The sequence below is a fragment of the Balearica regulorum genome, chromosome 2 (assembly GCF_011004875.1).
Source record: "Balearica regulorum gibbericeps isolate bBalReg1 chromosome 2, bBalReg1.pri, whole genome shotgun sequence".
NCBI classification, from domain to species: Eukaryota; Metazoa; Chordata; class Aves; order Gruiformes; family Gruidae; genus Balearica; species Balearica regulorum.
The window spans coordinates 39,588,558-39,660,646 of NC_046185.1; the positions used below are offsets into that span (position 1 = coordinate 39,588,558).

At 40.4% G+C, this 72,089-nt stretch overlaps 1 long non-coding RNA gene across 5 annotated transcripts; it reads right to left on the reverse strand.

Annotated features, from left to right (window-relative positions):
- Positions 1-41,841: 41,841 nt before the first annotated feature.
- LOC142600359 (uncharacterized) lies at positions 41,842-53,496 on the reverse strand. 5 transcript variants are annotated; one of them, XR_012833807.1, is made up of 4 exons: positions 52,181-53,496; positions 48,072-48,319; positions 43,784-43,964; positions 41,842-43,619 (listed from the first exon to the last, which is right to left on the reverse strand). It is a non-coding gene; the product is annotated as an uncharacterized LOC142600359 (long non-coding RNA). The 5 variants fall into 5 exon arrangements; XR_012833806.1 differs by having other exon boundaries at positions 48,072-48,345; XR_012833804.1 differs by having other exon boundaries at positions 48,072-48,407.
- Positions 53,497-72,089: the final 18,593 nt, after the last annotated feature.

Below are 72,089 nucleotides of genomic sequence, written 5' to 3' on the forward strand. Positions count from 1 at the left end.
GTTTCAGTAAGAGAGAATTGATAGAGAGAAAAAGAAAGTATGACAACTTGAGTAATATTCACAGTAAATGTCTTTAAATAAAAGTACTAAAGTCTGCTGACTGCAGATTTTTTTTTTTTTTTTTTTTTGAATGCCTGCTGCCAGTCTGGCAGTGGAAAAAGTTCCTCTCTCTCTCTCAGATGCACACTCACAGCCACAAAAGATGAGGTGACTAAGCTGTACGTACTTCTCCATTTTAAGCCTCTGCTTTTGGATCTGGCCTTTACCAGAATCATTTACAGATGGAAAATTAGTCATTTTACTGCTAAAAAAAAAAAAACAAAAAAAAAAAAAGAGTATCAATGAGATTTGAAAGGGATGGGAGAGTGAAGAAAGACCTGTGGGCATTCTTAGGGGTAGCTTTTGTACACTGTTGTCCTTACAGTCCTGAAGTGATTAGGATTTTCCATGTGAGTTTTCATGTCTTTCCACTGGGAAAGACTAGACAAAATGTTTTTTTCTCACTCTCGATTTTTCTTCTTGATCTAGAACAGACTTGGTGTTATGAATTCTGCAACAAGCTGGCGTGCCGCTGCAACATGCACTTTGGTGGTGGTAACAGGAACTCTGGGGCAGATTCATTAGCGTCAACAATGGAGAGTTTTAATAATTGCAATACAAAATTGAATAAAGCAACCAGTGCACTTTCCCACTCTTATTTTTGTACTGTTATTTGAATCTAGTTCTTAGGAAAATAAAAAGAAAGTCTTTGTGATAGTGATTATCTCCATTATAAGGCTTAGCAGTGAAGTAGTTAACCATGTTGATTTCTACACTGCTATATTTAAATTTCAGAGTTAACATCCCTCTGAAACAAATAGGGCTGATTATTCTTTTTAGAACAAATTTTTCTTGTTCTGGAGACTGAGGTATTGTCTACATTAAGAACATTTACACCATTATAACTACCCTAATTTTAGTCACATCAATCCCACTCCTTGATGTAGACGAATTGTACCTAACCACATCAGATAAAACATTGTTTTATGGCTGTGCAGGCTGCTCATATTAGGCATTTTCAACAAAGAACAATGGAGTTCCATTAGCGCAAAGTTTCCCAAATGGGAAAAGATGATATTGCATCACTTTGCTCTAGCTTTGTATTTTAAAGATTGTATTTTGAACAATAAAGAGTTAAAGTGTTTTTAAAAGAAAGGAAAATAATTTTTAAAAACCTGCCTAAAGCTCTGTACCTGACTGGGGCAGCCCCAGCCCAAGCCTCTGAGGAGCATAAGTTCCTGCTGCAAAGGGCTCTCAGTTTAAATAGGTGTGGGTGCATAGTGAAAGGCTGAGTATACCAACTTTCCGAGCAAGCTACTGATACATATCTGACAATGCAAACCACTGCCTTCCACATCGCTAACCTAATGCTAAAGGGGTTTCTGTTCCCTTGAGAAGGAACAGATATTTTCTGTTTGCATACTACCTAACACAGGAGGGTCAGCTACCACAATATAAATATTTAATCCTAATAACGAGGGAGGTAATATCAAGGGGATATGTTAACATGATGCTCTCCAAAGCTTATAGTGAATAAGCGTCAACTTTGTTTTCTTTTTTAAGAGGTAGGAGAATAGCAGTCAGACTTTCAAAATACAGAATCAGAAGTTGACCAAAGCCTGAATTTCCATGCCCATTGACACTGCAGCCGAAGAGCCCAGATTTTCAGCATAAGGCATAACACGCGGCAATTTTGCCAGTGTAAGGAGTCAGACAATAAAAAAGGGGCTGGCGGCGGCACAAACGGAGTTTTGCCTCTCTCTCCCTCCCCCTCCCCTCCCTGGAACACAACATATTTCTACCAGGAACAAAAATAAATAAATCCTCAGTTGTCTTGCTGTGCCCAATTAGTATTCCACCCATGAACTGTCCCATCAGGGAAAAATGCCTCCCTCACACACGTGTTCAGGATAGCACTGATGGATCTGAGGGCCTCTCCAAACACAGTGACCATCTGCTAGGCAAAACATAGGGGTCTGACAAGCAGGAGCCATTCAGCCCTGTTGTTGGGCCACATTATTACATATTTGACAAGGGTAATGAGAGGCTGTCATTAACCTTACATGACAGTCTCCACAATGACACACACTAAAGCAAGAACAAAGAGCAGAACTCAGTAAAAAGGCACCTACTTCTCATTTAACCCCGGAATTGTCAGACACCATTATTGCTAATGGAGGCTGGCGGTCCTGGGGTTAATTTCCATCTCTGTGCTCTGCTTGTTCTCTTTTTGAAATGTACTCCTCATATGGTTAAGGAAGCAGTTTTATCAAGGCTATTGGGAAGGCAATGCATTATTTATCATAACACACTGAGATGTAAGAACAGAGAGGGTCTCCTGGAGGAATGAACAAACAGACATATTTCATGAATCCTTCTGATGGTCTGAAAAAAAAACGTTTCTGAGCTCAGTCTCTGATATTTAAGGTTATCATTGCCTAAGTGTGACATTTCTCTCATCTGCATTTCCTGCCAGATTTCTGTCAAGCTTAAAATCACAAGACTGTTTTTCCTGGTGACCTTGTCACAGTCACCTGGCTTTATAATCACAGGGAAATCCCATTGAGAAAGTTAATCGGTCGCCTGACTTTTAGTTGAACAGCAGATACAGGGTGAAAGAGTATTTACAATTTCAGGAAATAAAAGGTCATCTGAATATAAAATCTCTGTCTCAGATGCAATGATATGGATTACAGTCCTCCTGCAAGTAACGGAGATCTTGTAACAGAGCCGCCTGCCACCTCGGCAAGCCGAGGAACACATCTATTTCCATGGTGACCTCCAGGCTGAACCTAGGACGGGGGGCTCTGGGAATGAATGCAAGCACTTGTTCAGATGCTTTGGCATATTAGGGACAAATGATAGAAGTGAAAGTGAAGATTATGTCTCACTGCAGGAGACTCGGAGATGGTACAGCTGGGCGTGAGCTCGCAGGAGTCACAAGGTTTGGGAGCAGCTAGAGCCAATGAGAAAATAGGACATCAGGTGGTGGGTAGCCGCAGTATGAGGATGCTCAGAGCCGTCGGGGGGAGGGGATGCCATCTCTGTGGAGAAGCCCTCTATAAATAGCATACAAAAAGCAAATCACTTTCTTTCCACACAAAGAAACGAATGCAGCAGCGCGAAGCTAGCCTTCCAGAGACACTGGCTAGGAGGCTGGAAAAGAAGCTGGTTGAAAGATTAATACTTCTGTGGAAAAAGTGGAAGGTAAAAACTGCAATTAGGAGACAAACTATCCAAGAAGTGAGTCTAAGCAAGATTGTATTTTTTCTTCTGACAGTGAATTAACAGTCATCAAACCTTTACAAGCCTGTTCACTACTAGAAAAAGGTAGAATACATTGTAGAAACACATTTCAGATTATAAATTGCTTTTCCAAATTTATTTTGGTGGTCCTTTGCAGTTAGATGCCAACATCACGTGCTATCTTTTCTTTTCTCTCACTGGAGACTGTCCTCTTCCCAAGCCACCCACAGAGGAGTCTGGTTTACACTTAAATAAGTCTTGTTGCCATTGAATCAAACCTCTTTTGTTATCTAGCCGCCCAGCCATTCATTTTCCATTAACAGCTGCATGATCAAACCATTGTTTTACAACTATTCTCGAAGAGCTACTGAAAGGGAAGCAAAACACATGCAAAACCAAGTTCTGCTTTGAAATGACAAAAATGCCATTTTTGAAGCTTTTTTCCTCCTTTACCCAGCCTGGTGTACAGCTACAGCTACTGGCATTCAATGAGTAGTGGAAATACATGGCCCACCTGCCCCATCTCTCTATCATGGGATAAGGCTAACCCACTAGTGCTCCTCCCCGAGAGATCTTTCTTCTCAGTTAGCACAGGACTCCATTCATTAATTTCCCCAGTAAATGTCCATGTCAAAGTACTAAGGATGACTGAAGCATTTATGCTGCAGTACGGTCAATATATGGATTGTACACTGCTCTCTGTCTTTCCATCTCTCTCCTTCCCTGCCCCCAGCCCTTACCCACCTCCGTCTACTCCCTCTTGTTGTTTTCTCAATCCCTAGTCTAAAAAATTCTTGGCTTTAGCTCAAGACCGAGTAATAGGGAAGTCTACTTTCATCATCTGAGTCTTAATAGACTGGTATGATCTCTAATAATGGTTGTAAAATGATGTGTTTTAGGACCCACTGATGGCAGCCTTAACAAGTATGACTGCTTCTCTCTAGCATGTACAATGAGAATGAAGCCAAATTACCCCTGATTAGGATTTGTTAGGCTAAAACTAGTGGAGATGTTCACCTCTGCTGAGTTCAGAGGACTCTGGCCATATGCCTATGAACAATGGGAGATGGCAGTGGTTTGAAAGACAGCAATTTCTTGCTAGTTTTTCTGAATATTTTATGTGCTAACCTGACAGTAGGAGAAAATGATTTATGAATATAGAAAGATCATCACTCCTAAGGAATCTTCAAATAAAACGTATGCATAGTATTCCAGTGACTTTTAATTCTGTGGAGAATTTGAAGAGTCTGTGTTATCAAGATCCCTCAGGACAACAAAAAAGATTTGATATGTCTTTCCTTAAAGGGAATTTTAAAAGGGTTCTTTAACTCTAATTAGTGAATCTACTTGGGAATTCTCAGAAATAGTGCTCTGTACTCAAAAAGGAAGAATAGCTAATAATTTTCAAACAAAACAAAGTTGCAAAGTGCAAAAATCAGACTTTACTAAAGGACCAGATCTGATGGCTTCAAATTAACATACAGTGAGTTCCGTCAGCATGTCCAATCTTTAACCTTTTAGGGACAGGACATCACATTTACCTATAAGCCCTATATCCTTACAAATTCATGCATTCTATTATTTATGGTTCCACTGTCCTTGTGAGGTTGTATAAATCTATTACATTTTAATTTAATGTTATACTTAGCAATTAAATTTTCATACCATTAATTGCCAGAATTGCTCTTCATTTTCTTTTTCTGAAACTGAGACTAGTTGCTGCTTTGCTCCAATGTTTTGTCAGTGACTCTATTTTGTATGGCTTTTCAAGAGATACATATACTGGGTAAGATTCTTCCTGTGTTATGATATTAAATAAAGATCATAATTGTATAAATGGTAAAACTGCTGTACTGCAGTCACTTAACTTTTTCTAAAAGCTACAATCAACTTGATATAGAGTCAGGGAAACATCTACTACTGAAGTCTAACTGGAAAACAAATGACGAGTACTAATAGAATCTACTTCTGTTGTATTTTGCATAATGTTCAAGAACAGAGAATTATTTTTATCACCTACCTAAGTCACTTTTACATGCCCAGCCTTGGACCCATGGATCTATTGGGTGGCTCACTGCATATGAAATAGATATGAATGAAAGATTTACAGTGTAAGCATGTCTTGCTGTTTTCAAAGAGAGAAAAAAAGGGAAAAGGAAGGAAAAAGAGGCAACAATTATCAGTGTGAACAGAAATTTCTGCTATCCTAGAAATAGGAATCTATATTCTTTGGAATATGGAACCATATAAAATGGTTCATATGTTTTAATCAGAAGGAGAGACTTCACTCTACATGCTTAGCATATATTGGCAAGTTGTGCAAGTATAATGTTCTGCCTTTAAATTAGCCTCAAACACTATCACATGAGTCAGACTAAACTACATTTAATCAGATGCCTGATGAATTATGAATGGGTCTACCAAATGATTGGGCCATTAAGCATTAGATGAGACATAACTGCCCCAGATGCTTCACCTAGGGTAAACTCAAGTATTTGTATTCCAACTTTCTAAAAGTTAGAAGAGTTAACAACCTAAATTTGCTGATGGCTCAAGAGACTCCAGGACTGGAAATTTGCTTGCGTAAAGTTCAGACAGGTATTGCAGGCTTGTAACATGTAGAAAAGCCATATATGAAAAAATACACCTTTTTCATTGTCTTTGACATAAATAACAACCATAATCTCAATAACTGAATTCCAATGAAATAAGAGGAGTAGGTAGCCACCTGAGCTTGAAGCTGTCTCTCTGAGGAAATGGTGGACAGCTTCGACTTAGACCTTATTTCCATATAAAATCATGAAAAATGGCATCCATTCTGAGCCAGGGATCCTAAGACAAGACAGTAAAGCAGCAGAGGGATCCTGCCAGGCACTATTAAAAGATTAGTAACATAACTCTGTCACTAAAATCATATGATTTTTGCTATCAAAAGAGTTGGCAGCATTGTGGATTTTCAAAGTTGGGGTAAAATGACTGACTGACACGGAAAATTCTGACCTACCACTGTCATGAACAATGATTGCAATGTAGAGAAACTGATCTCACCGTCCCAGTGTCAGGGCACTGTTTCCTCAAAGGGTACTGTAAGCAGTCCACAATTTAAGCTGTATTTCTGTCATTCCTCTCATGGCCCACAAAGGACTATTAGCTTTTTATAGCAAGTAGCTGCTGGCAGCGTTTCTGCTGTGCCTGGTTTCTCAATTGACATTGCTGGAGGGAAGACAGCCCTGCATAAGACCTAGGTACACAAAGTAAGGCAAGCCAGTATGGCAGAATTACTTGCTCATTATGGTTCTATATGTAAGATTCAGAGATGCAAATACCGAATACCCAGATGCTGCAGGACTGCTGGAATTTAAGGCTGCGAAGATGGAAAAGAAGGTAGGAGCCCCAGCAATTGACCGGAGACGAGCTGTGCCTAACACTTCATGAATTTTTTATGCTAGTGGTGGACATTTGCCCTGGAGGTGGAACTTACTGGAGTTCTCTTCTCTGTGGTGACACGATCTCTGCGGTATCGTGTCACCGCAGCTGTCCTGGTTCCCACAAGCTATGCTGAAAGCCCTAGCCTAAAGCATCACATCCCCCCCTTCGCTCTCCCTGTGTCTCATCCTGTGTCCACATATTAGCCTGCAGTGACTTGTTTCCTTTCCCACACGGAGGTCTACAACAGTATGCTCTCCTTTCCAAACACCTGTAGGTGTGATATTTGTAACAGCTCTTCACAGTTTTTCTCACCATGGTCAAGTCTGCTCAGGCCCTTCTGACTCTCAGGACAGTTCCCTTCCACTGCACCTTCTCACCATGCATCAGTTGGAGGAAACTTTTCGTGCCAGTGATGTCTCAGTCAGCAGGACTCTCAACTCATTGCTCTGCTGAAGTCAAGAGTAACAAATTACTTCTGAGGAGCTATGCCTCTAGCCAGGTAGCAGTCCACAAGGACACTGATGCTCCCCGCTCCTTGTGTCAGGAGCTCTGCATAGTGCAGGAACACCTGCAGCAATGAGAGCCTACATGAAATTCTTCTGCTCTAGGAAAAGAATCAGCAACCTGATCTACTGAGCTCTGAGGACATTTCATAGCAAACATGCTTTCTGGTGCTGTCTGCTGGAGTCGAGGTTTTAGGTCATTGTGATCTTCTAGTTATCAAAACCAGTGATCTCTATTATAACTGAAGTATTCAGCTGGAAACTGTATCACAAAAAGAAAAACAAGAATCAGATAAGGCTCAATAAAATGTTCTATGAATTTCTACATTGTACATACAGGAAACAAATGTGTTTGAATCATCAGGGCTCAGAACAGAGCCACAGCGTCCTTTCCCAGGGTACCATTGAACTAGACGGTTTATTAGTGCCCTGTCTGAGTTTCTGTCCTTTCTAAGAACACCAGAGTGCTATAGGGAGTCATTCAGCTGCCAATAAGTGCCGGCAATCTATTCTCTTAAACCTAATGCCTATTCACACTTTGAAACAGTGAGTTATCAGCAATTCTGTTGCTTTGAACAAGAGAGCCAGTGTGCTACCACTGCTCTGCCACCATCTCATAGAAGACTGTCACAATCAGGCAAACGAAGCCTGATCTCTTCCCCAAGAGACATCTAATACTGCAAAATAAATGCTGGTACCACAAAGGACCATCAGAGTTTTCAGGAATTTCTTCTGCCTCAGGCTTCCTATAATAATGTTCTCAACTGAGTTCCTTTCCTTCCCTCTTCACCTCACCAGAAAAGTCGTTTTGAGGATGAATGTTCAAGCTATTATAAGAACATAGAAACCAAAACCAGAATTTGGGTGAGACTGAGAGCTGAGACAGCTCTCCAGAAAGGCTCTGCTCAACTTTGCATTCCCTCATGGAGGCCTGTACATTTGACTTTGACATTGACTGCTTCAGGTTTGTCTCTGTGCATCCTCCACAGCCTCCACAGTCCACAGCCCTGGAAGGCTCAGCCCTGGAAGAGTCAGAAAGTTGACATACTGCTGCCCAGACTACCCTTCACAGGGGCTCAATCCAGTACCTGCTTTTGGAGTTCTCCTAATTAGTATACAATTGGGTTCAGTGTAGTGAAGAGTTACCTCTGTGTTCTTTTAATAAGAAGTGATAGAAGAGGGTAACACCTGTCTCTGTGAAAAGCCCAGGGGTTAAAATGCTGACTCAGCACAGTCAAAAGGAGAGTTTAACCACTTTGCCAGTCCAAGGGAACAGGAACTGACACTCCCACCTCTCAGAAGTGTTCCTAAACTGTGCAGCAATGAAAGTGGGGAAAACATTTCCCAAACTCATCTTGTTTAAGATAGAGCAAGGAACGCAAAACCCACTGTGCTATGCTCTGGCAAGGCAAACTCCCTGAGCTCTACTCGTATACCTTTTTTTACTCTAAACTGTCTTCTTGGATTGCGGGTAGAAACTTTTACTCATGGACAAAGACAATGGAACTCTTCCATTTTAACAACTAAAGAAATTCTTAGCATAAACAGAAAGGTCCAGTACCTTCATTCCTTACCTTGCATTGTATGTTTGTATGTTTCTTTCTGCCAGTAAAGCACTGGAAAGATAAGACAGTTGTAATCAGATCATTGGCTAAAACAACTGATCAATAGCAACTGCATATGCTGCAAAGAGCCTTTAATGGCTCTTAATCCCCATTAGGCTGAGCTGGAGGAAGTTGAAGGGGAAACTGCATCACATTTCAACCATTTATAGCAGCATCCTGGTACTTGAGCAGCTTTCAGGGAATGGGAGCATTTGTTCTGAGGTGCTCTGGGACAACCATCAATAGGATAGGAAACTATTGCATCATTATTATCCAGGAAACGCTTTGGGGACCCACCAGGGAATTGACTCCAAGGCTTATAATTTTTTAACAAGAGTCTGTGTTGGGTCAACCAGCAAAGCAGGAGCATGTGAAATTTTTCTGCCACTGATAATTAAACACATTTTGGGATATATTTGACATGATTTATACAATCAAAAATGCCAGTTTTAATAATGTTTGCCACCATAATGTTTTTAGGAACATCTCCTTCCAAACAAACATTATTCATCTTCCTGACGTTGTAATGCAGCCACATAATGACAAAAGTTTCAACATACTCTTGGTTTGCTTATGCACTAAACCAAATCAGAAATCCACACCAAGCTTAACAGTACACCTATAGGTGGCTTGAGAACATGTACTTGTGTCTCACATGTCACTCCTCTGGGCTGAACCAATTCTACATGCACATCTTTTCAAAAAAGAAAAGACCAAAATTAAGAATAAGAACCTAAAATCTGTACCACCCAGTCCATAGATACTAGGTGTTATCACAGGATTCAACACGAAGTCTTAATGAATCCAGTATTACGTTTACCTGGTGATGTATCTTGCTCTAGCACAGTGCTGACTTTGAGAAATATAAAGCCTTTGAAACCCAAATTAAGATGCAAGCTGTTTAACCTTAACAGCGTGCTGTGGGCAATAGCCCCTGGGAATGATCAGTTTTTATTCCAGTTGCATTCAGTATGGTAAGTGGGGGCAGACAGATAAGCTTGGCAGGGCTGTGATTGAGATATAAGGTTAAACAAACTCTGCTCCACAGGCCAGGGGTCTGAGCATCTCTTCCCCGTGTGTGTACTTGGTATGTACTAAAAGAAATTCAGCAAAGTCTGTTTCACTGATGAGATCTAGACCTGTACTAACCAATACTTCTCCTTACCAAGATAATTTTTTGCAGCAAATGGACTCTGGGGATGTCTGTGGCTCATTTGATGGATAGGGAGAAGTCTAGTGTTAAATAACATCATTTGTAAAATGGCACCTGTGCTGCAGGTATGTTGGGTATTGCTTAAAAATGGCAGTATTGAAATAGCAGCTGACATGCTGGTTCTCACAGGGCTGGGTTTTGCTCATCTTCAGCTTCTAGAAGAGCTCTGCATCCACACAACTCATCTGGCACTACAGGCAGGAAAACAAAGCTCATTGAGCTTACCCTAACTATCATCTAGCCTCAAGAGACCCCACCACTTTCTTGTGAATTGATTTTGCAGCTGGAAGGATATTTCCCCTTCACAATTCCAACCAACTCAGCAATATAATCAGACAAGTACCAACTTTGAGAGGAACATACCCAGGATTTTTAAAGAATCTGTACTTCTCGTTTCTTTCATAGTTTATAGAAAAGAGCCTAAACCCAGAAAGGATAGGCAGTTCTTTGCTTACTTGTAGGCGCGGAGATGTAAATTCAGTCTTTAGTATCAAGGGATTAGTATGGTCTGTTGGTGAAATTTGGCTATCGTGTCACTTTTTTCAGAGTGATTACATAAAGTAGTTGCTTTTAAAAAAAAGGGACTCCAGAGAGCCATTGTTCTAGAGCAACTCATGGGAAGCCATACAGTTGTTCTCCTGCACTTTCATTGAAGGGTCCTATCAAAGCCTTACAAAGTCAAGGAAAATACTTTTTCAGTGGACGTTGGCTATAACCCAGATGAGAGGCATCTCCTTTTATCAAGTAGAGTGGGTTTCTTTGCCTTCATCCTGCAAAATCAAAGATTCAGAAACTGAGGATCTCAGTGCTCCTGATGCTTATATGCAGTTTTACCAATAAGACTAAATATAGAATTTTGTTGAACTGAGCCTTTTTCCTAAGGCTTTTGTGTGTCATTTAAGCTTCTGAGGGTCAAATAACAGTTGCAGTAATATGAAGAGATTACAGAAAAGCACCAGCCACTGGAACCAATGAGGTTATCCCATGATGCCATTTTGGAGTTTACTTCGTAGCTGCCTCATGAAGTCCTCTGCCTTCCTAAAATAATATGTAATTAGTATTCAAGACACACGCTTTCTACTGGCAAATGGGAATAAAGCATAGCTGCATTCTTGAAGAATGCTGATTTTTAGTGTTTTTCTATTTTGAATCTTCAAAATGACATCTGCTTTGTGAGAGACTTAGGAATCTGGAAGGAGGTTTGCAGAGGAGAATGAAATCATATCTCTGATCCTTCTGTATTCTATCCCTTTCAAAATAAATACTTGTGCTTGCCTTCCTGCAAAAATGAGTACAATGCCAACTCACTTTCTGACAGTTTTATATAGCATCCTGCTTTGTGGAAATGTTTTGAAAAGTTTATTTCAATGTTGTATTTCTATTAGGCTAATCAAAACAGTTAAGCATTTTAATAAACATGACTGAATAAAAACACACATCTGTCAGAAAACACCAGTGATCCACAGTATTATCTGCAGTTTTACATACCAGGAGTTGAAGCTAGCTGATAGAGTAATTCTCTAAAGATAAAACAAATTTGCTCTTTTAGATAAATTGCATATTCCCAATTGTTTGAGCTCCTCTGGTACTATACACATAACGGACAAAAAAACCACCCACGTTTCCTCCTTATTTGTCTGTAGAAGAAAGGGCTTTATTTGTTTAAATGACATCCTCCAGAGTGTGTGTGTGTATAGATGAGATGACTGGGGTCTGTAATAATGTAAGGATGTATGAAGACACAAACTCCAGTCTTCTGGGCTCAGCTCAAGCTCCTGAGGGTAAGCTGGGCTGCAGGGATGCCTGAGGGTCTTGCAGAGGCTGAGATGGGAGATGGACTACCTGACCACAGGTGGTGGGCACTGGAGAGGGTCTGTGTGGCATCAGAGATAAGGAAAGATGTCCCCTGGATCTTATCTGAGTCCCCATGGAGACAAAGCCCTAATCCTACCTCCATGGTATGGCCAGAGCTGGTGGCGCCTGGCACCACACAGCAGCGGAGGGTGAAGTGCCAGGGGCACAGAGGTCCCTTCGCTGGCCTGATCTGCTGCCCAGGGAGTTTTGCTACTTACTGGGAGCTTGGATCGGGGACACTGTGGAGGCACTGCTGGGACTCATCTGGCCCTCATGACAGGGCCTGCTCTTCTACATGGGCACCTATGGCACAGTCAGGGAGGTCTGGATCATGTCAAGAGTGATTATGTGTCTCTGGCGTGAAGGCCAAGGATATGGGTGGCCATTGGTGTCTCCTTGGTCTTGCTGCTGAAGGAGAAGGGCTGAGGGAGGAATGGATGGATTCTGCAATCCCGTGCACCAACAAATGTTTGCACAGCTGGTGTTGAAAATAGGGATTTGGCTTTTAGAACCCTGTGATCTTCTCTGAGGATCGAGAACTGCCAGGAAAAGATAGGATCCACCCAACCAAGTAAGGCATCTTTGCCAAAAAGCTGGCCATTCTGCTGAGGAGAGCCTTAAACTGGGAGTCATGGGGGTCATGATGACGACCTCCTTGGGAAGAGGTGGACTGGTTTGCTAAGCAAAGTGTGCAGAGTGATGTGGAAAAGAGAGACTTTTAATCATCAAAACAGGATAGAAGAGGGTCCACCCCAAGTACGTGCACACAGATAAGGAAGACCTACAGGACAGCGTATGGAGGAAGCTTCCATAACTTTTTTTGGAAATGGGCATGACTGATTTCTTCTCTGAAGTGCCTGTACACTAACACATGCAGCATGGGGAGCAAACAGGAAGCATTAGATGTCTGTATGCAGCTGGAGGACTCTAAGTGCTATATAGATCTCATTGGTATCATGGACATGTGGTGGGACAGCTTACATAACTGGAACAATGCAGTGACTGGATACAGATTCTTTGGGAAGGACACACCAGGATGGTGAGGAGTGGAGTTGCCCTGTACATGAGAGAGGAACAAGGATGCATGAAACTCTGCCTTGGGATGGGTGAGGAGCCAGCTGAGAGCTTATGGATCTGGATTAGTGGGCAAAACAACATGGGAAACATTCTCATGGCTGTTTGCTACAGAACCATGATCAGTAATAAGTAGTGAGGAGCCAGCTGAGAGCTTATGGATCTGGATTAGTGGGCAAAACAACATGGGAAACATTCTCATGGCTGTTTGCTACAGAACCATGATCAGTAATAAGTAGTAGATGGGGCTTTCTTCAGAAAAGTGGAAGCTTCAAGTTTGCAGGTCCTGATCCTCAGGGGAGGCTAACCAACTCAGTATCTGCTAGAGGGACAACACAGAAGGATAAGCAATCCAGGAAGTTTCTGGAGTGCATTGATAATAACTTCTTGACACAACTGATCAAGAAGGCAATGATGAGGTGTGCTCTGCGGTACCTCATACTTACAAACAGGGAAGAACTGGTTGGGGATGTGAAGGTCAGGGACAGCCCTGGTTGCAGTGACTAAGGGATGGTGGATTTCAGGATACTGTGAGAACAATCCCATGTACCAGAACACACTGGGGGCCAACCATCTGGAAAGTAGAAAGGCTTTGTGATCCTGGTGGACGGCAAGCTGACCACGAGCCAGCAGGGCACCCATGAAGCAAAGGCAGTCAACAGCATCCTAGGCTGCAATAAGAAGAGCATTGCCAGCAGGGCAAGGGAGGTGATCCCTTCTGCTCAGCACCGGTGAGACACATCTGGCATGCTGGGTCCAGTTCTGGGCTCCCCAGTACAAAAGAGACATGGACATACTGAAGAGACTCCAGAGAAGGGCCACAAAAATGAATAAGAGACTGCAGCATCTGACATACAAAGAGAGCCTGAAGAAGGGAGGACCCAGTGGGACGATCCTAGTAATGTGTAAATGGTGGGAGGAGCAAAGAAGTTGAAGTCAGGCTCTTCTTCATGGTACTCAGTGAAAAAATAAGAGGCAACAAGCACAAATTTAAAAAAAAAAATAAAAAATCCACAAATTTTTTTTATTTTTTTAATTTTTTTTACTACAAGAGTGGTCAAATGGTAGCACAGACAAGTTAGTTATGGAGTCTCCATCCTTGGAGATAACCCAAGTGGACAATGTCCTAAGTAACCTGGTCTAGCTGACCCTGCTTTGAGCAGGGGGGGCTGGACTAGAAAGTCTCCAGAGGATTCTGTGATTCATTACTGAACGAGTCAGTAATAACTTTTTGTCTTCTGGAAGGAATTGTCACAGGAACTGGAGCTGTAATGTAGTCCACCTAAACTGACAGACCCAGGAACTCTCTCAGTATCCCAGTTCTGGGTGCACACTCTGGCAATGGCCTTGGGTCATGGAATGCTCCTGCACCCTCTGCCTTGATTTCTGCTGGAAGGGAGCCACACTGCAGCACAGCCAGGGTTCTGTGAAGAAAATTCTCCCTTGTGCACTAATGATCTCATTATCCTTCTAAATCAGGAAGAGGGGATCTTGGTTTTCTTTCCCAGTCCAATATAATTTCCTCGAAAGTTCCAGCTGGCGGGGCAGAAAGAGACAATTCCTATGCAGCTCTGGTTCATCCCGCAGAGGAATTGACAAGGCTGAGAGTCTAAGATGAGTCCAACATAGACAGAAGAGCACCAGACTGAAGTACATACAGCAACCAGAAAGCTGACAAGCTGTTGCATTTTGTAGCAGATGCAGCTCTAACAGGGTATGTGGCTTCATTCCTAGATATAATGAGTTGCAAACGCACACTGGGAATGCTGGTTTTGTTCAAAAAGTATCTCCTCAGTTAATATACAATATGTGCACTGGATGAATATGTGCTTCTATTCCCATAATGCAGTGAGAGATCACAGAGAGGAGCTGTCACACATTACTGGACTGATACTGATTATTTTGGCTGTTCATATCGTTGCTGTCTCTTCCTCTTCTGAACAATACAGTTAAAAAGCTAATGCTCAGGTATCAAATTAAAGGATGGCTCTTCTACCTCAAGTAGTACAGTTCCAGGCTGAGTTTAAAGCGATGGATATGTTCTGCCTGAGGTTCAAGGTAGTGGGATGTACTCACACTGTCTGCACAAAAGTCTGGAGACGAAGTCATATATGCACCAAAATGCAGACGAGCTGTTGAACAGATCAGATAAGTCTCTTCTGTGTACTCAAGCAATGAAGCAAAAAAGTGGAGGGGATAGGGACCACAAGTATTGGGAGCTCCAGAACGGATTAGATTTCATCGAGGGGGTGTATAGGCAGAAATATTCTTCCTTCAAGACAACTCAAAGGCAAGAATTGAAGAACAGGTACCAGACAGCTAACTAAATAAGGCAAATTCACTAAACAGAACATGCTATCAGGGCACATAAACAGCACACTCAGGCAGATATCCAAGCATGTACATAATTCTTCTGTCAACTTCACTTTACAGCATTAACATATGAATGACAAGTCTCACAAGCATCAAAGATGATATGTTCAAAGTAAATTAAGTTTCTAATATGGAATACAATGAAATATGAAGGAAAAATTGCTATCAGAAACAACGTTGATGAGAAGAGTGTCTGAGACACTATGTATGAACACACTGGAATCAGTATCAAAGAGGTATGAAAATATCAGAATAGCAAATTAAGGAAAGTTACTTCTCTTTTTCCTTCACTTTGAGGGTCCAAGAAGCTCACATGCTGAGTGGCAATGCCCACTACACTGCAAGCATGTCTTCAGCTTCCATCTTAATGAATAGGAAAATTATTCAAGGCACTGGCAGCAAAGGCAGACAAGAATGTGATCATAAACTTGTTTTCAATGTTGCCATTAGTGTTCAGATATTGAATTTTTTATTAGCTTTTGTAAGCTAATAATGACAGAATTAGGCTTGCAGTCTTTGACATAAGCTGCCATACTTCTGCTGACACAACAAATTGCAGAATCATGTGCCTGTTCAAGGTGCTGAAAGGATCAAAGTGGGTGCAACTTTCTTGTCAGAAGTGACTTTTAAAATCAGCTCCTTGAGGGTGTTCCTCCTAATGTTTCCTTTATTTCAACTATGTTTTGCATCTGATTCTACCAGCTGGCACATTTTGGAGCTTGCTAGTGGACTCTGAATCAGAATAAAAGGTCTATCCAGTACAGATGAGAATGGAGGAAGAGGAAGAAACAAAGTCCGCATTCAAATTCTTGGTCTAGGGCTACTAAGTGACACTGATAGCTCAATGCATGAAGACAATTGTGTTTTGCTATCTAAAGCTCCTTCTGATTCTGAGAGAGGGAAAAGAATAATTGACCTGACGTAATTGCAGAAGAGGACTTTTTTTTTTTTTTTTAATTTTTTTTACTTGGAAAAAATGTTATTTTAAAAAAATCCCACAAAAAAAATCCAAAACACTAAACACCCCTCAAAAACACCACCCCACTACTGGGATATTAAGTTTACAAGGTGAAGAACTCAAAATTCTGAAATGCCTCAAACCATGTCTATAGATAACCTACAACCTGCACAGGCACATATACATTATCAGAGTATATTTAATTGTATGACTTCATGTGATAAGCACAGTGTATCATGTTCATCTGCAGTACTCCTGCCTCATGCAATTTACTGGACAGACAATGTCCCAAGGATGAATCAAAGTGGGCAGTTATGTGAAGGACTCCCATGTCTGGCTGGTTGCTGAGAAAGGTTCATACAAGGTGAAACAGGATGAGAATTTCCAGAAGAGAGGCTGTCTTCCTGAGTAAGTCCCTTGACTATCATCTTGAGCTCTGAATTTTTTCTTTGTCTAGATCATAGGGTTTCTGTGTGATACTGATCATAGCATTTGTGCAAACTCTTTCTCTGTGATATCTCCTGTTTCATTTTCTGAGTGCCCAATCTGAAACAGCTGGTGTATTGAACTCTTGTAATTGCAAAAGTTTGATATGAACTGTGCTCTGAACACATAAAAAGCAGCAGAATGCCCAGAAAACTAGGCTCCAGTCTTGAAAATTACCCTCCAAAAATGAGCTGATATAGGGCAATTTTGGCTTTAGTCTCAATGCCTCTGTTCCCACTTTGTAAAACTGAGACACCATCCTGTTACCTTGTTGGTGTGTTGTATAAATAAATTCATTAATATCTACAAAGAAGACAGAGAGATCAGAATCAGAGAAAAGACCATGAAAAATGCATACATTTGTGCCCAGTGCAGCTTTTGGATGTTAAGCATTAAATGACATATTGGACCACTCACCAGAAAAGGATGAAGAAAAACTGTTGTGAATCATGTGGATTAAAGACTTTATCATAATGCATGTACACAGTTTGCAGATATGAGACTATAAGGTATTTTAACTCTAGTACTTCCTGGCTGTCAAGCTTCACCAGTCTTTTCAGTTACGATTTTCTCTTTTGTTTAGAAATATGTATATACCTGAAAATTTCTGAAGTTTCTACATGTACAGCTAGAAGCCAGCTATATCAATCCCCATTACATGGATAAGGAATCGAATCTAAGCCATATGAATCTAGATAGAGAAAAAAGTTCTAAAGAATTTGGAAAATCCTAAAATTCTTTTGCAGTAAATATAATTCCCAGATTATCCAGGTTAAGGGGACATTCAGAGGAGAAATTCTTTTAGTTTCTCAAATGTCAGCTACAGAAAATGTGCACTGGGCACTCACAGTTTTCTACGAGATTATGATCTTCTTTCTTCATGGTACCCTTATCTGGTCTTCCATATCCTATAGACTGAATAAATGCTAGTCATGATACAAGGTCTTGAAGGTGTAAGCACAACCATTGTATAGTTAAGGACAACATGTTCCCAAGAAGAGAAAGCATCCAGATAATATAACATCCATTTGCTCTGCTCTGTTTTCTCCTCCTTGAAGTCAGGCCAAGTCTGAATGCTTATTTTCAAAGCCTTCAATAGACTGAACCAAAATTTATTCTTAAAAAGAAGTCTTCATTTTTGGAAGCCCTTGGCCACTTCTGAATTTTCTTGCAGGGAATGGCATGTTCATATGCATAGGAATAGAGACTCAGCAAGTGTCTCAGCAGACACAGGCCTTCAGAAGGCATGCAAACGTCTTTTTTTGTACAACTACCTGGACTTGGTGTGTCTGCAAAACTGCTGCATCGTTACCATTTTTGTTAAAAGCAAGTGTATTTGAAAGTATGTAGCTAAACTGTACCATGAGAAAAATTGTGGGCTTTGGAAATGGCATGATCACTACACAGCAACAAACTGAGTATCAGTGTGATGGGCACAGTCTCAATACACCAGGACTGAAGAGATCTGACAAGAATGAGAGGGGCAAAACACCACCACCAACAAAAAATAATTCTTGGTTTGGGGGTTATTTTTCTCCTTTGTAGACTCACATATATATTTACACATAACTATTCTCTTTACAGACATTTTTATTTGATGTTCTGTTTCCTCTCCTGAAGTTGAGGCATATACAGTACCTGTTTCATTAGTGTCACTTGGCTTTTCATTAGATAAGGAAAATGAGCCTCTACAGCATTCAAGGAACAGACCAATAAAGATATATTACTGTCACTTTACTCAATAAGAGCAGATGGGTCATAATAGTATGGCTGATACCAGTACGTTTGTAGAGTCATTTTTTCTTATCAGGCAGTTAATGAAATGAATTTCTATCATAGCATCTTTAAAATATAATACTCTCACAACTGTCTTTAAAGACCTATTTTGAACCAAATATGTTATCTATCAAAATATTCATTAAAATTAGGTGCAGGCCTACAGGAAGAGACAGATTAAATCATTGAGGCATCTGGGCCTCTTATTCCTCTAATGTGACCTCATTATATCGTAATTTGTTATTGCAGAAATTTAATTTTCTGATGCCATAGAATTATTGAGGGTCTTCCCATTTCCAGCATTTTCACTCTACCTAATTGTAAACTTCAAGATGATTTGGTATTTGATACTGGTTGGCTCCAAGATTGGATAGGAAACCGATACACTGTAAATGAGGAAGCACTTAATGAAGAAAACGTGATCATGTCATATTGGCTACATTCTGAGATAAGATATAAATAAATAACAGTTTCACTTGAGACGTCCTCAACTTCTCGCTGACACATTTATTAACTCTGTTCAGAGCCAGATGCTTCATTGCATCAGTTTCAAATAAAGAGAGAGATTCAAGAGACAAACCATGGCCACAAGCCTACCGGTACCACCACCATGCAGTCACTGAGCCCAGGGTTATGGAGGAGAAACTGCCTCACCTGTAAGCTTGATTGTTGGACTTTAAATGTCACAGGACTGACATAAGAGAGAGACAAGCAATCCTGTTAAGACATGCTGCCATAAGACTGCTTCTTGTACTTCCACTGTTCTCCACTGGGACTCTTCTCTCCAATTGAAATACACTGGAAAAACAAATTATTTTCATGGCACTCAATTAATCCTCTCCAGCTGAGGCATGCCATTGAAAGACTCCCAATTTTCCAGGAACACATGATCAAAGTTTTATCATCTACTAGATTTTTATGGAAGAAAATCTCATCTAAACAATGTGATAACATTGCCCTACAGAGAAAGTTACAAAACAAAACCACTTCTTAATGCACATAGTTCTGGAATCAAAGCTATCACAAACTAGGGTAGAATAATAAGAGCCACATACCCTAAATAAATAGTATTCCAATATTCCTATCGTTTCCCACACCAATCACAAAATGCACTTCAGGGCTTAAAGGTCAAAATTGGTGCTTGATCACTCTGGGACAGCTTCTCCTGCTGCTTTGAAGTTTGAAAAAAGCTTGTGCAAGATAGAGTCTTAAAGAAGAATTTCCCCTTCAGATTTAGGACCAAAATATCTTTAATTAAGCGGTTTAAAAAAAAACAATCAGGTATGAGAAACTGAATTGAGTTCTCTACAAATACAGCAATATGAAGAATACATCCAAATTGCATGCAGCTTTGTCATGTACCAATTTACATATACACTTGTGAAGGCTAAAATTAAAAATTTTAAGACAGTTCTAAATCAACACAGAGTGGGTTAGCATCAATATTCATATCCAAAATTTGGCCAAGACATTTAGCTTCATTTTATATGGATACATCAACTTTTAATTCTTCAGTGAGGGAATGAAAATAATTTTGCAATGGTGTTTCAGATTACAAAAGAATTTACGATAGAGAGGTATCCACTTCATGACCTGAACTCATCATCTGGAATGTTCAAAGCTTTTTAATTGAAACAAAAAAATCTTTCCTTTTCCAGTCTGCAAGTGGATACATACAAGACTTCTAGAAGACATTAAAAAAATCAGAGGACATCACATGCATCTAAACTCCCTGATGTAGCTTCTGATGGGTGTGTTTAAGTAAAAACACTTTTCTTAATTATCTTGTAGCTCAATAACCTAATAATTATTCATTTCAGCAAACCCGTAAATAACACTTAAAACACAAACTCCATTTTTAATCAGTGAAAACTGCCATTTGTTGAAAAGGTTTTTTGAGTAATTACTTTGCATTCTTATTAGTAATGTGGATTTATAGGAAAATCAAAACTATATTAATTATACCATATCCTCATTATATATTAATAGACTCAAAAACCAAACATTTTGTGCCTCGCAGAGTGAGGTGTAATATTTATACGAGGCTTTGCAGCAGCTGCCAACATGGCACTTAGCTCTAATGCACCTACTTTAGAGTATTGACTTGGTGCTCCTGGGACCCGTGAGCTCAAATCCCAGCTGGGAATGCAGATACACTCCACTGAGTCTCCAGAACAGTGTCTTGGGGTTTTTCTCTTCTCATAAGGGGCCAATTTTTGTCAACGGGTGCAATTTGTGTTTTGAGACATCAGTTTCCAGATGCAACACGTGTGTCTTATGCCTATTCCAGGCAAGGCAGAAGAATTCTCTTGCTTCAATGGGAGAGAGACCTGGGAAGATGCAGCATCTCAAGGTCTGTGATATGCAGCTCTATAAACACAGGCATGCACAACCCTGTCACAAAGCTACGAGCTGGAGTAATACCTCATCCGCAGAGGTAACAGGAATGCTGCTTCTTGCACTGTGCACAATGTATTTCCCTGGCTGGAAAGCCTGATTTCTTTGAGAACTGGTGGGATCCAGGGTTTGGGTTATTGTTTCTAGGTATAAGCTGAAAGCAGAATGACTGATCAGTTACAACTCCATGACAGTAGCTCTTGTAGAGCATGTGTTCAAGTCAGATGTCAGACTTGTGAGATTACGTGACTATTGATGGTTTCTGTAACTTAACTGAGTTTACTGCTTTTTGATCTAGTTGTTGTGCTGTGCAAATTATTTATTTTGAAGATTGCTAAAAATGACTGAAGCTGCCAGCCAGACATTGAAGTCCATTAATGTGAATAGCAATCTTAATTATGCTGATCTACCCTGCCAAGGATTGCTGTATTTACCCCAGCCTCAGGATGTTCCTTTGAGAGAAATGCTCCTCAAAATGGCCTTTAAGGGAAGATGCTTTCCCTTGAGCACTCATCTGCTGACCAATATGGAGGAACCTAGGAGAGCCCATAACAGCACCACTCATGTTGTTTGCCACATCACTACCTTATCATACAAGGGGATGGCACAATCCCAAGCACAACTACAGGCTGGGCAGAGAACGGATTGAAAGCAGCCCTGAGGAGAAGGACTTGGGGGTATTGATTGATGAGAAGCTCAACATGAGCCAGCAGTGTGCGCTTGCAGCCCAGAAAGGCAACCGTATCCTGGGCTGCATCGAGAGGTGTGACCAGCAGGTCGAGGGAGGTGATCCTGCCCCTCCACTCTGCTGTTGTGACACCCCACCTGGAGTACTGCATCCAGCTCTAGGGGCCCCAGTACAGGAGAGACATGGAGCTGTTGGAGCGAGTCCAGAGGAGGGTCACAAAGTTGATCAGAGGGCTGGAGCACCTCTCCTATGAGGACAGGCTGAGAGAGTTGGGATTGTTCAGCCTGGAGAAGAGAAGGTGCCAGGGAGACCTTATAGCAGCCTTCCAGTACCTAAAGGGGCCTACAGGAAAGATGGTAAGGGACTGTTTATCAGGGAGTGTAGCTGACAGGACAAGGGGTAATGGGTTTAAGGTGAAGGAGGGTCAATTTAGATTAGATGTTAGGAAGAAATTCTTTACTGTGAGGGTGGTGAGGTGCTGGAACAGCTTGCCTGGGGAGGTTGTGGATGCCCCCTCCCTGGAAGTGTTCAAGGCCAGGTTGGATGGGGCTTTGGGCAATGTGGTCTAGTGGAGGTTGTCCCTGTCCATGGCAGGGGGGTTGGAACTAGATGATCTTTGAGGTCCCTTCCAACCCAAACCACTCTATGTTTCTATGATTCTATGTACAGTCATTGTATCACTGGTTCTCCCTGTCATATACTTTCTACATCTGCAGGTGCTGGCCCAGGCATGGGCCTTGTGAGATTCCAAAGGAAAGAGAGATCAGGCATGGGAACCATTGAAAGAATGGACCCAGTCCCTCTCCTGAACACAGAGGCCTTAAGGAAAGGCAGTGGCATTGCTGGAGTCATCGTGAATTGCTCTGGTGCGCATAAGACTGTTGGTAACTTCCTCCCACAGTGACCCAGGGTGGCCAATTAGCCTCATTTACATGCAATGCCTGACAGTCCATGCTCAGGTGGACATTTCAGCTCTCTCCCTTATAAAGTCCCAACCCAACAGCACAGCAGGGAGTGATGCTCCTGTAAAGAAATTTAATTCCTCCCTCCCACAAAGGAAATGGCAGATCCTCATGCCTGGTGACTGCTCTCGGTCTGTTTTTAGCTTTTCTAAGTTCCTTTTCTTGACTTCACCATCCTCATAAGTGTTTGCAGCTCAAGCTGTGTCATCTGAATATGTCATTAGTCACTGAATAGCCGAGAGAGGAACAGTCAGCTGGGGAGGATTCAGGACTATATAATACTGATCTCTGCCCTCTGTAGATTATGAGCATTTTTCTAAGTGCCTCTAATTTTAATCTCACAAGCTGTGGCTTGTACAAAAATATATTCAATGGCCTCCTCTCTAGTGTAATATCTTTATATTAAGGATTTTCTATTTCACCTCAGGAAGTCAGCTTTGTGGCAGACCATCTCATTTAAAATCTAGTATAACAACAGTGGCATTTTTCTGTGGAAAGCTGGAAGTACCACAGGTGATAGATTCAGCTTTTGCCTCTGTCTGGTTACAAGTGTTGGAGATGGAAAAAATCACTTTGAAACACATTGCTGAAAGTTCAGATCTTTTCAGTTAGTGAAAGTAAGTAATTTACTTCTGCCTGTAAGTAATAATTATCTGTACAGAAACCATAGTGATGGAGAAGGACAGCCCAGCAGGGTAAAAGGAGAATGAGAAATCCTGGGATTTTCTGAAAGCATTCGAAAGGATCAGTAAGCAATCTGTCTGCATCTCCTTCCTGCCACTGTGCACACGGGATGGGAACACAATAGGGAAATAAATAAAAAAATTCAATGAAATAAAGCAGGTACCTAACAAGCAGTGCACAGGCAAGCAGAACACTTTTGTGATCCAGGTAAGGCCAGTGGTTAGAGACAGGATCCAGCTGCATGGGAGATGGGTAAGGAGACAGAGACGATGTGGGTTTAATCCTGATCTCAGAAGAGCCAGATTCTCTCAGGACTTCTGTGGGGTTATGCAGGGATCAGACTTTGTGCCCACGTGAAAAAGTAATAGTAGATGTGCATGAGTTGGACCAAAGGTTCAGATATATGGATCAGATGCTTCTGCCTAGGTCCTGGCTGAGCTTCTCTCCTTATTTGTTCATTTATGTGCTTCCCACCCAGGGCACCACAAAGGGTCGGGAGCCTTTTCATTGGCTTCCCTGTGGTTGCTGACCTACAGCTCTAGGCTGAGGAAGCCCAATGGCTCCTGGTGACTGTGGGGGGCTATCTTTTGTTCCCTACTTTCTTGTGAGCTAGGACAGATCAGCACTGTGCAATTTCAAGCAGTTCCATGGCTGGCTTTCAGGGAGCTTATTGTTAGTATATGGCTGTCATATCCTTCTTTTTTTTTTTTTTCTGTATTCATCCTCTGCACTAGTTTGGTTATTCAGCAACATGCCTCTCTCAAACTGGGCAGGGACTTTAGTTTCAGGAGGCTGAGAAGCCAGTAGAGACAGCAGCCATTAGTAGATCCTTATGGAAAGACCTTTAGAAACAGAGCAAGCATAATAGCACTTCTCAACTATATACCAACTATCTGATACATCTCTCACTGCTTCCTCCCAAGTGTATTTTTATTTTTCTTATTGTGCTGTGAGCAATTTTCCATCAGTAGACGCTCCTATTTTCTTAATGAATCATTAAACTCGTCTGTATTTACCCATCTTTAGACTTCGCACTTTCTGTTCAGTGCTTTAATCAAAACATTTTTCATACTGCCAGGCCTTCCTCCCAGAATAGTTTCTGATCGGCAGTACAGCTTCATCTGCAGTCGGTGCCCTGAGCACTGTGCCTCCCCTATCAGCCGTTTCAGGCAGGAGCAAAAACACACCCTATCCGCCTATGATATCCTCTGTATTTCCTTGTTGCAGCCCTTTTCATTTCTCCCTGGCTGTTCTCTGACAGCTGCAGCCCAGGCTCCAATCTGCTGCAGGTGGCTCTTTTTGCCCTTCAGGCTTTCTTCACCATTGTGATGCATTAATGAAGTAGAGCTCCCTGTCAGACTTCATCAGCAGTCTTGTGAAGGCAGAATGAAATCACTTCTATTGACCCACTGGCATATTTATAGGCTCCTTCTTTTTTGCTGAGTATGGCAGTTATCACCTTTCCATCCCTATGTTGTGTTTATTCAGCAGAAAGCTAAATCACATCTGTGCACAAGTGGAACATTAATCAGTGAACGTAAGCCACTCATAAAGACTGCCGAACCTATCTAATTACCAGAGCTGGGACAGCTCGCAACACCTACCCCTCAGAGGGGTTCACAACCCCATCAATCCACGGCCCTCTAAACAGAGCCCAGCAGGCTCAGGGACTTTATCAGCTCTCCTCTTGCTACACTGTCCCCAGAAATCAGCATTTAAAAAGTTTTCCTGGACTTGTTCTTGGTACCTCTCTTTTCTTCTACAGCAACAAGAACAAACCCACTTGGAAGCAATTTTCTTTCCTTTCCTCTTTTCCTTTTCCCTTTCCTTTTCCTTTTCTTTTCTCTCTATCTCTGTTTTTCCCTTTCTCATTCTATTTATCAGGCAGAATTACTTCCAACATAATCTGTTCCCATGCATATCTGTGCCTGTCTACCCTCCTTAACAATTTTCCCCCCTAGTATTCACTAATTACCAAAATCAATCAGCCTCCATGTTATTGGGGTTGGAGTCTATCACACTTGCAATTTTATTAATTTGTATTACAATACTAGATAGAGCATAATACTACATCAGTATGGTAATATTTTCAGTGATGATGCATAAACAGCAGAAGAATACTTAACTTATTGATTATTAATACTTAATAAACTTTGTGTGAAAAGCAGTTAGTTGAGGTAAGCGTATCCACAATGGAAAAAAGGTGCTGTCAGACAAAGTTTGTATCATTTCTTGATGAGATTACAGATTTGGCTGCCTAAGATAGCTCTATGGATAGATATACTTTAGCTTCTAAAAAGCTTCTGACTCAGTCTTGCTTCATTCTGATGAAATTAGTAGTTCTCCTTCTGAGTCTCAGTTAAACACTTTCTGAAATTTTCTGAAATTTTGATCAGCTACATCTAGAACACATTAGATGGATTAAAAAGTGGTAAATCTACAAATCTTAAAATAGAGAAGCGTCATCTTCTGGGGATATTTCCAGGCAGTAATCTTTTCTTACTTCAGTACGATATTCAACAGTCAAGAGGAAAATCTTGAAGGTAGATTTTGCCAATGACATAAAAATCTATGGAGTAGTTAAAAAGGGCAGATCAGTTCCAAAGAGAAAACTGGCTTATTTTAGCAATATGCATTTTATTAAAACTGAATCTAAGAATCAGGATTATAGATGGTATTTATGAGAGAGAAAAGCAGCGAAGAAAAGGACTTTGGGGTCAAGAGAATTGACATGGTGCCCCGTGGCAGCAAAGGAGGTAAATATGGCCCTTGACTGAGTAATCAAGGGAACACCAGATAGAAAGTGGGAGCTATTTACACCACAGTGAGATAATTAGCAAAATCCTCTAACCAGTAATGGCCTCCAAGCTTACAATATGTGAGAAAGTCAAGAGAGAGAGCTCCAAAAATTATTTCAGTAACTAGAAACCTGATTACTGTGAGAAGCTAAAGACACTCAGTTTAGTATATACTCTTCAGGAAGAAACGTGATCAAGTAATTACTCTAAGGGGATGTACATTTCAGATGTTAGTAAACTTATTTAGCTAAGTAGATGAAAATATAGCAAGAGCCTGAGCTGGGTTGCTTATGCTGAGTGAGTGCAGTATTGGAAGAAGATCTAAGATGATTTTAAAAGGAAAGGAAAGGAAGCATTGAGACACGTTACTTAGATTTGCATTGGTTTCTCTGTCACTTGTTTAAGCCAAAATAGCAAATCCTCCAAAAACAGATGCAGTATTTCAATGAAAAGTTATTGGTTTTTATAGAGAAATCATCTGGTACAATTTTAGAAGATTAGATATCTTACATCCAAGTAGGTAATAACTCAGGTCCTTTGGGAGCAGCATTTTCATACTGAACAGTGATCTATCTTCATGTCCACTAATGGGCCTCACTTGAACTCTGAAAATTTTACTGATGGCAAAATGGATAATTAAAATTTTAGGGGCTTGCCTAAGCTATTAAAGGAAATTATTAGGCCCGGGAGGTGATGGCTTAGAAATTCATATTCACATCACTAGAATATATGTCAGTAGGTATTGGTTGCAAGGATCATGTAAACCATACACAGTCAAGAATTCAAAAAAATCAAATGTGGATTATTGAAATAATTGTTCATTGGATATGCAGCCTCCTTTAATTTACCTGATAGCAGTTTTAAGGAAATCCATGGTTCTAATTACCGAGCTATAAATACAGAGAAATTCTGTTCAGTGACTTTATTATCTATGTATTGAGATGAACTTTTGGCTCTTTGCATCTGATGGAAGACATGAGATCTAGTCCTCATGAACTCTTTGTGATTAGTATTTTGATTTAGTCGCATAGTCATGGTTTGTTGCCTTCTCTAGGAGGTATCATTGAACTATAGTCAGAAAATAGCAGATGACCACATTCCATCTAAATCTCTCTCCCCCAAATAATCATTGCTGGTAACTTAACATTGATAGATTATAAGGTTTTCTCACCATTAATGTTTATTTAATAGGTCTTATTTTGTTTATCCATGGGACAAAAGAGTGGTCTTGCCCTTGAATGACACTATTTTAAGTGATTTTCAAGCTTCAGCTCTGTTTGTAAAAAGTTTTAGATATTTCCTTATAAAGGTAAGCTAGAAACACAAGATAAGCCTTTATTTACGACATCTGTAATCTTCAAATACAATAGCCTAGTAAGTATGAATTAACAAGACTTTATTATCTTATTGTGAGGACTAAGATTATTCCAAGAAAAGCCAAATGAAAATAGAGGATCTTCCTCTGGGATCTGAGTATTTAAAAGAAGCTCATCATGTATGTGGAATTGATTATATTGTGTGGAAACAAAATGAAAGAATCAAACAATGCATATTTTTTCTGTTGGGAAAAAGAACAGCAGTTTGTAAGTTGCCTGTGATCTCAGCATCCATGTCCTCTCTATATAAGATACTTTGACTGCCTGGTCCCACTGGAGAGGGTCTATTGAGCAGTGGAACTGATACAATCTAAGATTATTTATGTTCCCTCTCCTAACAGATAAGATAAGGGAGACCATGTCTACATGAATGTGTATAAATATAACTATAGAATCAGATCATGGGCATCTGTTTGCCATCATGTTTTTACACAACACAGTTACCACAAAGCCACCAAAGACCTCTATTTCATGGTAATCTTTCACCCGCCACACCAAAGGTGATGTCAGTTAATTCAGCCTTCAAACATTGAGGACATCAGAGAGGCAGAGAAGGCTCCGAGTGAAGACGACTTTTGCTAGGATTCCTCAGTTCTCCATGTAGCCAGCTATAGTACATCTTTGATATTTGAAGTAATACTTCCACTGCATGCTTACAGATGAAGAAGACCACTGAAGAGTTGCTGAGACCAGGCACCGTTTCCTGGTCTTGCAATTTCCAACTACCTAGACAAGGGAGAGTGTAGACATGCATATGTGCGCATGAGCTCAAATACCTTTTTGCCCTGCTACCTCGCACTCTCCAGCATGCACTGGGAGCAATGAATTCAGCAGCTCCCCTCTTCCCCGCATGATTCAAGAGAATTGGAGACTTGGAGGGTGTTTTCTTTGCCCTCATTTACTTGTTTTGTCTCTACATTCCATCTTGTAAAGATATGTCAGAAAAAGAGACCCTTATTATTATTATTATTAAAGAGAGGCTCATACCTCTCAGGATTAGGTGACCATTTTTTTACTAATTTTTTTTTACTAATTTTACCTTCAGCAAGACAAACACACCTTTAGTAGTACCCTACAGACGGTTTGCCATGAAAAGGTATGGTAGTTTCTTGTGGACCAAATATTGGCTGTCATTTGACTTGAAAACAATCTCAGGCTTGTAATAGTCTAGAAGTAGATGATTTCTATTTGGCTGCACATGCTCAGTCAGGTTTCCTTACATCATGATGTCTACTGCCACTGTTATCCTAAGGAGTTACTTCTGCCACTTGGAGTTGTTCTTACCATGTGCACAGACAGCATTGGGTAGTATTTACAGACTGCACGAGTAACGACCATTAGTGTGAGTCTCATCACAGCAGGAGCTGAGGAATTTCACCTAAGAAAGGAAATTAATAGTGTTACTTTGAACTCTTTTGTAGTGAAAAATTACCCTAGGAGTAGTTTGAGGAGCAGATAAAATAAGTTTAGCTCCTGAATACCCTTTCCAAACTAATTCTGAGGCAAGTAACCTCAAAAAAAGATAACCTTTGACTACAGCAGAACATGGGAGGTTGTTATGGTGTATGATTACAACCTATGTGTCAGCCAAAAGCAACAAAACCATCTACCTATGTCACGAAGTGACCCAGGGTAAAATAATTAAGGATGTGCTTCAAAAGAAGGTTCTTGAAGACTTGTTATCCTCTCTGTGAGGTGCTGGTCTAAGTACCTGGTACACACAGAAAGTTTTTCCTATGACATGCTAATTTTGAATTATCTACAAAGTGAGATATTGTTGAACATTCAAAATGCATGTAGTCGAAATGGGAACAGAAGGAGGAGGAAAGAACAGAAAAGGAGACACAATAGCACAACTGCCCGAATGAAATGTAGGTATCTTGTATTTCTAAAAAAAGTCAGTAATTGGATCAAGGAAATGTCATACATCAGAAGACGCTCCTGTCTACAATGTGGTATCATTTTCTGCTCTTACTGACTTAACTGGAAATTGATAAAATAGAAACAAAGAGTTTTCATTTGCATGATCTCTCTCACCCTTGTGGCTTATACTCAGCACAGACTCAGTTCAGAAGAACTGGTATTCCCGTTGCCACAGTGACCGCTCTGCCCAATACACCCCAGTTGCTGTTTTAAGATACACCACCTTATTATAGCTCAGCATCTTTCGTAGACTCTTCCAAAGCCCACAAACCTTAACATTTCTGTTATTGACATACGTACATCTCATAATGTAGGCTCTTCAAGGGGCAACTTTTCCTCAATGTCTTGTTCACCACGATCCATCTGTCATATGAAGTCAGACTGCTGCTGAGACAGGGAGGGTTAATGCCATACCATGTATTTTGACTAAATGGGAGAAAGGGTAAGGGTAGAAGGGATGGGAAGAAGTAAGAAGAAAAGAGGAGAATAGCAAAATTTGACAAATGCTTTTCTCAGCATTATGTCAAACATGTTTACAGAACTGCACAATTAATAAAAAAACCCTGCACTAGAGTCCCTAATTACTATTCTACACAGGGTGGAACACTTCTTCATTATCCCTTTTTGAATTGATTGTGTACATCAAACAGTCAAGATATAAATAAAATATGCCTGCATGCATAATACCCTCACATTAAAGCAGAAGGCAATTAACCTATGATTTTTCATTAATTAAATTAAAATAGCCCTCTGAAAATGTCTCAAATCAAAACAAGTTCCTTACAGAGTATTTTTTCTTGCCGTGATGCACAGAGCCTGCTTGTAAAATCATTGGTCCACTGAAATTACAATAAACCTTCCCAATTTTATCAAAGGCTACCAATTTTCTTCTGTGACTTCATTGTTCAAAGTGCTAATCCCAATTACAATATTAGTTTTATTTCTCCATCTTTAAAATAATATTTAAAGATGTTTGTCCACTATTTAACACATTGTTTAATTTTATCTTTACTAATTATAGTGATATGCTTTGCAGAGTTACAATAAGTATTGATCTGATCAGAAATTTGGCAAATAATATTTGACTCTAAGAGTGGGTCCCTTCTTTTAAATTTATATACACAATAACAAATTCAGTTAGCATACAGGTTTATTAGCACTTTATGGTTATCTCCAGTTAACTGAGTTTAGGTTATGTTGCCAGAGAGAGGTAAGAGTAAGTCTGCTTGCTGCTCCATACACAAACGTATTTCTTGCTGATCATTCTATTCAGATAAATGAAGTTGTTCTAAAGACCCCTTCAGATGTCTATTTACTTTGTGGATTGTGAGCATACACAATCATAAAACAAAGGGAAGACATTCTACAGCCAAGAATACGCACTGGATGATAACAAAATGTCTAATGCAAAATTGCTGCTTCTAAGATATGCCTATTTTCCTTTAAGGGACAGCTACCCATACATGCTATTGAGGTCACAAATCTGGGTGGAAAACATGATAGACTTTAGTTTTGTTGGTGGTTTTTGTGTGGTTTTTTTAATCTCTGAGGATAAAGAATTTTAGATATCTCCAGTTATATATAAACCTTTGATAATAAAAAGCCACAAAATAAACTACCTCAAACTGTAGAGGTATTGAATTAAGTGTCTGTCTTAAAGGAGGGAAAAGAGGTTTTCAGGTACAGAATATATAAACAGTGGTGCTAAAGCAACAGTGTATTTCCTTTAACTCAGAAGTCACTTACCTTTCCAAGAGCCCTGCAAATTTTGAATTTACAAGACTTTGGCCATTTAATAACCCTAATAATGATTATTGTTATGTTAGTGACATTAAAAATAAGCCATTGGAATACCAGCATAATTTCTTCAATACAGATCACACATGCTGAGGTAGCAGAAGGAGAAGAAAGCCATGTTCCCTTTCCTAAGCATTGCTGAGAGCCCAGAGGCCATGGGCAAAAAAAGAGCAGAGAGCATTTACTGTGGGGCGGGAACATGATCTAGCATCCAAGCAAAATCCAGCATGGATTTCAGAAGGCACAGCACAGCTCTTGCCTCATTGGGGCCGCAGTGTCACAGGAGCAACAATGATGGAAAGAGAAGCACAGCGTGTATTGACAACACGTGTGTAGGAAGTTGTAAATTGAAACACAAAAAGATAAGGACAGATATTTTGTTATTTCTACATTTTCAGACATCACAAAGTGGAATGTCTTGCCTCAGGGAAGAGCATCATCTTGGTCTTTATTTGTCTATAAAATGGGAACAATACTGACCTCACACAAGTGAGAAGACATACATTAGATTCAATTTATAAAACAGTGAGTTAGTAGAGATCAGCAGGTACTTCCGTTGTGTCTTCAGGTCAGACTTGTCCACAGCCTCTCTTCAGTTTTTCACTGACCATGCAAGCCTCAAGATTTTCACTTTCTACTAAGGAGAATTCCAAATTTCTGATAGACTGAAGGCCTTCAGCACTATTTTTCTCTTCTTCTACCTCTTAGCTGTTGGAATGTAATACCCAGCCATTGCTTCTTTTGGTATCACTGGTGTAATTCCATTCATACATTGGTTGCTCAATGGCTCATTTACACTAACATCCTTTTGTATTCAGTATTTATGATGTGTTTGCCTGGTCTCCAGAAGGAATTAAGATTAGATGGCCAAGGTCCCCTAACCGTGATCGAAGTACAGAAACAAACAGGCACAGAAATTAGCCAGGCACATCTTTCCTAACAATGATACAGAAATTCATCACATTTTATGTTTTTTTTTCTGTTGGAGAATTGGCAGTTAAATGAGAAATAATGATCAGAAATTTCACATGAAGAACTGCAGTTCCAGCTACCCATTTTCCCTAAGATGGTCCAAATGATTAACAATCTAATTAAACTCAGAATAACTGTACTCCACCTGTATTTAGCTTTGAAGATAACTGCTTCTATTTCAGACTTGAAAAAGTGCTTGTGGACCTGAAAGTTTCTCTGTTTTTTCCAACTATATGACTTGCTCTAATAAAAGATTTTACTTCTCCCACAGATCTTGCCTTGCATTTATTATTTTATATGAGCACAATTGACATACGGTTGTCTCTTCGAACCCATTTCCTTCCCAGAGCAAAAAATAAATATAAACTCTCACCAGGTCACAACAGAGACCCAGTCAGAAAATTAATTATACTACCCACATGTCTAAAAAAGCTATCCTATTTTTAAGCTTGAATTCTTGCACCATTTTTTTTAATTCAATGGAAAAAAAAATCAATGTTTTTGGAAGCATAAGGTGTTATAAGTTGGACAGAAAACTCTATCACATACTGCCTTCCCAGTCTAGTTATCAGATATTTTGTCTAATTAATTTAACTGATTCTCCTCCTACAAAAGTACTACAAGATATTCATTCATCTTCCTCATGGAAGACAGCTTTCAGCTCCTGAACTGTCATCCTAATTTCATTCCTAACAAGTAAATTGAGTTATTTTCTTCATCCAAGGATAGATATCTCCTCTAATGTTCTCTGTTTCTGCTCTTCAGCAGTATGAGCCCACAGTGCCAGAGAAGAGCTATAGACCTGTTGCAGGTACTTAGATGATGCATGGTAACTGGCCAAGGCTCTTATTTCCTACAGAATATTAAAAATGGTTGCATATCTCCATTCCTCAGTTAAAATGCATGTGTGGGTTAGAGTAGATTACATTAGAGATACTACCATTTGTTAAAAAAAAAAAAAAAAAATGAAGACTACAGACTACTGTCTTTTTTTTTTTCCAGCTAGCTAGAGTCATTTATAGCTCAGCTACATCTCGATACCTGTGGTATAAAAATCATTAGGCGCAGAAAATAGCCCCTGTGAACAGAGGGGCTGTGCTTATTGTCCTTGTGAAGGATTTGGGAGGAAAAGGCATTTTGTGATTCTAAGCTCTAGGAATTATTTTTTAACTTAGATGATAGGAAAGATTCAAATGAAGGCAGAATGGAAAGGCACATACTTCCATTACAGCTCATCCTTAAAAAAACCCCAACAAAATGAAACAAAAACAAACCCAACAGCAACTTATAAGAAGGGCATGGACTGCGTCAGCATTTCTCTTCCAAAGTTACCTGAAATTTGCATTTCATTTCTTGTAACACTTTCTCCCTCCCATCAGTTGTTGCTCTTCTCTTCAACTACTCTTTTCCTAAGAGAAACTAATCTGAGAAATTACATTCGATTCAAGTTTTCGATATGTAAATATCTTTCAGCAGTGAGGTAAAGCAGCTGAAGACCAGTGCCTTAGACACCATAAGTGCTAATGAAAGAGCGTGTCACTTATGTTCAAACAGTAATGGAGAATTTTGGCTTCACTCCAAGCATGTGAAGACTTTTGTGTTTTTCATGGAATATTAGTCAAAAAACCCCTATAAATTACCCTCAAAATATGTAATTTTCCCACTCTTCTCCCCACTCCTCCAAGAATAAAGAGCTTGTGAAAAGATATACAAAAAGCTGGTTTGCAAACTAAATGCACACAGGAAAATTCTTTTTGGCTGCAAAATATTCCCTCACCAGAGTCTCAGGGGACTTGCATAAATACGAAAAGTGGAACTGCAAACAGCTGTTGTGTCACAGGCTATCACATGGTTTCCTATGATTATCTCCTAAACAGACAAACAAAAGAGGAAAAAAAGACACTGTTATCAAATTCAGAAGGGAGAAGAAGGGGGGGACTCTGCCTGACATTTTGACTTAATGGAAAACCATCACAGTCAGCTTCACCCAGAAAAGCTCCAGCTCACAGAACAGCCAAGGTAAGCAGATATATCGCATGCCAAGGCACTAGCCTGAGATTTTCTTTTTTCATGTCACAGCTTAGGATACTTCAAGATGAACTAAACATTTTAGCAAGTTTATGAATCACAGATAGCTGCACTGACTTTAGAATCATAGAATCACAGAATCACAGAATGGTTTGGGTTGGAAGGGACCTCAAAGATCATCTAGTTCCAACCACCCCTGCCATGGGCAGGGATACCCGCCACTAGACCAGGTAGCCCAAACATTACTTTTTCATAGATCAGAAAGAAACAAGGAACACAGACAGAAGACTCTGGTTACACAGAGTTTCCTTGGGCAGGAGGGTGAAGATTTGCCATAAAACTCCTGCTGTTTTTACAAGGCCAACAAGATCCAGGAGAATACACCTTAAACACTACCACCATAAATCATTTCTATAAACATGGTGGTAGGGGAAAGCAAGAACATAAACACTAATGTCAAAATAATTTTAAAAATTGTGAATGTATGTAAACATGACATGAAGCAATGTGCTGGATTATCATGAAGGCACGCCCAAGAGCTCCCCAGATCAAAAACTGACCGCAGTGTCCAAAAGAGCTCTGCCTAAATTTCAGCTCAGTGACAAATTACTGCTTGACTGGACAGTTATTAATGTAAAATTTCCATCTACAAGCACTGGACTGGATTTACTATTAAAAAACAAATAATCGATCACTGGCATTTCTTCATGTTACCTATTTTGCCATGAGATGGAAAAGAAAAACATGACAGATATGGAAGTGTTCTAGTATGAATAGCCTGAACGCAAGCTCGTTACCTGTCAAGAGAGGAGAAAAGAAGTAAACACTAATTTAAGTTAGTCTAAACTGCCTAAATAAAGAAGTAAATAGATATGATTCCAACAAACTGTACATTTCTTAGATCTGTCATTTGAAATCACTACATTATATGCCTCTCCAATTCCAGAAAAGTAGAAGTGTAGGATTACAAATTACAAATTCAACTCATGTAATGAAACAGATACATTGTGTCTTTTCCACAAAGAAGGATTGTGATGGAATTCAAAGCTGTTAAATGAGCTTAATTCTTGTCTCATGCTCCAAGGATGCACCCATAGTCTGAGCTCAGAGCAGGTTTCTCAAAGGATTTGAATGCTAACTTTCATGACCTGTGTAGTTTCTAGCCTATTCCAGCCCCTCTTAGAGTGCAGTCAGATCATGTTCAAGGTATTTACATTGATCTGGGGGAGGTCTAAGCTCCCGATATGTATCAACTGGTGTTTTATGCAGTTATATGCCCAGTGTTATCACTCCAGATATTGCATAAATGAGCATTAAGAGGCACAGTGAGGGGCTGACACTGCTGGAATATTCCACTGTGGACAGCTCTGCAGCTTTTCCTAAACATACAACTTGCATGTAAATAATATGGGAATTAAACTAGTTTGGTCTGAGAAGTCAGGCTGGACCCAGTCAGCTTAGCAGTACAGATGTTAAAAGGCACAGAGCTGATTGTGTACTCCAGGGAGAAAGGAAATTATTCATCTCTCAAACTGCTGCCATGGCTTTAAAATCCAGAACTATGCTGGGCATCTCTAAAATAATTTAGATTACTCCGAGGGTGTAATGTAATTTATAGCAAGTAGATTCTCAGGAGGTGAGTAATTTTGCAGAGAGCTTCTGCAGGAGGGAACTGCCTCTAGAGTTCAAAGGGAGCAGGCAGCTGATGGCGCACAGTCCTCTTTTGGTACCCAACAAGGGACCCAGGGAAGAAACAAACAGCTGAAGGGGGGAGAGACTGTGAAGCTGGAAACCAGACAGACTAGAAACTTTCTCTGTTGTGACAGATCTGCTGTAGGACATTTCTAATTCCTGTCCCTAGCTAGTCATTGCTGCCCCCGTTACCACCAGAGGTTTCCAGCTCTTTGCTGTGCTGGTACTGTCTTTGTGTAACTGCAGCCTAACCTAGCACTGTGGTGGGCTGGGGGGAGTGGGAGGGTAAAGGAGTTGGGGCTTGTTTTTAACAATCAATATCATGCTTGTTTTTAAAACAGCCTATGGGGCAAGATTACGAAACTCAGTACTGAGGAGCACACAGGCAGATTCAGGCTCCAGGGTATTACACATGCTCTATGACCTGAGCCTAAAGCCATCCATAACGCAGTGGCTATGAGGATTATTTCAGTCTCCAAGCAAGAATGGGGGTAGCTTTTATAAAAACTCTCTTAGCAAACAAGAGCCCTTCCCCACTCCTTAGCTTTTACTTTGTCTCACATATAAATATAGTAAATCATAATCCAAAGCTCTGATAATGTAAATGCCCGAAAGGCATTTAAAATGTACAGTCATTTCTCGTGCCATGGAGGCAGCGTAAGAGGGCTGTGTTCCCTATGGAGCCCTCCAGCTCCTATGTGCTGATTCCCATGGGCCATACAGGGGAGTTTCATGGCTTCATTCCCCTACTCCAGACAGGCACAATCAATAACCTCATCTTCACATAATACCTGCTCCACTCTGGCTCTCTGAGCACAAAGCCTTCCAAGAAAGAGAAGTGTTCCCTCTGCAGTTGAAGGGTCCTTGGGCAGGAAGGCTGCAACGGGCTCTTTTTACAGCATATTTGCTGTAAAACAACAGCTTGGGGTTGTTGTTGGGTGAGAATGAATATGTCATGTGCCATCTCCACGTGTCCCATGGAAATCAGTTTACTGTCTGACTATACTTGACATGTTTAACCATGGACTGGGGTAACGGACACAAACTGGAACACAGGAAGTTCCATCTGAACATGAGGAAAAACTTCTTTACTTTGAGGGTGACCGAGCACTGGAACAGGCTGCCCAGAAAGGTTGTGGAATCTCCTTCTCTGGAGATATTCAAAACCTGCCTGGACATGATCCTGTGCAACCTGCTCTAGGTGATCCTGGTGTAGCAGGGGGATTGGACTAGGTGGTCTCCAGAGGTCCCTTCCAACCCCTACAATCTGTGAATCTGTGAACCATGGCAAGGCATTATGTTCCAGAAACAGTGGGGTCTCCATTTAATCCAGGACTTCTTTTTGCCTTTTTTAGCTGAATTTTCAGAAAACATACCACTTATCTGAAAAGGTATGTGTGTGGGGGTCCCCCCTATTGAAAAATGGCCTTGAGGTATTCTTCTTTGCTCTCCTTTGAAGTCTGCACAAGTTACCCACAGTTTGTGCTACCTTCAGGTGTGAAGAGAGAATATTAATTATCTTCAGTAGGGGAACTTCAAACATAGAGGCACGAATAGCTGGCCAAGCAGAGCCAGATGAGCAGAAATTCACATACTTTGCCTAAGGGTATTGTGTCAAGGGTGACAATCCATCCTTAACACACCACCGGAGTCAGGGCAGCTCTTTGACTCTCAGCAGTGCTTGTTTTACAGCAGCATCACAGATGAGATCCCCATGGCTTGGAGAACAGAAAGCGAAATGTCTCTCCTTGAAGGCCTCCCAGCCTACCTGAAACAGCAGAGGCTGTGGGCAGGCTGCCGATGTTCAGGCAAGTGGAGGCAGCATGGTGTGGTAAGGGATGGTCTCAGTGGCATTGCTCATTGTGGGCAGTAGCTGGGTTTTAATGCCTCATAGCTCAGAGCAGGTTATGTGAAAAAGGAAGGTTTCCAGAAGTCAGAATTCCCCCCAAGTTATGAGACAACATGGCAAAAACCAAAAGGATGCACGAACATGAGCTACATAGATGATAGAAGCACCATGGAGAGGTCAGAGGTGGATTTTACATCTCAGTATCATAAAACCACGCAAAAAGTCTAAAAAGGATCTCAAGACCAAAGCCATAGGTGCCACCCAGACATCCCTTCACTGGTGTTTTAGGGCTCACTCTTCCTGAACTGTGCTGGCAGTGAATGAGAGAGTGTGAAAGTGAAAGAACAAGCTAATACTTAGTATGAAAAATAGATCATCCATGAAGGGTGGAGAGGGGCGGGAACAGCAAATTGGTGTGACAGGAAAATTACCTTTGCAGCAGGACTCTAAAAGGACATGGGAGAGCCAAGCTGGCAGCTGCCAGTACTGAAGAGAAAAGATTTTGCAGTAGTTACTACATAAGGGTCTGGACGAGAGTACGATATATGTCCATTTGTTATGGACAAGAAAGGATGTAGCGTGAAGATATTCTGCAGAAGAAATCTATGCAGCTATAAGGTTGGACTAGATGAATCTGTAGAGAGGCCCAGCTCAAAACCAGGCCTACGAAATGGGAAGAACTTTGATATTTTCCACAGTGACAAGAGAAGGAAGGAGGGTACCTGTGCAAAGCTAAGCAGGAGCAATAACTTTGGGAAGACACTAACAAGAAAGGGATAACCAAGGCATGGAGAACAGACATAGACCTGTGAGTCACAGCCATAGAGCCAGTTGCTGTAATAATGCTTGTAGGAGGTAGATAGAGTGAAATAAAGGCAATCTGAAACAGAAAATTAAGGAGACACTACAAAAAAAAAAAAAAAAAAAAAAAAAAAAAGGAAAGAGAGAGAGAGAAAGACAAAATGACATGAAAAGGCATGCACATTATTTTATAGGGAGATCACAGTTTGCAAAGAATGCCCACAAAACTGAGAACCACTGATTAAAAATTTTATGGGATCAGTCAAATTGTTAAGTTCTGACTATTTTCATGTGTGAAAAATTCCTATTTTCTCCATGAGATGTTAGCTCTTATTACATTAATGAAAGCCTGCTGACCAAAATCTTTTTCACCTGATGAAACAGAATTTCCCAGAGAACAAAATACCATTTTCAGACTGGATCTCTTAATAATGTCTTCAGGATATTTCCCATGCTGATATAGATGTTTCTACAGCAACAACAACAAAATGCAACATCTGACTTCTGGTCATTCCTGTGTTACAAGTAATAAGAGCAAGCAGTATGCATTTAAATCCACACTATTGCAAATGTTTAGAGCTTTTGGACACACACCCAAAAAAATACCCAACAAAAAAACTGAGAAACAAATGGCATTAACTGAATGCCCTATCCCTTCATATACAAACAACATTAGTTTGCGAATTCCCTCACCATCCAGTAAAAATATCACAAGGTCAAACATCACATGAAACCAGCCTATGGGTTGTACATTGAAATTGCACTGCAGCCTAACCTTAGGCAGAGAAGTAATGACTAGCATGAAATAGCAAGTCGTAATGAAAAATGCATTGCTATTGCAGAGGAAAATCTCCAAGTATCTGAAGATAAAAATGTTTTAGATGTAAGCAGTAAATAAACTGGCTTTATCCAGTGTTCAAAGTGCCTGCCTAATGAAATTAAAGGATTGCTCGCTAACCTCTCGGACTCCATTCAAAAATTAAGAGTTCAGCAGGATTAAATCAATCAGTCACACGCATACACTTCCTTAGCCCTGTTCCATTTAGTTCCTTACGACAAGGTCATACGTAAGATGTCTAGATTGCTTGGACTCAGTCAACAATAATTACTTTACTCTTGGCTACCATCCTTTCAAATTTATCCCTAATCTGGCATGTTCTCTTCATCAAGTCCTTTAAGGCCGTCTGTTGAAATGAATCAAAGTATTTTCCAAGGATGGATATAATGCAGAAGCAACAGTTGGGGTGTTAAGGTGCTAAATATCTGTAAAAAAGAGAAAGGCCAGCCCAGGAATGTGTGCATTAACTGATGTGATGTCAGGTCCGATTCAGCCTGGAAAAGAAGATTTGCAGATGACAGGGGAGTGTGGTGGCAGGAAATCAGCAAGGCACACAGCCGGGGCTACGGCTCCTTCATGGCAGCGTTCACATACTACAAGGAATGGGGAACAAAGTGTTGCTGTTTTTTTCTTTCAGTGCCCACTTTACAATATGGATAAGCCTCAGTCAAAACAATCTGTCAATTATTCTTTAATTATTCTTTTCTATCTCTCATTGCTCAGTCGTCTGCCTGGAAAAGGAAGCAACTCTGGGTTCACATGTTGTATGCTTTTTTTGAAAATATTTTGTATTTTATGACATTTATAGGTATTTTATGACTCATCATGTTGAATATACAAACTGATTTTTCAGCTACGACTCTCCTTCCCACAGTTTTTTGAATAAGCTGATTTACCTATCTTTCAGATGCACTTAGCAAAAACATTATGCTTTCCTGACAGATCCTCAGCAAGACAGGAAATTCAGAATGGAACCGGTGTAAGCCAGTCATACATTTTCATACTTGAAATTTATGCTCAACTAAGCAACTAACAGTGTTAAATTTCTTCCAAATAGTTGGACATATTTAGCTGCTTCTTTTGTTTGAAAATAACTCACTGAAAGACTCAAAGCTTTGCAGATTTACTTGTCAATAAACATTAATCTGCAAATGGTTCATGGAAGCATCCTGCAGCCAATGGGCGGCTCACAATCTGTTTATTGCTCCTATTGCCTGGTATCTGTTATCACTATAACTGCTTTCCTATAGAATGACTCCTAAAGAGCTTCAAAAGGCCACCAAACATTTTAATTTAAATACCCATGCAAAGCCACATACCGTGTTTGCTTCCCGCTAACACTCTTCTGAACACAGATCCACTCAGCAAATATTAATGGAGACAGGAGAGTTGTTTTTGAAGCATTTGCCTAAGGCCAAAATTTTCAGAAGTGACTAATTATCTTAGGTACCACAATTTCAGTCCTTCCCAGACAGACATCTGCAAGGGATCTGTGTACAGAGTGAAGGAAATACACAATAACTCTGGATCAGGCACTTTGAGAAGGTCTCCAGGTGGACAGCCAAAAATTAAGGTGTTTGACATCCTTAGGTATTTTTTAAAATTCTAGTTCACTATGGGTTTTTTTTTTCCCTAACAGAATTTGAGTGCTTTTCCCTCAGACCTGTTTTCTTGGCTTATAAGATTTTTATAACATAAGATTTTGGAGTATCATCTTTCAGTTGTAATTAAATTCAGATAACTTGTGTCTGGTTTTGGGTTTCTTTTCCTTGGGGATGGAAAATTTACAGTAGAAGAAAAAGAAGAGGAGAAAGGGGCGAACTGTTAAATTGCCATAGATATAACATTTACATTTTTCAAGGTCATGTGTCAAATACAAATGAAATAATGAACCTTTGTTACTCTGTGGTATCCCATGCCAGGCAACTTATGCATCAGCATCAATACAATGGCTTTGATGAACTGCACTCCTGTGCCCTGCTGCTCTAACCTGGAAGTTAAAAAGGCAGCAATTAAGTTTTCTAAAAAGGAGCAAGAAAACCAGAAAAAATGGGGCTATGAGCTGCCAGCATTCTTAATTACAGAATTGTTATTTAATACAAAAGCAAAAGAACTAAACAAAATGTGCAGAAGAAAGGTAAATGGCACGGAACAGGGATGTTAATGTAAAGGTTGAATAGGCTGCAGCTATGAGATTCACATCTGACCCATAAGACGCTTCAAGAAAACAACAAGGTGGGAGTGTGGGGGGAAAAGATAGAGGTGAAGGAACTGTTATTTACACTCCTATGATGGAGTGCACAGAAAAAGCATGCATCAAAGCTGTTCTTTCGGAAGACATAGGACTGCATGAAAAACCTCTCCCCAACTTGGATGATTTATTTTATTCTAAACTATGTCACTGCAGTGAAATCACGCAGTGCCTTCCAGAAAGGCAACTTATACTTAAATATATACTGCAAAGGAGGCTGTATATTATAATCCAATTTAGGATATGTTATATTGTATCATTAGAGAATAATTTTCGCTTGGTACAGCACAAAATGTCTTAATGGGTTTAAAACACATGCCTCTTTTCCTTTTCTCTTCTCCTCTCTCAGCACAGAATAAAATGAAGCTATGGGTAATACTTCTGTTCCACATGCTTTCCTGGGAAGTGTATGTTGCTGAAAACGTAATGGGTGACTCCAGAGTTGTATACGTTACAGTCATATTTTGAAACCAGTCATTTCAGGAAATGATTAAAATTTTCAGCCATTTCACGAAATGGCTGTTTCATTCAGTCATTCTGTGAAATAAGAGAAAGTTTCATGCCTTTAATGAAGTTAGTGAAACTAGTCGGAAGGCACCATGTAAAATGTCTGATACTTTGTTACTTGATTTAACTTAAAAAGACAACATGTAAGATTATTTTTGCAATTTATTAACTTCTAAAGCCATACAGACTTCTGAAATCATCCACTCATATACACCACCTGCCAGAACCGAACTTATCTTCGTAACTGAGCTGACTGCGACATGAGTATCATGTCTGTTCAGCTTTTCAGTGTTTTCATCCATCTGAAGCCTGCGCTTTACCGAGAGCTCTGCCTGCAAAGCCCGTGCTGCCCAGGGTCCTTCTTGCTGCCCGGGGAGGCTGTGCCGGTGAGGGCAGCGCATGGGGCTGGATTTTGCAGGGGGTGGTTGTGATGGTGCCCTAGAAGTGAAGGGCCAGTCAGCTCAAGGGTATCAGTGGGTGGAGAACTTGGTAAGTCTGGATGAATCCTTTCTGACAGAGCCTGAGATATAGGAACAGGTCTAACCTTTAGTTTAGCAGTAGTTCCAGTTTGGCTGCCTAGCACTGTGTTGGATGAGGGGGACAGTGTTTCTTCTGGATATGTTGATGCAGCATAGTCATTAGAAAGAGCGCTGAGCACTGAAAGCAGATTGTGCTGACTGCAGAGGTGGTTGATGATCCCTGATGGAAGAGAAGTTGAGCTAAACCCACTTTTGGGATTGGTACAGAACCAAGCTGCATACAGTGTGCAGTTTATTCCAGATTGAGGGGTGGTGCTTTTGAGAACTGGAAAAAGTGAATCCCCACAGTCTAGTCCCATGAATTATTGTCTGCCATCCATGCTAAGAGCTTTTGCTTAATATCTTCTTTGGGAGAGCCTTGGCCTTGTGGATATCTTTCTTTTCCATGCACCACACTAAGCAGAGGCCACAGAAGCCTCAGTTCTTAGATGACTTCAGCAGTAAATTCAGTTCCTTTGTTAGTCCGCAACACAACAGGGGTATCAAGTAGGAGCAAAATATCAAAAAGCTGAAAGGCCACTTATGGTGCTCCCTCTGAGGTAAGGGCTCATAGAACACAAAATTTGGTGAGGTAGTCTTGGTACATAATTATACCCTTGAAATTGCCTTGAGACCAAGCCTGGATATCAATGACGTCAACTTGCCCTCATGATGAGTATTCTTTGCTTATGGTCGGTTTTACAACAATGCCATTAGTCAAGGGTCTCTTTCTCTTCTTCTGGCATCCAACACAGAAAGATTTGAAGAGCTCAACAATCTCTCTTGTGATGTTTGCATATTTAGGCAATAAATGCTTTGTAACTTGATCATAACCACCACGACCTGTAGCAACATGTGCTTTCCTGGTAATATCATACCTGTTTCCCATGCTCACATAGTATGTGGGAGATGCTCCTTTAGTCAGGCATTTCTTGATTAGTTTCTTATTGTCACCACACAACACAATTTCATACCTATGAGCACTGGAGGAAATAATAGAAAAGAATTAACTGGCAGTTCCATAACCAAAGAAAAGACAAATGATGATGAGAACAGAAAACAAACAAACAAACAAAAAAACCCAACCCAAAACCCCAAAACAACCCACAAACAAACAAACAAACAAAAAGTGTTCTTTAAAACTCACTCTGCAAGCAGGTAGTATCAATTCTTGACTTTGATTTGGGATATTGGCTTGCCTTTTTGATCTCAGCAATAGTTGCACAATATTCTTCCCCTGCTAACATGCACTTTGGGCACTTCTCATACTTTTTGTAAAGTTCTTTTCTGAAGCTACTTTTGAAATCCAGAACCATCTCCAGCAGTCACTGTAGAACAAGCAAAGGATCCTTATCCAGTAACCCCCCTTTTCACAATATGCCCGTTACTGAGTGAAACAAATAGTCTAGCAGAATATCCAGCACGTCAGTCATTTCGTAGAACGTGTGAAACTTTTAGTCATTTTATGAAATGAGTGAGTGAAGGAGTCATTTTGCAAAATGACTGAAAATTTCAGTCATTTCAGGAAATGACTGGTTTCATGATACAACTAACGTATCATGCGCTGAAGAAAAGACTTAGGCTGAAAGTGCAAAGCAGATCATGTTCTTCAAACCCCCTCTTGTGGCTGTGGGGAAAAACGCCATAAAATACCGCATTTTACGGTAATCTTTTGTTTAAAGACTGCGGTGATTGTTCAGGAAGGAAGGAGATGTGGGAGCCCTTGTTTTGCAGTAGAGCACATCCTGATGCTTCGTATTCTCCCTTGAAAATCTCTGCCAAAGGAGTTAAATTTTTTTCTTAAGTTTTTAAGAAGTAGTACATGGGGTTTGAGCTGGATGTCTCTGCAGACGTCCAGGACAAAGCAGTTGCCCAAAAGGTTCTGTAGGGATGGACCCACTGGCTATTTCACTTTGTTTTCTGAAAACCAGTTTAAAGCTTCGTAGGCTTCAGGTAGAGTTGAAACAAAATGAACAGGTCCAGAGAATACTTTTAGCAGATAGTGAGCAATGAAGAAGCTTTCACAAATGCTGATGAATCTATTCAAATCCAAGCAGCTTTGGACAAAAGCTGCCTATAAGGCAAAACTCTCTCTTCTCCTAAATAGAAAACAAATAATTGATCCTCTGATAAAGTTTGAATGTGACTGAAAGAATGAGTTGACATTGTAACATATGTCCCATTGTAAGGGGAGACCAGGATAAGGAGTGAGGTGATTGTGGTTTGCTGTGAAAATCGTTGCTTAATTCCAAAGTGCTTTAAAAAATAGTAATGCAAATTGTGGCAGAAATTGTGGTCAATGCCACATATCTCTGGTGCTGCCTTCCTGTGCAAGGAAATCAGCACCTTGACTTTGGGAAAATAGATGTTGAGGACCTGTTTGCAGAAAGAGTATGACACCTCAAGTCCCTGTCAAAAGGATAATGCCAGAATGAGAGTTAAATCCGTCAGATTGGATCATTACTTGGTTTGGAGACTACTCAGAACAAGATGCTCTGCAGGACTTCAGCACAAAAACCTTTGGACACCATTCAGGTCTGTGATACCTCATTTTGCTGGCATTCCCCTCTTCCTAAACTCCACATACTTCCTCTTTCTTCTACTATTGTTTCGGAGAAATCTTTTAAATAAATTTTTAATCTAATTTCAGTGAACTATTTTCTTTCAGCATAGCTATGGCTACCAGTTTCTGATCTTTTTATATATATATTTTATTTTTTTTTTAATTTACAGTTATATTGAGAGTCAGTGGGCATATAGCACCTAAAACAGTAGCCTGAGGGAACCTGGTAGAAGTCCATTTTATTGTACATTGTATTCTGGCACTCTGAAAGACTACACAGATCAGCTACAAAAGTACTTCATACCAAAACTTACAGGAACTGTGTCTGATCTAATGCCAAAGAAAATGATTGAACTGCATAATTTAATAAAGGCTTACATTAGTCTAAAACACCCTAAGAAGGGAATAATTTAAAAATATTATCTGGAAAAACATTACTTTATAAACAGAAAAGAAAGAAAACAATTAGTTGTACTTTCCTTGATTTTTTTTTTTCACCTGCAAAAGTTGCCCAAAATGCTGACCATTATTATTTTCAATATATTTCATTTAATGCATAAGGGAAATAGCTCGCTAAGTTTGTGCTACAGAGGTCTGTAAAAACTAAAATACATTTTCAGGTGAAAAATCAGAGATACTTTTCAGGGAAACATTGAAATATTTCATTTTGGAAATGCAACAGTAAAATCAGCTAGATGATAACATTATTTTTCTCCAACCAAAACTGTCATGCCCAACAAAAATCACAGCATGAATATTGGCCATATATTCTTTGACAATAGCTACTTCAGCAGTGTGATTCTTCCCATATCTCTATATATTTAGGGAGCTCAAGGTTTGGTTCCTGACTCTGTCATAGTTTTTGTGAGTGCTTTAGCTCAAGGCGAGGACTTGTAACAGTGACTCTGAATCTGCTTGAGTGTGTCTAAGCTTGAAACCAGTGAAATTCCACTGTGGTCCATTTCAGTACATCCTGATGTGCCTCAGCTCCCTAAAAATATCTTCCTGGAAGGGAAAATTTATTAGTTCTTGTGAAGAATCCTCATGCTGTGACAACAGGGAACAGACACGAGGACAACAAGGGCAAATCAGGAGTGGCCCAAGGCTCCTCAGCAGGGCAGGTCGAATTGAATTTTTCATTCTTCAACTTACATCATCCTCATAGGTAGGACTGACGCAACTTCTCCATGCAGCATCCTTCCTAAATGACCTAGGGCGGATGTTGGCCCAGGGAAAGACCGGGCAGCCTTCCTGGGGGACAGTGGCAAGCAGAGGGGTGGCCTGCCACCTCCCCAGATACTTGGGGGACAGGAGACCCCACCCTGGCCTTAACCCCACAGCCCCCTGCAGTCCTTGCTTTCCTCTATGGCTGTGGAATGGTTTGGCCTCACGGTGGGTTGTGTGGGTCCTTGAAATTTTGACATACTCCTTGCCTTGAGTGATGGCATATGTTTTAGTTCTTTACAATGACCGGGCACAAACTTTCATGGAACCTGCTGTAAGCCTGAATAAAACGTCACACAGCATTAAGCTTTTCCATCCAAACAGTTTTAATTAATCCAGCCAGTTCATACTATACATTTATCAACACTAAAACCAGCATTATTTGCTGAAGTGAATGTAGACATGCAGAGGAGTTAGGTATTGGTAATTACTCTTAAAACGTACTATACATATACAGCTACTCTATTGATTTCCAATATTTAATATTCCACAGTGACCAGCACAGAGCTAGCTACACTAATGAAAATACAAGTATATTACTCTCAGTCCCTTAGCCAACATTTGAGACATTTATTTTTATTTACCTAATACTGAGGAAAAGCTCTATACCTAATAAATTTGTCTGAGTGAGAAGTTACTTTCAAAGACCACAATACTTTGCAGTATATGATGCAAAAAGTAATAATCTCTTTTTAAACATTACTTGTTTACTTTATTGAAGCATTACTTTTGAAATATTTTTATTTTTTAAAAGTATTTTGCAACTGTGTTATATATTTAGGGGTTTTGGACTATCACCTGCTTGCAGACTGGTCAGTCTCATTGTGCGGTTGTGCCATGCTGAGACAATGTTGTCGTGATCACCTTTCCACAACAGAAGTGTGGTAGGTTGGCATTTCTTCCCTTTTTCTTTTGCTCACTCCATGAATATGTTTCTGCTAAGTTTAATTCATTTTCTTTCTCAAAGGTGTATAACCGGTGAACCTCTAAACCACTTGACCTTTCAGCTGCATGTGTTTCTGGAAAGAGTTTACTAAGGAAAGGAGTATTGTGCATTGCTTCTAGCTACACATTCCTCAGATCTCCCCTGTGCTCTTGTTTTCAAGGTTTATTATTATGGGATTGGACTTCAGGAAGGCAGATTTTTAAAGAGCACTTAATTTGGGTTGGTCTTACAGACACTGACTTTTCCTGGGAATTCTGCCGTTGACTTCCACGCAAGCAGCTTCTGGTGAAAGCTGAGTACATTTGAAACTCCTCCTTCAACTCCGATACTGGGTACCTATGCCCAGAAGGAGCCAAGCTGTGGGTACAAGACCTCTAATAACTGTTTGATCAAAGACTCCAGCACTGGTAGTAATTAGGTAATTGACAACAAAAACTGCAATATGGAATAGACTGTAGGAAGTAGGAAAATGCTGCTTTGGTATGTTTAAATACAAATGGGAATGTGAAAAACTATTCTAAGGCAAATTGTCAATTCACTAGAAAATACAGTACCTGGTTTTCTTAACCTTTCCATAGCAACTGAGAACAGCAAGCTGAGAGTTTTTTCATCAGAACAGATTTAGCGAGTTAAGATTTCCCAACTCTAGATCTTCTAAAAAGCATATCAAACTGGCATTATTTGTCTATCACATCCACTTACCAGGTAAGAAGATCTTGGCATTTTTTCTATAGCAGCTTACAAAAGCCTTCAGTGTAGTCATCATACCTATTCCTTCTCTTTTAAGTTTCGCTTCTGTCACTTCCACAGCTTTAAGTTGTGACACTTTAAGACCCACACTTCCTCAGAAAATAATGCTTCAAGGTGCAAAGCGCTCCTTGAAGAGCAGTTCTGTTCCAAGCTCTGATGTTATTCCCAGTTGTACCACCCTTCTGTCCTTCCTGCTGCACCTTCAGTGGTAGACGATACAGAGAGTCTTTGCAAAACATTAGGAAACTAATCATCATGAACTGGATTTATCTGTCCATCTGAAAAATACTGAAGAGATATTTGCTTGGCAAGAAATAACCTTTCTCAACAGAGAACAGTTAAAGATGTCTTAAGGGGATCTATTTTAAAACCTTAGTACGTTTAAAATTCCCATTCAAATTAATGAGAATGACTTTGTTCTTACCATTGACAACTCAGGAATCCAATGTTTTTGAGTGTGAAAACAATTGAGTCTCAAGTAACAAGTGACCTCTGCTGCAAAATGAAGACTGGAGAATTTACAATATTCTCAGTCGTCTTTCCTGGCAAAGATCAGGGGCTACCAGATGGGGATCAATTAAAGCAATGTGAAAAAGCTGATAGTTTGGCTTCCTGGCTAAATTTAAAATGGAAAAATTAGTTGTTTTGGATGATACCAAAATGGTCAACTATTTCTTGGAAAATAGAAAACTATTGAAAAAGGTGAAAAACTTCCCCCCCCCCCCCTTTTTTTTTTAATTTCTCTCTCTCTTTTTTGGTCAATCAAATTCAACAAGCTTATCTCAAACTTACAAATAGTTTCAGCTGACCTGCACTTACATTTGCAGTGAACAAATCACTCAAGCAAAAGACATTCATCACCTCTGGGAACAATGCACACCTTTTTTTTTTTTCCATGCGGCTTTCCTGAACACTAGTAAGCCATTAACCATATTTGCTGCTTCCTGCATTCAATTACCAAACACGGTGTGCTTGCCAGACCAGATTTTCCACATGAAAGTATTCAACATACGTATATTTTTTGCAATTCTTATCCTGTTCCAAGAATTACTTTTGCTTTTATCTAAACAAGGAGTGGGTTCCATGATCAAGCAGGAGAAACACTGTTTCTAAAACAGTGTTTCTACTAAATGCAGAAAGCTTGAAGGACCCAAGATCTTCATTTATCTTAGACGGGAAGAGGCATTGTCTAGTCTGGATATCCAAATTATAGCACTCAGACTGATTCTCAAGAGTGCTGAAGTGCAGTTTCTTTCTCTATTTTTAATTTTAAAACAATACCCATATTGTATAATTGTTCTCTTTTTTTTTTTTTTCAGAGCTATCGTTTCAACAGCAGATGTACTCCAGCAATGACAGATACTTTAAAAAACAATAGGAAAGGTACTTTAATTAATTAATGCACTGTTAGAAGCAGTTTTGGATGCAGAATCTATGGGGGAAGATTATGAATATTTTGTCTGAATGGTTCTTCTGTTTCCCAACAATTCTGTAAATATTTTAATAGTGTAGCAAAAATGATGCATCCCTGATGAAAAGTTAAGAGACAGGCAAAGGAAAAAAAAAAGTGATTTCAACCTTTGTACTATTTCCCCCCAAAAATAGGAGATGTAGCCTGGGGCCAGGCAACTTCAACCTTGTTAACTGAGCCATGAGCGTCCTCCTAGGAATGACTAGAATTCATTGCATGCTCACCAGAGCCCCGTAATGGATTCAGCATTAGGCTTCAAATGCAAGAGTTGAACTCGCATGGGCCCCCAAAAGGCCTGGGTTGCAAAACAGACAGGAACAAAAGCTCTGTGCAGACTCCTTCCCCTACCTTTAGAAACCATTTTCTGCTGGGTTGGTGATTTTGGGTTTTTTCTTTCTTTTTGCAAGAAAATCACCCTTTTTCAGGACACATTAGCTTCCTAATTCTATTTAAAAGTAGGAAATTTTTTAGGGGGAAGGGAAAACATATGACAAGGTTGAAAATGTAGCTAGGAAATAGTGGTAACACATGACTGCTCTTGTATTTTGGTTTTGGGTTGTTGTTTTTGCGGGTTTGTTGTGGGTTTTTGTTGTTTTTTATAACACTTTCCATTCCCATTTCAGTTTTTCCCAAAAAAGGTTTCCATTTTGCACTCCGTGCTTTGCTGAAATCCAGGGAGTAGGACTTCTGTGTATCTTTTTTAGGATATCTAAGCTTTCTGGAAGGCAACAGAATATTCCCTATTAACCTACAGCGTCTCAATGGCAAAAAGCCTTATTGTAGCTCTCCTGTTTTCATTTTCAATCTGTTGTTGCTGGAAGGGATAATCTACTTAGTCTCTGCTGGGTAGGATGGGATCTTGGGAGTTCCCATATTACTTCTTGTCCTGCGGGTTCCCGGTGTTCTCCTCCCTGACATTTTGCCAGGTCCCACTGAGAGGGTCACAGAACTCTCCCCTAAATCCCATTTTTCACCTGGTATGACACAGCACTAAATCATCTCATTTACACAAATCTGTTCTCCGGGACCATTCGAGGACTGCCCTCCTCTCAGTCTGGCGCTATCTGCAGAGTTTGCTTTTCCTTCCTTTCTTAAAGGATTGTAAGAAACTACAGAAAATTGGTGAGTTTTCTGTGGGAAGCAAGCTACTAAACATGAACGCTGTATATATGGGACTCCTAAATCCCTCCTCTTTTCTTTACCTGCCCCTTCCCCCATATTTAAACGCATGTGAGAGGCTGTCGGTCAGCTCTGTTTCAAGGTTATTTGGAAGGTCTTCACTTTCCCTAGTGTTAGCAACCAGCCATGAATCACAGCCTTCAGTAAAGTAAAGGGCTGCCTGTTGGCTAAAGCATTATTGAATACTCCTTTCAGACTCATCCAAAACACCACCACAAAGTCTAATACTAAATCCCAGTGATAAGCAATAGTTGAAATTAAACAACGTGGATGTCAAAATCTGTTGGATCTGTACAAAGGCAAAACCACTGCACTTTGAGAGACACTGGTACAGTAATACCAGGGGAAATCAGTGTGTAAGCTGTCTGACCTCATTTTTTTTCCCACACCCCCCCCCCCCCCCAGTCCTCCCTTGCTCTCTCTCTCCTCCATCCCCAAAGGAAGTTAAAGATGTTTTTATAATGTGGATGATAGAGACGGCTGATCTGCATAATGAAGCTGAAAACAGCCTGCTTGTGTTGAAGCTCCTCCTCTGCATGTTACATGCCAGCAGAGATTTGCTATGAAACAGAAGGAGAGCTGCAATGCAGTATTTTCCTCTGGAACTTTGCAGCTGTATTACAGTTCCAAGCGCACCACGAAAAGATTTTTGTTTACAGTATTTAAAATCAATTTGAACGGTAGCGGTTAAAAGTAGGGAGATGAATCACTGCACGTCCACTAACACTTTAGTGCTCACCCACCCTAAGGCTATTATGCTTAACTGAATTACTTCATGTTCTCTTACAATTAATTTCCTATTGTTTATGGTACTGCCTGCCTCTAATAATTAGTCGTCCTTAATACTCAGCTATTTAGAAATAAGATGACTGGGTGAAAAAGCAGAGTCATAAAGGAGCTCAAAATATTGAAGAACAAAATCACTAAGCAGGGATGATAAGGGCAGTAACCTCAGAAGGGGGAGAAGCTTCAAGGAAAACTTCATATTGAAATCATCTCTTATTTTCTTCAAGAACAGTAGTGTTATTTCCTAATAAAGTTCACAATTCTTCTGCTTCCCAAACTGTACAATGTCATTAGAAGGTCAGTCGGGATGGCAGTATCTTTCCTCCAGAAGTCAAACACAACATTTGGTAACTCCCATCGCAGGCAGTGAAGTAACTGCCTTTTCTCCTTCAGGTCCATATTGCTTTAACATTATCTCAGCTTAGCAAGGCAGGGTGTTATGAGGTCATTTCCAATATGCTATCCTGCATCCCAAGCCCCAAAGCACTGTTCCAATTTACTCATGAATCTGAACTCCAAACACTCTGGAAAAAGTAAATGCCTTGGTCCAGCTTCCTCCTCCTAGCCCCTCCACAGAGGTATTAGTTTAATGCACCACCATTTCCATTACAGGTTCAAAACTTACTGCAGTTGCAAGTGAGAATAACAACAGTGCTCTTAGATTAGTTCCCCATGGAAATGGTCACCAAAGCAGTCAGCATAATTATCAGACTCCAGTGAAGAAAAATCCTGGATGAAAAATATATCAGTGACAATGATAAAATTCAGCTATGAAAAACTCTGACAGAGCTCTGGGGGAAAACTATCCCAGCACTCTCTCGCTTTTGACATGATATGAAGATAATTCGTATAGAAGAATTATATTTGCACAAGGTTAGTAATAAGAAATCTCAAATTGGATTTCTGCTCTGTTTTAAAAAAAAAACAACTTCCTACATGCTGGATTTAACCACTGATTTCAATAAAGCCAGGATTTAACTCTCATTGACTGCGATGCAGCCATTTCTCCCTAAGCCTGAAAAATACTTAACTTCCCACACGTGTGCACGCAAACAGAACAAAAGCCCAGAAACTACATATCCACTTGTCTCCTATAACATCGTACGTCAATTGCACCTTACAAAACGACGGCTGCAAGCATGTTTGCACCAAGCTTTCTCCGTATGTTTGAAGCTATAGCACGCAGCATTAAAGCAATTGCAAATGGCTATGACTATTACAAATGATAGAAGCATCTCTCCCCTTCATCTTTCTCCTGCCATTTCACTAGAGAAGGCAGTTTTATGATGGGTCCTTATTTGAATGATCATCCTCCGATTTTCTGCATCTTCTGATGCGATTGACTGAAGACCGATCAGTTGTTGATACATACGCACTGTGAATGTTAAACTATGTCACACCAGAAATGGGGATAGATTTTTCTATTAGCTGTGTACATACAGCCCAAAAGAGCAGTCCTTTTTCCCTTGAAGTACTTGCGCATTGCTGTATTGCAAATATTAACCAGCAGTGAGTTATTATTGCCCAGTCAAGTCCTCTCACTCCTGAACAAGACAAACTGTACTGCTTTGCCTGAACTGACCTCTGATGGAACAAAATTAATCACTCCGTTTCCACAAAGACTATACAGATATCCAGAACGTGGGATCTTCCTCGATATTTTATCCTTTTACTGAGTAGAGTGCTGAACTGCGTAATCCCTAAATTGCTGACTGCTGAGCAGGTTTAGCAGCGGAAGGATCACTCTTTACGTTCCTACACACTTCCCTAAGCATCTGCTCTGACCCACTGCAAGAGACAGAATATTAGGCTAGAAAGACCCATAGCTCCACCTCCATCTTGTGATTTTAATCACAGTTTAAATTCACAGTACAGTTTTCCTACCAGAATTTGCAGCTAATTTATGCTGGTCCATGCTGGGAAGAGAAGGTATTGCAAGTCCCCCCGTCCTCCAACAGACCCTTCCACCTCTGGCCCTGCACTCTCGCCAGCAGCATCGGGGCAGGTCTGCTGGTGGGGGCACACGTGAACCCCGCTCCCAGCAGCAGTCCTGCCCTGGTAAGCACAGGTCACTCCTTTGCAAAGTGCAACCCCCTGTTTTCTGCAGCACCAGCATGGACCCTAGAGCTTCTCGCTGTGCCACAGAGATGATGTTCTTCTTTCCCTGCAGTAACAGAGCTCACATGAGCCCTAGAAACTTCCTTCAGACCCACAAAACACATCACAGTTGGGGTCAGGGGAGACAACAAGTTTCAGACGTACGGAAAAATACTCTGGACTTGGGGGTAGCCACTTGGACCTAGCTGAATTAATATAGCCACTGATCAAATGCTGAGCGACATTGATTCTCACGAGATGCTCGTTAATTGAAACTATTCAACAAATGTTTTCTGCAGCTGTAATTCAGCCAATTGATTGTTTATAATCTTTGCTTGTGACTGCTGCTTTCAGTACAGGGAGAATTCTTCCTTCCTGTACTCATTTGCATCTGAGTGTCAGCCTTGCAAACAAGGGTGTATTGGTTATTGGAACATGCACAGAAAAATGTTAGAGAGACAAATCCATACTTTTCAATTACGTAAAAAACCATATCCTTGAAATCACCTGTGACCACTAATTTTATCCAAACAACTATTTAAACCCAGCCTTGAACCTTGGCAATTACAGAGTTATGCAGGGTATAGTAGCTGGGAAACATTACCACCTTGAGATAACCGTCATGCCAGTGTTGCATTATTGTTAGGGGAAAATGAAAATTCACGTACAAAAAATTCTGTACGTTTCGCTGCTTTGGAACCATTTAATATGCTCTGCTTTGCCAGCAGCATAGCTGCCTGGATACAAGACTCAACATATACATTAAGAGAACTCTGACCTTGCTGGATACTATAGTCACAGGCTGCAGTGTTGGGCTTTTGTTACCGAGGCCTTCCATAGTCACCTCCACTGATAGAGAAGGACCCCGGTGGCAACAAAGCATTAAAGAAACTTTCTTCTCCACCTGTGTCACTAACCTTGAAACTGCAAAGTATGTAGGCTAATGAAGAATGCCAGAAAAGCAAGGATATGTGCAACCAAAGTGCTGGACAGCTTAATTAGCACGGTCACAAGACCCAAAAAACCGCAAACCCAATAATTAATCCATGCTCAAATGCTAGTCCTTCTTTATTCTTTTATGTTGTTGCAATTAAACTGCAGATTACTATTTAATTTCTTTAAATGGGACAGTATTTCACAGAAAATGGATGTCCTCCTGGATCCCTGAACTCCTCTCTGAGATGTAAGTCAGTGTTAATAAAACAGGATTAAATTACCCTGCAGTAGTAATTACTCAGCCTCAGACCTAAGCTGTAAATGGCAATAAGGGAAGATTTCCACCACCACCCCCCCCCCCCCCCCCGATATTAGTCACTACTTTTAATATCTGCATTGCTGATTGGATTTAGGTTTTGGCTGGCTTGTTACTACTCCTAATTTGGTCGACTAGAGTTTGATCAAGAATAGGAAGGATGGGGAATGCAAAGGGAGAACAGCATGTTCCGATCAAGCAAGAGGAAAATTCAAAAGGTCTTTATTCTATTTGCAGAAAGTTCTGCCAATGAAAATACCTAAAAGCAAAATTTAATAAAGTTGATATAATCTAATATACAGGTCCCAGGTCCAACTGTATAATTTAAGGAAGTGGCTTTCTCTGATTAAGTGGTCAACTACCTGGAAAAAAGACTGACATTGTCAGTAAAACTCTTTGACATGAGATAAGAGAAAGATGCCCATCTTTCTGAAATGTAAGTAAATAACAATAACTAAACCCAGGCAAATATTGCGTAATGGAAAGACAAATGTCAGTAGAACTGGATGCTTTGACAGGACAATGATACTCTTCTGACAATCTGAGTTTCTTGTTTCTAAGTTTCCCTGTGAATTTCTAATGTTCAGTTAAACCAAAGAAGACACCACTGTAAAAGCCTTGTGACTGCCTTAAAATTGTCTGTTTCATTAATCTGTGTTAAGGCACAGATGTGCCAGACCTTTAATTTTTCACTCAGAAGGAATAAAGATATACCTTACACAGTGTTGCTCCATCACTTTGCTGGGAACAGCCAGTCCTACAGTGCAGTGCAGGCCAAATAATAATAATAAAAATTCACGCTTCTAATCCTTCAACAGTCACAAATTTCAGGATGTAAAAATAACACACTTGAGATGCATTAAATGCTCATTAAAATTAATGAGAATGATGTGATTCTTACGAAAAGTACAGCATTGTCTAGTGAAGGAACTGTTTAGTCTCACAAGTGAACTGAGAGTGTTAAGAAGTCTGGTGGTACCAGATAAAATACATGACAAAGCTGCATAGAAAAATTCACGTGGCCACCTGGAAAAAGAAAATCACATTTCTGTCAGCTCTATTTTATCACAGATTTTGTTACTGTTTCCACATATATAGAGAGCAGTTTTCACAAAACCAGGGCTTTGTGATTTTTCTTTTTTTTTTTCTCCTTTTGTCTTTCATGCAGCACAATCTCTGCTCTACGTTTCATGGCCTAATTTTACCTCTTTGCCCTTGAAAATCTGATGTTGCCTTCATTACCAGGCAAAATAATGACAAAGAGTAACAAAAGTAGCACAGTCATGTTTGGATGTAGATATTGATAACTTTCTCTCTGCTCCAATGCTGAATAGTATTTAAAGCCCCCAGATCTAAGATGTGGTAAAGAATAGCACAAGGAAATGAATTTTTCAAGGGAAAAATTTAAGATCAAAAATTGGGGTTCCAGGACTGTAGGCAGCATCTAGAAGGCATAAAGGAGAGATGACTTAATATTAAAGATGTTGATTATAACCAGAGATCTTTAGAAATCCTCTGAAGAAGTAATTTTAACTCGTGGTTTTGGCAAAAGTGAAGACGTTGTAAGCACGCTGAAGCTCTCCAGAGTTGTTCAGACACCCAGCTCCCGGCTTACAGCCCTCCTGCAGTTTGGAAAATTACTGCGCTAGCACAGCAAAGGGAGTGGAGTTTGGGGGAAAGAGGAGGAGATGGGGGTCTGTCCCTGTTGGCAGCAATGAGCTTCTGGGGGTATGTCAGGTCACCCCTCTGCTGCCTCTCCCACCGTCTGGCTGGTGTCTCCAGCCTGGGCGTTCCCAGAGGCAAGGACCCTCCTCGCGAGCCGTTCGTAGGTTGGTTAGTTCAAGCAGTGCCATCTCAGAGAAGGCCTCGAGGTACTAATTAATATAAAGAGTGATAAATGGGCAAAGACTAATTCCGTTCCAGTTAATCAGTGCTTAACTGGACGAGGATTTACCACAAAGGGTTGTCTTCTGGTAAATATAAACCATGCCAGTACGAGAGAGAGTCTGGCTGTTCACTGTAGTTCTTTAATGGCAAGAAAGCAATATTAGAACAGAGTCAAGTCCTGTTAACATTAACATTAACAATATTATAAAAGATGTAAAAGAACAATAATTAATTTTGGAAAAAACCCTACCAAACCTGGAAATAGAAAAGAAATCCACTTTCTGTAGAAAGGATTGAAATGTTTTAAACATTGCAGTGACATAGCCTGTATGTTTTACCTAAGGCAGGTCTGCAGTAATTGCAAAACCTCAGGCCAGACTGCAGCCAGATTAATCCTCTCTCTCCTTTGAGTCACTAAAGTGTCACTAGAGATTTACATCCTAAGGTGACGCCTTGGGACAGTCCCACCATGTAGTCAGTGTCAAGTTGCCTGATAGCCCAGCAAGAAAGGACTGTCAATAATTGGATCCCCAAAAGAGAGGCATAACATTGAACTGATTGAGCACAAAAGAGCTTCAGTAACAACCATTCAAAACATCAGAAAGCCTGAGGAAAATGAAAAGGAAAAAAAAAAAAAACCAAACCCACAACAGCAGCAAGTAAGGTTTGTTCAAAGCTAAATGGAAAATTACTAGATTCAGCAGTTGTCTTACTAGGATATTAGATTTGATATTAAATTTCAAAAGCTGTATTATCATTCATGTCCTGATAACAGTGTAATGAAAAAAATTAGGAAAAAATCCAAATGTAAATAAAATAATACTTTATTATTAAATTCCATACGGGAAGAATGAATGATATACAGTGCTTATTTTCAGTCTTCCTGACATTTCACTTCCCACTCTCTAGTATTCAGTTACCTTAACCAAACGAAAAAGCTAGCTACTTCAAAACGCTGAAGTAAAATATACAAGCCAAATTCTGTGTAGGAAAACAGGTCACAGAATGCAATCCCAGTCCACTAAATCTTCTTAATGCAGACACATTCCTTTTCCACTTTGAATCAATACCAAGATTTTCAGGAGATATGCAATGTTCTGCTCCTAACTAAATGTCCTTGTGTCAGTAATGCAGAGATCCTATTGTTTCAAGAAAGTCATGAAAGATATAAAAGATATGACTTTGCAGGACCAGGGCCAAACTGCCTATATGGATATAAAACATGAAATCACATTATATACATAATGAAGACAGATGCATACAACTAAAAATGCTGCAAGAAAAGAAGAAAAATCAATTATTTTCTCTGATCCTTGCAGGTTTAGTATAGAAATTCCTATCTTCCCAGAAGAATGTAAATGATAGTGCTTTTTTACCTTGACAACTTTCCTTAAAACACTTTTTTTATTTCAGATTCTAAGGATGGAGAAGAGAAAGGATTGAGTTGTGCTTCATTTTGATATTTTTTATATTTCTTACTTGATAACTCATTTTTTAAATGAGGAGTTTGTGACCATGGTAGTGAAATTAAAATCATCACGGGGACATTATTTTTCCTTTTTCAGAATTACATAGGGGTTTAAAATTAATGCTTTCAAATACATGTTATTACTACACGGTAACAAAAAATGCTAATTTTTTTCAAGGAGTCTATATACTCTTGTGTACAAAATTCATAGTCACACATGGATGTAAGCATCAACATGGTTAACAGTACATTGCCTAGAAATTATGGCCACAACTCTAGGATTGGCATTGACCAAAGTCGGCATGCAGAGCAGAGGAACACCTGAACAGGCAATAGAAAATGCTGCGGGCCAGGGAAGGGGTAAATCCTGCCTCCTTCCCACCTGGGAGCTTTCCTGCAGCCCTGAGATAAGCACTTGTGTGAGGCATGGATGCCCAGCCCACAGCCCCTGTCTGCAGGTATTGCATCTGGTGGAGGACGCTCTCCATGTCAACGTGCCCTGAGAAACCATCTCCATAAAGATGACCAGCATCTGAGGCCTCAGGCTGACAAGTCAGGCTCCCTCTTGCCTGTTGATGTGTGGAGATACCTCCTTCATCTGTCAGTCCCATAGTTTTGGCTTCCTTGGTTGTGCAGTGGCGTGCTGTCAATAAAAAGAGTGGAGAAATATCCCAACCTAGACCAGTCAATAGTTCAGTTTAAGGTATTTCCTTGGAAAAAGTCTGCCTTAAACCATGGAGAAACTTGTACACGTGCCTCCTACTTTGACCAGGAGGCTACTGTATGTGCCTTATGACCATACCCACACGCAGCTAAGGCAATCCTTATTTTAATAATCAACAGGTTATGAGGAAAGGCTCACAACAACTTTGCATATGCTTTTCCTTGAGTTATCTGAATTGCTGACTTAAGTATATGGCAACAAAGATGCTCTTGAAGAAGTAGGTTCTCATACTTCAGCTGTATTAACACAGCACATGCAGGGGGTGACATTGTTCTTAAAAGGCCGTAAAGGATCCAACCACTTAGAGAAATTAAGTGACATCGCCTGGCTCTTGTTCAAGCACTAAATATGAGGAGCCTATGGCCTTGCATTTTGTATCTGTCCTGCTTAAATAGTGGAGAAGGTCAGCAGTGTTGGACTAGGTTCAGTAAAGAAATTAATATTGGCCTTTTTGGTGCCAATAGAAAGAGAAATACAGTAAAACCATCTCCGGTTCTAACATCTTATTAGGACTGCAAATAAAATGAAAGACAATGAACATACCCTAAGTGTTTCTATGGCATGCAGACTTTATTTCTGACTTTATTGAGCCTTTAATACGCAGTGGTTGCTCTGCTGATAAAAAATGCCTACCTTGTGATTATCACTACACTATGAACAAGTTAGTAGTACTATGTAAATTCACCCTTTGCCAATTATTTCTCAGTCACTGACTGAGAATGTGTATCTTTTACTACGTGGTCCATGTGGGGTAACAGTGAAAGAGGCACTAACAGCTCGCAGACAGGTATTAACCACACGGGAGCTGACCTACAGGGAGACCATGCACTATCTGACCTCTCAGTAACTTGCTTTCTGATCATGACTTAAAACCTGAGTATCAAAGTATCTCTCTGCAGCTTTTCCTGTCCATACTATTAAATAGACGAAAGGCAATAACCATTCCAGATGTTTATGCCTCTTCCTATTTTCTCCAAATTGCTTACCATAGAAGTTAAGCAGAAGACCTCTGTCATAGCAGCAGATGAATGTGAAGGCAAGAAATGCACAATTTAAATATATATTAATACTTCCTACTGGTACTGAGAAACAAATGATTATTTGATTTGCTGAGCAGTGACTATGGGGGACACTTCTAGTGACCATCTCAGTACTGCTGTATCAAGTTTGGCATTTTGCAAAATCAGAAACAAGAAATCATTCTCATCCCACCTTCCCTTCCCAGACTCTGAGGCAATCAAATGCAGATGAGGACAGGAGAGGCACATGCACAAGCCAAACGGTTACTAAATATTTACAAAAGTGAAAGCAGAGCACATTTAACATCACCAGCCCAAACTTCTTTGTGTGCTGGAAAAAAGCCTATCTACATAGGAATTGACTGAAGGGAGGATACTGACTTTTAGTATCATCCCTAAAAATAACAATTGGCACAATCTTTCCCTATTCTTAAGGGAAGATACCTATTTCTCACCTAGGTGAGATACCTATTCTTACAGGTATCTAAAACCCCAAATTAGTCACAAAAGCAGAGCCTGGGCTCCTATATCCAGCTGTATGCCCTACCACAAAAGCCAAACATATGTGATGACATGCAGCATACAGATTTTCTTTAATTATCTCTCTACAAATTAGTACCTCTGTCTCTCAGAACTCTTCAACATAATCTCTTTCACTGGACTCTAATTTAAGGTGTGTGGCTGCTATTCTGCATGACATTTCTTCCAGATATGAAAAAGGCTGTGGAAAGGAGTCATATCAGACTGTGGCAAAAAATGTCTTTCTTGTACTATTTCCTGGGAGTAGTGGCATTATTAATAAGAATAATAATGGCAATCATCATACAGGATATGTGTACCTTTATTTCATCTGAATAGTCTACTACGGTTTCCTCAAGCCTGCCAATATAACATTCAAAGAGCCAGTTCAATTACTGAAGTATTTTCTATTAAATTAGAAGCAATGTACTTCTCAAAGAAATCATCTATTATTTATAACTAAAAGGCAAAGAAATATCTAACCCACAACATCTTTAGAAAATCTTACAGCTTAACTGTTAGGCTGTAAACAGAGGCATGTTAATGGGCTCATTCTATAAAAAATTACGTAAATATAGCACAGAAACAACAATGGTAGATGTTAAACTGTTTTAATAAAATCACAAATCCAAACTGTTCATGAGAAAATGTTAGACGTGTAAGTGAAAATTCCCCTACTCGTAAGCATCACCAAGATGTCCGTTGTGGGATTAAGGTGTAGTTCATTGCCTCCCTCTCCCAAATTCTTACTGTAGCATGACAGAGGAGAAGGTCTGGTATTTATTGACTCCTGCTGTAATATAATACATATACAAGAGGCAACAATCAATATGTGCCTCACAGTGAGGAGAGGGGAACTTCATTTATGTTTTATAGGAAGAAAAAAAAAAAAAAAGTAGAAAGCTATTATTCTTATCAGCACCAAAGACACGATCTTAAAGGTTTTTGCCATTGATATTAGCCCAAGTTTAGGCCCATTCTAACATATCGTGCTCAATAAAAACCCAAGGTTAAGGGGGTTTATCGAAACTTAATTTTGATTAACAGGAAGAAAGTGAGCCAATTCCTTGGAGTCTGACCAAATAAGAGGACTATAAGACAGTTTCTGGAAACAGCATGGATGTAGCACTACATTGTGGGAGGAAAGACCTGCCCCTAAGACTGCCATTTGTCTCTAAACACATCATCCTTCAAACAGCAAATGTGAAAACTTAGAAAGGAAAGCCTGGAAGAGGCCTCCAGGCTTCATCTGGTTCATCCCTTAGCCTACTACGCCTGCACCGCTTCTGACAGATGGCTTCCCAATCTCCTACAGACTTCTTATGACAAGTTCTTATGGGTTTTCAGGAAAGCTGCTTCCCAGGCTTGGCTATCCTTAGTTTTTTTCCTTGAGTCCTAAGTGAAGTCTCCCTTGTTGTAACTTAAAATCATTACTTCTTGCTTTACCCATACAGGAAAAGCCAATTGGAACCCTAAACCCGTTCACGAAGCTTTTTTTTTTTTTTTTTTTTTTACATTTGAAGACACAAATGAAACCCAAATTATTCACTGGAGAGCATATTTTCTTGACATCAGTATGGGCATTTTCTAGACAACATTTTCCCCGCTCTCCTTTAAACTGCATCTTGTCAGTCAACACTTTTTTCAAACACAGTGACCAAAACTAACAACACACTATTCATCTTGCAAGACCACATCCAGCAGACAAGATTTATACATCCCAGCACATTTGCATTTTTTTGCAACAGCAGGTATCTTGTTGACTCATGCAATTTGCATCCACTATATCCCGTGGATCCTTTTCTATAGATCAGCTTGTTCTTCCCCTTGTATTTATGCGCCTGATTATACATGCCTAAAAGTAGAATTTGAAGAATTGAATTGTATCTTACTTTTTCCCCTAGCTCATTTCAAATTCTAATTGTCTCCTCCAGGACATTTCCAGGTCTTCCCACCTCGATGTCATCCACAGATTTAATAAACATACTTTTCATTCCATTAACCACATAACGAATCAAAACATTCAGCAAGTTGAAACCGAGGACAAGAACAAAACAACCTCCCAAACCAATGCAAAACACAATGTTCTAACTTGAAAACAAACTACTCTCAGCACAATTTTTCAGTGTTTACACCTGCATTATAGTAGTTTTGTCCAGAATGTGAATCTGTAGCTTACTTTTAAATATCATGCAAGGCAACATCAGAAGCCCGAGATCTGAAAGTTAAAACTTAGAATATCTATTGTTTTCTCTCTCCCCAGAATGTTTGTCACTTTAATAGAAAGATATTAGATTGATTTGATGCGCTTTGTTCCCAACAACCCTCCATGATGACTGCATTGCATCTCATTAATTTCGAGGTACTTGCAAACAGCTATTATAATAATTTTCTGTTCATTTGTTTGTTTGTTTTACTAGGAATTAAAATTACATTGGTTTGTAATTCACAAGCTCCTTCTTTACCCCTTTTGAAAACAGAAATCTTATTTGTCCTTTTCATCACTTCTACTAAAACCTCAACTACTATTCCTGAGATTTCAAAGGTAGCCTTTCACATTTTGGAAATTGTTTCACCTTGATTTTTAAGGAGCTTTGGATAAATGTTAGACATTTTCAAATTGGATGGATCTAAGTCTTCTGAATTCTCTCTAACCTGTACTTTCTTTATGTCTGAGAAGTGCTTCTGGTTTATCATCCTTTTTTGTTAATTGTATTAATAATCTGATCATGGTCTTTTTTTTGGTGAGAACTAAACCAAGAAACTCCAGATTTTCAGACACCATCACATTTGATGCTTTCCCTCTGTTTTGAGCCATGGACAAATTTTTCCTTGATTGTCTTGTTACTAACAACATAAGATAATTCCTTGTTATCCTTTACATCTTATGTAATATGCATCTTGATTTATTAGTCTTGCCCTTTTGACTTTTTTCTTACAGGCAAATCTTGTTGTTTTATACTTATGTCTAGCAACTTGATCTGTTTTCCATTTCTGCATAGGTTCTTCTTTTGCTTGAGGTCATAGGAGTACTCATGAGCTGGCCACACTTGTTTTTTTACTCTATGCCTAGTCTCCCCCTACACTGGGCACTTTTCACTTGTGGCCTCAGAGTAACATCTTTAAAGGTCTGCTGTCTCTACTGAGCAACATTTTCCTGAGACTTATTTTCTATGAAATCTTACCAGTTAGTTTTCTGAGGCGACAATGTTCTCCTTGCCTTACCTCTGTAAGTTGTTTGTACAGGAGTGCATCATAAATCACCAAGAAATATTGACTTACGATTTTTTTAAGTCTTTGTTATAATGTTTTGCCAGAGATAAACGTGGCTTTTTTTGTTTGAAACATTACCAATGGACAAAAAAAATAAGTGCTTCCTGGTTTAAAAAAAAAATAATTGTTTTTATGCTGTATAAAAATTAAGTTTAATGTTTTCAACCATTTTGTTACAGAAATGGTTATGAGCAGGGAAACAGCAGAATAAGGGATCATTTTGGTAGGCAGAAACAAATGCACTCGCTCTCTCTCTCTCTCTTTGCCCACCTTCCCAGACATCCTGCATTTTTAGAAGATTAAGGAACAGATACTGAGAGGCATAAAAGCAGCTTTAACCATAGCAAGGAAAAGATATCACATGAACAGCCTCAGCTAAAAATGGACTCACGCGATCAAATACGTTCCCTTAGACAACTCAGGAACACAGGGAGCGCTCAGTCCCTTTCACAGTATCATCCCTACAGCTACCGGGCAGAGCAAGCAAACACCTCCAACCAGCTCAGGTTTTTGGTACAGGCGCACAGAAATCCACCTCAGAAATTCTGCAGCATTTCAAGGTCAGTCTCCGTGGCAAGGGCAAGAGATTTCCGCAGCAAACGTTCGTCAATCCTGCGGCTGTAATAACGCGCTGCCATCTGCAGCCCCACACCCCCCGAATCCCCTGTCAGCTGCCGAGCTGGAGGAGCCAGGGCTTTTCGTAATTCCGCGGTCACACACCACACGCGCGCGCTGCCCAATTTTTTTTTAACTCTTTCTCAGCACTTTGCTAATGAAACAGGGCCAGAAAAACTCAAATGCACAGAGTTCAAGAAGAAACGTAGAGAGAGCTGAGCAGCAGAGATGAGTTCTCGCTGGTCTGGACATTGCCAAGCGCTGGCAGGATGGAGAGGAGAGCCCAGAGGAGAGCGGGAGGGTAGCAGTGCCATATGCCCACTGCACAGAGCAAGCAGCTATAAATGTGGCAGAGGCTGCGGGGTCCCAGGGCCTCTTGAAGCCAGCAGCTGACACCAGTTTGTGAGTCGCTACCCATGCTTCCCACACTGACAGGTTCAGGCTCCAGTGGCATATCACATCTGAAAGAGAGAGAAGAAAACCAGCGCTACAGCAACATTTGTTGACTCTCTTCCCAACTTCTGGCATTTCTCTTCACAAAAAAAGGCATTTTGTTCTGATCAAAACTTTCGCATTTCTAAGACCTCAAGCAGGCACAGACTACCTCAGGTTTATTTTTAGTGCAACGTGCCATCCTGAAGCCTGGAGCTGGAAAGTTTTCCCATCTCTCTGCAGACCCTGCGGAGCTTGAGCAGCAGCATGTAGGTTTTGCGCAAGCTCAAACCAGAGCACTTTCACGCCAGGCTCAGAAAGGTGATAGCTATCCCGCAGCTTGCCACAAGCTGGTGGCGAGAGGATTAGAGGTGGGGGAGTGGAGGTACAAGATGAGCATTCAAAGCTACAGCCAAGCTCAACTCTCCTTAAAACTTGGATGGGTACAGAAAGGGATGTTGATGCGCAGTGGGAAGTTTGTCATGTGGACATTCATGAGACACAAGAAATGGTTCATGTCTGACTTGAGTCAGCAAAGGGCCCAAGAGCTGCCCATTTTCAGGACATCATCCAAAGGCAGAAAGTCTGTCCAGCTGGCTGGGAGCAGTTCACTGCATCATTCATTGCTCACTGCAATTCCACTTGCAGTAGTCTGGCACCATTCAACACAAAACCTTCTGTGGGGCTGGTGAAACCTCCTAGCTGACCTTACCAGTGCAAGCACAGAAGTGCAGAAGGATAAGCGGGAGAGTAGGGAGAGTAGGAAGCCTTGTGGCTTCACAGGAAGCACTTCTGTCTTCAAAGCATTGCTTTAGGCTTGGCTGGGGTTTTAAATGTAGGTGGATATTTCAAGTTTCACATTTCAGCTTGGCCACTAAATATGCAAAGTTTAATAGCATTATTCCACTCTCCAGCCCAAGCAGCTTTGCCTTACTAACCACTTGGTTTGCCACTGCTACAGAGAAAAATAGCACAGAAAAGTTTATTCTAATAAGAGCTCTTAAATATCACAAATGAAATGCCATTCAGGACAAAATGTTCAAATTTAGCTCTTGATATGCAACAAGATCTGGGCTAAATGGATGCATTTTCACATCCTCTAGATTTCCTTCAGTTACTGAATATTCTTTTCTTTTCTATTAAACTTGATGACAGTTCCTGAAATAGCATATACTGGTAGTAAATTCTCCTGAATTATCATACCAGCTATCGCAACTGATCAATTTAATTTTGACTGATATGTTAAAGTGATTATAGAGGGACTAGGCTCCCGAATGTAATTGAATTTCAATAGAATTGTGGCACTTAGTTCCTTTCAGTATGTAGAAGATTCCAGACCTTAAGAGTAAATATTAAAGCTGCTTAAAAAAAAAAAAGATTGCTACAAAACATTTCCAAACTACTCTCCATTTCACTTCAGAGAGTTCTCTCAAATTTACATCATTTTTCATCACATAAAAAAGATGAAATTAAAAACAGAAAATCCTAAGGAACCAGAGAAAGTTTTTATTGAATATGATTCAAGAAAGATTTGTTTAGCAGATTATATATAGGCTGTCAATTTTCACATTTTTTGATTAAAAATTCTGACCTGCTAATGAAAAATTAACAGATACCTTGTCTTAAATGAATTTAAAGGTAAGATTAAATATTTAATTATTATCATAATAATATATCTTTCCAGGTCTGTAGATGTTTCAGAGCTTTCCTTTTCTACCATGTGAGCTGATGCAGATTCATGTGGAGGTTTTTGGCACTTAAGAAAATTGAAAATAATTAATCTGTAATGGCATTGATGGAAAAAGTGTTCAAAATGTCAATAAAAGTGCTGCTTTAACAGTACTTCAAATATTCTACTTACGCAACTTAAGAGACACATTATCTGCCAGACTACACACTTTTCCATTAAGATCTATGAAAATCTGCAGGTGTTTAATTACCTGCTCTCCCATTGTTCCCTGGCTACAGCAGGAGTAGTTTGAACACTACCGTGTAAAAATTAATGTGCAATTTAACATAATAGTTATGTAGATGAAATTAAAACTTTCCCTAGTTTCTATTTTGTATGAAAAGTCTCACACAAATAAACTGTAAGTTGCTTTTCACCAGAAAGAGTTGTTTAAATATTTTCATTCATTTCAAAACATTTCTGACTTATGAAAAAAGTTAACTATCACTATTGCAATAATCAATATAAGACCATAAAATATCTGGAAAAATACTAAGAAACATTACATCTCATGAAAACAGTTTAAATACATGCTCTTTTTCCCAAAAAGAAAGAGACTGTTCAATAAAGTCTTATTTCAGGAGATTATTCAAATTTTCACAGAATCAAAGCATGGTTGAAGTCGGAAATGACCTCTGGAGGGCATCTGGTCCAACCCTCTGCTCAAGCTGAGCCACCCAGAGCCAGTTGCCCAGGACCGTGTCCAGACAGCTTTTGAATACCTGCAAGGAGGGAGACTCCACAACCTCTCTGGGCAACTTGTGCCAGTGCTCGGTCACCCTCACAGGGAAAAAGTGTTTCCTGATGTTCGGAGGGAACCTCCTGTGCTTCAGTGTGTGCCCGCTGCCTCTGGTCCTGTCATTGGGCACCACTGCAGAGAGCCTGGCTCTGTCCTCTTTGCATCTTTCCTTCAGGTGACATCCCACCAAGCCTTCTCTTCTCCAGGCTGAACAGTTCCAGCTCTAAGCCTTTCCTCATGGGTGAGATGCTCCAATCCCTTAATCCTCCTTGTGGCCCTTTGCTGGACTCTCTCCAGTATGTCCATGTCTCTCTTGTACTGAGGAGCCCAGAACTCGACCCAGCACTCCAGGTGTGGTCTTAACAGCACTGAGAAGAGGGGCAGGATCACCTCCCTTGACGCACTGGCAGTACTTTGCCTAATGCAGCCCAGGGTACCATTCACTGTTTTTGCAGCAAGGGCACATTGCTGACTCATCTTCAGCCTGATGTCCACCAGGACCTTCAGGTACTTCTCTGCCACGCTGCTTTCCAGTTGGGTGGCCCCAGCCTGTACTGGTGCCTGGGGGTGTTCCTCCCCAGGGGCAGGGATTTGCACTTTCCCTTGCTGAACTCCACAAGGCTCCTGTCAGCTCATTCCTCCAGCCTGTCAAGGTTCCTCTGGATGGCAGCATGACCCTCTGGCGTATCAGCCACTTTGGTGTCATCAGCACACTTGCTGAGGGTGCACTCTGCCCCATCATCCAGGTTGTTAATGAAAATGTTACACAGGACTGGACCCAGTACTGACCCCTGGGGTGCACCACTAGTCGCTGGCCTCCAACTAGACTTTGCACCGCTGATCACCACCCTCTAGGCACAGCCATTCAGCCAGTTTTCAATCCACCTCACTGTCTGCTCACCCAGCCCATACATCAACAGCTTCTCTATGAGGATCTTACAGGAGACAGAGTCAGAGGCATTACTGAAGTCCAGGCAGACAATATCCACTGTCCTCTCTTCATCTACCAACCAGGCCAGTCGCCGCATCATAAAAATTTACCAAGTTGGTCAAGTTGGAAATCAATGATGCTGACTACTCCTGACAATTTTCTTATCCTTAATGTGCCTGGAAATGGTTTCCAGGATTAGCTGCTCCATCACCTTCCCAGAGACCGAGGTGAGGCTGTCTGGCCTGTAATTCCCTGGGTCTTCCTTCTTGCCCTTCTTGAAGTCTTTCTAACTCTTTTCTGTTAGAGTTTCATCAATGTCAGAAGGACTCAGACAACATAGTTGGATTTTTTTTGGCCAAGGACATTTAGTATCCTGGGCCTGAGCAAAATGCAAAGAAAGTCAGGAACTCTGGGATTTCTTCTGGCATTGGTTCAAAATCCAAGCAGCTTTTTTGGCAGGCTTCTCATTTTTCTGTTTAGTGCATCATCCTTTCCAGGCAGACCCATAAAAGGCAAGCAGTATTTAGCTGCTTTGTTCATGAACCCTGAATTAAATATCCTTACACGCATGCGCAAGGTCCCAGAAGGGCATCCCACTAGGTCTTCATTAACTCCACCCATTGCTTGGCCTTTGGTACCACGCTTCACTTAAGATCAACAGTCCAGGATACACTTCTGGGAGCAGGCATCTGCTTTATTTCCTTACAGAGGAGACCTCTCCTCTATTTCTAAAGCATCGTAGTGTGAAAAAGCAGGAAAGAAGACATTGCATCTTCTGTGGGACAGCTCAGTGGTTAAATACCCTGTTCACAGCTCAATGATGCTTACTTGTATTCATTTCTGAGGTTTAGGTGTTAAATTCGGAGAGTCAACCTCCCAGCCAACAGGGGCTGAGGCACCTTCCACCTTTGCCATGGAAGCTATCCTATACTACAAAAGAAGAATTAATTAACAATGAGACTAGGGAGAGAGGGAGTGGAAACAACGACATGGAATAGTCTCCAGGACACACCAGCACCTCTCCAAGGGACAGATTTTTAAGTTTCATGACTGGTCCCTTTTAAGCATTTCATACAGTCTTCTGAAGGAAAATATTTAATTAAAGCACCCTGGGGTTTTGCAATCTCTCTTCTGAGATTAGCACAAACTCTCTGCTTCCATCTCAGGAAACTGTTTGTGATCCCTGTCTAAAGGAACACAGATCATTTCTGTCAGGCCCAGCTCCTTGATGCAATGGTGAAGGACTGTGTTACATTGCACTTGCCATGATGCAAAGCACTGGTCCCACAGCATCTTGCAACCCCAGTCCTAAAGCTCATATTCTTCCTGAACCCTTCAAGATAGAGATTGTCATGCCATTGCATCAGCATGACAGACAGACAGATGAGTCCCTAGGCAATCTGTATCTTTTACAGTCCTTTGTGAAAAGAGCTTGTTGCTTTCAAGGATATCCTGGAATATATTTTACAGTATTGTTGCCTCCTTAGATAAAAAGGCACAATTAGACCTTTCATTCTGGAGACGTCCCTTATGTGGAAAATACCCTCCAGCTCTCAAGACAGCTGTGGCCATCAGAGGCAGATCATTCCCAAACCTGCTGCAAAAATGTGAGATCGATGAGATCAACTGCTTTGTTAGCCTTGTAGGCTTTCTGATCAAGGTACTTCTTTCCCTGTGTAGAGAGAACAACATGTCCCATCAACGCCATTACAGTTAATGTTGCTAACTTAAGTTTTATGGAAGTTATTCAGAGCTTTCCACATTACCACTTTGGAACTGTAGAAGCCCTCCTTGTCTTGTTTCAAGGCAAATTTAGGTTTGTTCTGCCTGTGCTCCGGACTAACCAAATCAAAAACCTGGAAGCTGTATAGACCTGTCAGCAGGGGATTGCACTCAGACTAATAAGTTCTGTAACAACCTGCAAAAGACAACCCAGATACTCCCCAATTTAGGTTACAACCAGATTGTTATTAAGCTCCTTGACCTGGATGTAGCACAATCTGCTGTTTGGGGCTGAATGTCACTATCAGTCCTGAAGAGTGCAAGTCCCAGGTTTCCCCAACAATATGTCTGACAACCTGTGGATGCTGCATGAGGCAGTAGTAAAAATCTCTCAGTGGGAATTTCCTTCTTCTTTATACCTGCTGCTGTTCACCACCAACCCTGGCCAGCTGAAAAGACATCATTTCATCGGAGGTTGCCAAATTTTGCTGATTTTGCTGAAGTGAATTGGCTTATGTAATTTTGTTCTTTTCAAAAAGCTAAAAATACAAAAAAAGGGAGTGGAAGGGAGGTGATGAGGGAATCATGTTGAGAGCTTTAAATATATAGGATAGAACTACGAGAGCAATACTTGTATTTAGTAGCTAGAGGAACCTTTCGGAGCATGAGAGAGAAAGAGAGAGACAAAGATTTAAATTCAATTCTTTTCTTTTCCTATTATGCAGGACTGCAGCATCAACAACCAGCAATTGAGAGAAGAGATACATCATTAAACTTATTTATAGCATTAACTACTTTGCATTCATCCACACAAGTGAAACTGTAAAAAGAAGAAAAAATTATAAAGGGAGTGTGTGGTTCTTTCATTAGCTTGTCTGTAATGTTGGATTGGTCCATAAATTAATGTGTAAAAGAGGACAGAAAAAAAAAAAAGAATTCAAAGCTTTGCCATTGTAATTACAGCTCTTTAAATATCAAAAGACACAAAGAAAGATTCCTTTTGAAAAGAGTACCGATTCTCTTGGCAAGCCACTATTAAATACTTGCATAAATCTACAGTCTGTATCCTGCAAGTTGAGGTGACATTGCTATCATGGCTTACAGGTCTTTTCATGTGACTATTGGTGCTCTTCAGTATTATTTATATATTTCATCAGGATACCTTGGTGAGATAACGCACCTTCCTTCTGTGAAGGGTGAAGGGTTAGGAAGTAGCAACTGAGAAAGCTAGCGAGAAAAAGGGCCTTGATCAAAGGTCAGCTAATTGACTTGGGCTCTTCCACATACAGATTTGAAAAGTCTGTTTGGTACAACTCAGATATCCAGGTGCAGTTTCATCATGGATTTACCAGCAGCTCCTCCACAACACGGCCCACGTGCAAGTACCGTGTCACAGCAGCAGGCATGTGGCTGCATCCCTCTGTCTTCCAGCTCACACAGCACTAGGTCCCAGAAAGCCATCAAAATGACCAGGCAAAATATATTAGTAAAACCCTGTCTAATATACAGAGCAGAGTGGATTACTAGGCATTGCAATTTCTAAATGAAATGCCACAGAGCTCAGCTCTCAGCCCCAATTTGCTCCCTCCCAGGCAACTTTTCCCCACAGTCTCCCAGCGAGTCTCTGTCTTTTGAAGGGCAGCACAGGTATCAGATCTCATAGTTGACACCTGTCAGGATAAACCAATGCCCTTCTGTCCTATGCATTTCACAGATTGCAAACTTACCCGAGTTCAATCCCATATGAGAGCAAGTACCTCAAGCTATTTCTAAAAAGGCCAAATCCCACACTGTATGGGGTTTCATAGACAAAAATAATCACGCAGTGCACCTGAAATAATTCAGAAGCAGGCTTTTTATGAAGCTGTACAATGACTTCCACAAGGTTGAGGTCAATACGTGTGTGAGCAGCTGCAGCTTCTAAGGGCTTTTCAAGGGGCTGGCTGTTTCCCCAAGCTGCAGGCTGACAGTTCTCGGGCTGCTCAGCGGAAGTTGCCCTGTTGATGCTCAATAGCCACGGATAGATCCCTCATGGAGCAGAGCAGCATTAAGCCTTGGTAACAGCACAGCCTGTCTTCTGATTTGACACTTTCAAACAAAAACCAGGACATAGCTCATCAAAAACAC